This window comes from Quercus robur, chromosome 2, assembly GCF_932294415.1.
Source record: "Quercus robur chromosome 2, dhQueRobu3.1, whole genome shotgun sequence".
Classification (NCBI taxonomy): domain Eukaryota; kingdom Viridiplantae; phylum Streptophyta; class Magnoliopsida; order Fagales; family Fagaceae; genus Quercus; species Quercus robur.
The window spans coordinates 19,986,200-20,040,765 of NC_065535.1; the positions used below are offsets into that span (position 1 = coordinate 19,986,200).

At 35.3% G+C, this 54,566-nt stretch overlaps 2 protein-coding genes across 3 annotated transcripts; both read right to left on the reverse strand.

Annotated features, from left to right (window-relative positions):
* Positions 1-411: 411 nt before the first annotated feature.
* LOC126712805 (protein RRC1-like) lies at positions 412-23,816 on the reverse strand. Its single transcript, XM_050412277.1, has 18 exons — positions 23,613-23,816; positions 23,160-23,248; positions 22,896-23,031; positions 22,680-22,725; positions 17,381-17,441; positions 17,128-17,280; positions 16,049-16,168; positions 15,776-15,941; positions 14,207-14,319; positions 13,798-13,869; positions 5,413-5,634; positions 5,085-5,143; positions 4,865-4,949; positions 4,632-4,769; positions 4,028-4,252; positions 3,122-3,924; positions 2,618-2,784; positions 412-1,366 (listed from the first exon to the last, which is right to left on the reverse strand). The coding sequence occupies exons 2-18, from the start codon at positions 23,232-23,234 to the stop codon at positions 1,071-1,073; spliced, it is 2,937 nt and encodes a 978-aa protein (XP_050268234.1). The 5' UTR covers positions 23,235-23,248; positions 23,613-23,816; the 3' UTR covers positions 412-1,070.
* A 12,099-nt stretch (positions 23,817-35,915) lies between these two features.
* LOC126712806 (enhancer of rudimentary homolog) lies at positions 35,916-42,136 on the reverse strand. Of its 2 annotated transcripts, none has more exons than XM_050412278.1 (4): positions 41,957-42,136; positions 37,559-37,652; positions 36,583-36,703; positions 35,916-36,254 (listed from the first exon to the last, which is right to left on the reverse strand). In XM_050412278.1, exons 1-4 carry the CDS (start codon positions 41,957-41,959, stop codon positions 36,164-36,166), a joined length of 309 nt encoding a protein of 102 aa, XP_050268235.1. In that variant the 5' UTR covers positions 41,960-42,136; the 3' UTR covers positions 35,916-36,163. The 2 variants fall into 2 exon arrangements, with proteins under 2 accessions (XP_050268235.1, XP_050268237.1); XM_050412280.1 differs by lacking the exon at positions 41,957-42,136 and adding an exon at positions 39,104-40,467.
* Positions 42,137-54,566: the final 12,430 nt, after the last annotated feature.

Here is a 54,566-nt window from a genome sequence, read left to right on the forward strand (position 1 = left end):
TGTGGTGCAATGTCATCTCTAAATTTACATTGTTACTCAGGCATGGACGATTTTTAATATTCATTCCTCGAACAAAGTCATATTTGCCTGTGAAACAATGTAACAATCAGTAGGGAGTAATGCATCTTTGGGATGTGCAAAGTCATCTCTAAATTTATAGGGAGACTTGTTCAGAACCTTATAGATATCCTCAAGATCCCCAAGGATTTGAAAATTTTTGGTGGCAACAGCAAAAGAGTAGATGCTATACCTGAGCACACAAAAAACACACTATTGCACGAAGAAAGTGAAATATGATATTCTTTAGCATATAGACAGGCCATAATGCCTTCTTTTTCTCTTTTTTTTTTTTTTTAGGGGGCGGGGGGTGAGTAGGGGGGTGGTGTTTAAATACGCCTGTGCAACAGCAAAGGTGGCAATTGAAGTAAAAATTATCAAAAGATTCAGAACAGTTTCCTCTCTTTTCTAAGCTAAAACATTTTCTCTAATTAAAAAAGGATCAAACTATCAACTTGACCTTCCTCTTGGGACCAGAAATGGAGTTAAAAACTGTCATCTACATTCAGGAAATGTTTGGAACACAGAACTCACAATAAATACAACACCGAAGTGAGGAACACAGAGATCTATGACCAAGGGCAGTGCACTTCTCAGAACAGAGATCTATAACCAAGGCAGTACACTTCTCAACATATAAACGCAGCGATCACATAGGAAAGATAGGTGCCTTCATCCTGCTGGCGCATATTTCCACAACAACAGTGCATTGTCTGCCCAGCAGGTAAACATGTCAAGTTAAAGCAATCAAGCACTTACTCATTGACCACTTTTAACACCTGAGACTGAGATGTTCAATTTTTGAAATCAGCATCCCTCTTTCTACAGTGTGGTTTTTAACATTAAACATATTTCCCTCTTGGGGGGATCATCCCTACATGGGAGGAAATTTTCCTTTCATAACAATTTAAATACAATCTTTTCATGGAAGGCATCCTGGCCTGACTAAATGGGCATCTCTTCATCTCAAAACATTCCACCTCAATTCACAAAAAACCAACCCCAAGAATAGCTTATTTTGGTCGTCTCCTCCTATCCCTGTCTCTTTCTCTGCCTCTGTCCCTGTCGTGGTCATCCCTCTCTCTACTTCCACTCTTCTCACGATCTCTCCCTTTCTCACTTTCAATATCATGAGTCCTATCTCTATCCCTGTGCCTTTCTCTGTCCCTGTCTAATGCATGTTCCCTTTCTTTGTCTCGGTTTGATGATTTCCGTGGTGGGCTCTCACTTTGGCTCTCGCTGCGGTGCCGCTTTCTTGAAGGGTCACGGGTATCATCCCGTCTGTCCCTCCTCTCTGAAGATGTTCTCTCTGCACGAAAAATATTTTATAAACATAAACCCTAAGCACGAACCATCTAAATATTAACCTGAATATTTGCTATATAGGCATCATGAAGCAAAAGATTACAATAACAAGAGACTTTACATAGATCAAATCACATATGACATTAAGCATATTAAAGAACACATTTAATGCTTCTGATTCATAATAAGAACTGCATTATAAGAAATCAGCATGACTGGATAGAAAGGGTACTCTTTTACTGGAAGTTGTGAAGCACCAAAGCTAGTTTGGTATAGCCAAGACTCGGGCCAGTTAGTAGAAAACATCAACACTATAAGTTAAAGACAGTATAAAATAGTAGATTCCAAACTCACTGCAACTTCAAAAGATTAACATTGCATTTTCCCTCAGTAGCCATCACCTATTGGGAGAATCCGTCACTACATCTTTGATGCACTAATGTGAGAACATCTAAGAATTCAGATGTGGCTAGATTTAAATAACCTAAACTCAAATACAGATATTGGAACTTCACATGATAATATCATCTCATTCATTATTATCTAACTATTAGTTCCACAGGTTTGAAAATTATTTTTCAAAAGTACATGCAACAATGGCAGTAATAAGGAGTAGTTCAATCCTAATCTGAAGGAATACCAAGTAAACTCAGGCAAGGGGAGACCAATCCAGCAGAAATTGAGCAGGGTTCAGTCAAGCTACATATAACCTTTCAGGGGAGTACATCTTTGAGAATGTATTGGAATTTGGAACCCAATAATCTGATTTTAACAAGAATCTGCCTAAAATTTATCTATCCCAAATAATTATTCTCTAGAACCCTAAATTGATCTATTTATCTGTTCTAAGTCAGTTCCAGCAGCGCATTTGGGATTGTGGACTGCATAAGTCATACACTGAATAAGCAATATTTGGAGTTCGTATTTATACATAACAGATTTTAAACAAAATTCATGAGTTCAATCTAGTAAAGTAATTCATTATAAAACTTTCATTAATGACCCGAAACCTCACCGAGGAAGGGCCCTCTGGACCCACCCTTGGGGAATAATTCATTATAACAATGTCTCATCCCAATTCTTAGGTTATGATTTAAACAAAATAGCAATGAAGCCAATAGGCATATCTAAAAACTAGCACAGCGTGTCAAAACTAATGTTATAAGCGGAGAGAAATTCCACACTTTCAATTATTTTCTATCTTGCATGCCAACAAAATGAAATAATCTTGCATGCCAACAAAAAGAGCACTTACTGTTTGCTGAAGAATCTTCATTAGAATGTAATAACCCATATTCTGATTGTAGCTGTTTCCGACGCGTTGCAACTTTCTTTTCGATTTCCTCTGAACTTTTTATTCCCCGCTCTTCAAGGGATTCACGATATTCTATCAAAGCCACCTCTAGACGTCTCAACTTTTGCCTGTAATGACAAGCACAGTCAAGTATTTTCGCACAAAAAACATCATAAAATATAATATATATATATATGTATATATATATATATTATTGATGGCAGGGAGCATTTGACAACAGATGTAAATGAACTCATCAATTTTTTCTAAAAATCATTTGAAAACACATATCCCCAATTCAAATTGGAAACATAAAACTAAACCACACCGTAAAAAAGAAAAAGAAAAGGAAAAAAAAAAATATAGAGAGGAAACAAAGGGGGGGAAAATTGGGAAGGATGAAAACCTTCTTTTCCATAAAAGAGGAAACAAAGACAGCAGGTTACAATGGAAGTATGATACTACCTCTGCTCTTCATTCATTCCAGTGTCAGTTTGCGCTGGGATACTTGTACCAGTAGCAAACTCCATCTCATCAGCTTTACTAGGATCATCACCAGCATTCTCACTTCCAGAAGATGAGTAGCCCAACCCCAGACCCCTACCACTACTCTTTTGTTCATCATCACTGTCATCATCCTCTCGAGCCCATTTAGATGCTGGCAAAACAGGCTCATTTTTCTCTTTCTTCATGAAAGCTTTTAGATCAGGCTGTGGAATGGGAAGGGTTGGAGCCAAAGGAATAAAACCTTTGCCTTGTGCCTGCACCTCATCCTCCCCGTAACGGTTCCATCCAGATAGACCTGCTAGCTCTGCTTCCACATTCATTTCGCTCTGACTGTTGGAATATTTGCCAGAACTTGAATGGCTTTGTGCATATTTCAAGTCATCATCTAGCTCATAGCCTCTTTGTCTTTCTGCCTCTTCCAGACTTAGCAATCGTGAAACCATCATTTCTCTACCACCAACAAGAGACAGTCCGTTATGTCTGCATCGTCTCTCCAGCTCAGCAATGGGAAGACTCATTAGTTCTTTCGTAGCTGCTCCTTTGCCCATTGCCAATGCAGCATCTTGGTTCCCCTTACCCCCTTCACCTGTATCTTCAGAACTAGTCTTTTTTTCTATTTCCAGAGCATCACCACATATGGAATGAAAGGGGACAACACCAGAGCTCCCAGACCGAAGAAAAGTAGCTCGCAGACCATTCACATATGCATCCGAAAATAAAAACCAATCTGACCACACTTGCAACACTTTGAGTACACGTTCCTCCAGAATTTCAAACAAAAATTTACAATAGAATCAGGAATGCACAATAAATTAAGAAAGGTTGGGAGCCCCAAGAAACAAGAGATAGATATGTTCACCTTACCTTAAGGGCCTCAGCAGTAATCCTTCCTGTGACGCTACGATACAAATCATTAAAGCTCTCCATAATGTCAGGTAATGATGCTTCAAATTTGGTGCGGTATGCAGATGCATTCTTTACAGGAGCACTACTATTATGAAGAACATCAGAAACAAGCATAAGCCTCGCAACTTTAGTTGGAATAGGAGTTTCCTTAAGCGTCAAAGATTCTGTCAGAACTTCGACAATCTGCAATACAGAAGACACCAAGTAAGAAATTGAAAAACCACACATACTTCAAAAGTAAAAAATAAAATCCGTAAAAGTAATCCCAGATCCTGATCTTCCTCTTTTTTTCTTTTATTATTCTGTATTTTAATTAAAATTTTAAGCATCTCTACTGACAAAAGCTTATCATTAGCAAATAGATGAGAAAAACAAAGAATAGAAAACCAAAAAATATTAAATAACATGTGATAATTAACATATTTGAAACAAATCAATAGCAGGTGACTTGTAAACACCATTTAATATGGTTTGCAATTAGGGGATAAATTCCACTGTGCCATTCACACAGTGAACTACCATATGGGTAGTTAAATTGGGCGACACTAATATCAGGCATTACCTCTCCAGCTGCATCAGCATTATCCAGGGAAAACCCCATCGCTTCCTTTATCTGACTCCTCTCTAATGTAAGAGCACGGAGCATATCCTCAAACTCATCCCTCTGAGAATCAGTCAGTGTTCTTTCTGATTCCATGCGCTTTAGAAGTTAATGAAATTTTATGAGTTAAAAATCATGACACAGTGTGTATAAAATAAAATAATCCCGTTCATGAATTTAACACTTAGAGATACCCTGCTTCTTCCTGCAGCATATGTGGAGCCAGACTCCTTTTCATGATCTGGGCTTTTTGCTGTTGGCAGAGGTGGTGGCATCCATCTGGAAATGATAATAAAACAAAATTTCACATCATTATTGTAGTCTATTACACCACCTTATTCACAAAACAGCAAGAACATTTCAAAATGACTGCACCAATAGTTACTGAAATAGGAAAAAATGGATGCACATTACCTTCCACTACCAGTTATCATGATAAAAGGTTCTGTCCGCCATCTTTGAAGGGTATCACCCTGCATTCATTCCCCCAAAAATCTAAACAACCCAACAATACTTTTTTTTTGGGGCAAATTAAGAGTAATAGATAGTAACTACATAGCATCCATGACAGATGAGGAAATCACCCTATAGGACTAAATAAAGATTATTATCATTAACAAAGATGCCTGAAATTTCTATAAAATCAAACAAGGCAGGTGGCACAGTTTGATTTGGGCACATAATAGGATATCCTTTTCTTTTCTTTTTTGTGATGGCTGGACTGAAGGATGATAGGAATTACCTGAGCAAAGGAATAGAGCCTCCAGACATAGTAAGTATGCTCCTTTGAACCAAGCTCAAACAAGAAGTTGAAGAGAGGATTCCCACGACCTCTCTCCATAATAGCTTGTTCGAAGGCGCATCCTCCATCCAGAACGTAGAGAGCCATTGTGTCAATCACATGGTGGAGATGATCGTCCTCGGGTGGAACAACCATTATATCAGGGACATTTGGGGTAAGAACCTAGTCAACCATATCATATCATTAACAAAATGTAGAAATTAAAAACAACAAAGCCAAATCCCTGGGTTAAAAAAGTATGATTCAGAGTGAAGATAAGATTCATATAAAATGCAGCAAAGACACAGGACTAAACTGGCAAAAGGTCTTTGAAAGAACCTCAAGTCCCCAGCGAAAGACAGGATTTTCAGGAAGATTCAGATAGCATCACCATAAACAAAGTCACCCACCCAGAAGTTCAATTATCCCATTTGACAGTAACAATGAACAGCCTTTTCCTTGTTTCAGAAAGCCAGTTGAAACTGGCCTTGATTTCCTGTAATTGGCCTTTTGACATTGCAGACCCACCCGATGGTTTCAAAAATTGAAAGCACTGGCCATTTAAGCATGCTTTACTATTTTCGACAATAAATGACATTCAAATTTTGTTCAAAATGTTTTATTTTTTTCCCCAAATACCAATATAAAAGTGAGGATCTATCACACATGGAGGTGGATGCACAGTGATGGTCAATCATATTCACATATCAGACATCCCTTTTAAACAAGCTGAAACTTAATCTAACAGTTTCAAACTCATAATTGACCATATCATTCATGTGCTTTACTTTGAAGAACAGTATATCCACATTAATTTCTCAGGAAAAAAAAGACCATTAACTAATAATAAATATACGATTTACTTCCAAGAATCAGACAGCAGTGAAATTTATTCTATCTTTATCACGGCCATAAGTAAGATTTAGTCAAGTCCAGGGGTTTTGTGAAAGCTTGATGTGAAAAAGGTCTATGATTATGTCAATTTAGACTTTTTAATTTACATGTGACAACACTGTAGCTTTGTAGAAAAATCCTGAGTCTAGTCAGATGATGTTCTGTTCTGATGAATGACAGTCCCAATGACTTTTCTAAAAGCAGTAGGGGATTAAGTCAGGGAGATCCACTTCCCCCCTTATTGTTTGTAATTATGTTTAAGCAGGATGTTGATGAGAGTGGTGTCAGGGGGGTAGTTTTCTTCTCTATTAACAGTTTGCGGGTGACATAATTGTGATTTCCCCTCATTTTTGCCAAAAACACACTCATCTTTTATGAAGCTAACCCCACCCAATTGGCTAGCAGATGAGACACAACATTGGAATCCCTCCTAGTCCATTGAAAATTATAATAAAAACGATGCATTATTGATCCTTTACCAACTGCAAAGTATCTTCAAAGATTTGAGCAACTTCCCAACTCCTCCCAAGAGAAGTTCTGCTCAGGGAATCCCAACTACTGTGACATGGTAGTTATCACGTTGGCAGGGACATTTTGAACATTTTGATAAGAGAGGTAATGGGAGGATTTTAGGGAAGCAGTTTCTTTATGCATAATGTCTTTGGAGAGAGAAACTCTCATTGCTTTGACAAAAAAGAGCTAATTTTTTTTTTTAGAGAATTTTAACCTATGGCGTCCACTCCTGATGATAGCTCTTTATCATCAAACTAAAACACTAATCAGTTTTTGGTGAAAGCAGGGATTGAACCCCAATCAAAGCTAAATTTGATTAAGCTGAATTTCTTATTTTTGAAGACCCTATATGATCAGACTTTGACCACAATTTTTCTATGGTGGTCTTTCTTGAGCACTTGGTCCCCCCACCCACCTCCTCCACCCCACCCTCTACCTCTCCCTCTCCCCCTCCCTCAACCATCACCTTCCTTCTTTCCTTTTTTGCCACCCTCACATCTTCCTTCTCCCTCCCCCTTTTGCTTCCCTCCACAGTTTGGGTTTTTTCCATATCTTTATCCCACTCCTCCACCTTTGCCTTTGCCCTCCCCTTCCCCACCACCTCAGGGGCCTAACCAAGTTTTGCCTAAAAAGCCTACTCTTGTACCTGCACCTTTTACCACACCAAGTTTTCCCACCATTGAAACCTCTCTTAACATCCCACCCAAACCTATATCCTCTGTTTCTGGAGGCAGCAAGAGCTCTTTTCATATTGATGCTAAACATTTTTCTTTTTCTTTTGATGGAGGGCGGTCTGATTCGTATTCTTTACTTGAGACACATAGGAATGTTAAGAGCTCGATTTGGGTTGGTCGTAAGGGCTTGGAGTGGATACTTACTTGTCTTGAGGATATACGAGATTGGGTGCCTGGCCATGGTTTACTTTGTAAGAGATTTAGGGAGAATGGGAAGTTATTAGAGTTTTGTGGGAAAACTAACAAAGCTGGTCTGTTTGTTGTTATTACAGTTTATTTCGGAGGATCTAGGAGAGGTTGTATAATGATACCAGCAAGCTCTAATAGAGCTGGCTGGTCTTTGTTTCAGAAAGAGCTTAGGAATTTTTGCTCTGGTGCTGAACCGTTATCTCTGGCCAAAGGTTATTTTAATAATGGTGGTGGGGGTGGTAAACTTGCTGGTGGTGACCAGAGTGGGAAGTTTTTATCTAATTATGGAAATCAGCAAAAGATCAGAAATTTTGAAAAAATTGAAACATTTTTGGGGCAGAACGTGATGCATGGAAAACGTATAGAAAATGTTTCAGTTATAAAAGGCAATGTTTCAGCTTTTTCTGGCAGACCCATGCGGGCTTTTCAATTTAAGATGACTCCTGCTACCTTGGCGTTGAAAGCGTGTAAGTCTGAGAATGGTAGACGTTCTGTGACTTGGCTGGGTGATAAGGTGTTTAGTGATGGGCCAGAAGTAACAAAACAGCCAGGTGGGCCTGTTGTAGCCCAACCCAAGGTGCACAAGGCTTTTCAACTGAAGGGTAGTTTGGTCAAGCCCAGCCTTCTTCATGTGGAGTCTGATGCCCAGGCTTCGTGGGTAGCGGGCGAGAGCTCGAGCGGGAGAGGGGGTGGAGACCCAGAGCCACCGGTGTCAGCAACGGTGCCGGAACTGGATCGCGCCGCCTCTACCCTCACCGGCGACCCTGTGCATGTCGTCTCGGTGGTCTCACCGTCGACCAGAGCGACTAGTGCGCCGAAAAATGCCGAGACTAGGTTCATCGGCGAGGAGATCCAGTCTCCGATGGCTGGGGATTTCGTCGGACGGAGGTTGTCGAGGCCAACAGAATCTGGGAAGGAGTTTTTTTCGCCTCAATGGCATCAGGGAGCAACCCAAAACCAGTTTTCTCCTCTGTTGGGCCTGGGTAGCGAGATGGACTTGTGTTTTGGGGAGTTAAAAAATTCTATGGAGATATCAGGGGAGAAGGGAGAAAAACTAGTTCAGGATGGGACTGAGCAGGTTCAAGATGGGTCTGAGTTCTTTATGCTTCAGTGGAAGCAAAGGGAAGTTAATCCTAGTGGCTCTTCTCAAGGGGAGGATGAGAGTGGCTTTTTGGAGTGTTCACCTATATCTAAATGGGATCCCATGGAACATAAGGAGTTAGAGGTGATCCAGGAAGTCGATGAGGAAGAGGTTCGGGGGTTAGAGGTAAAAAATTCGAAATGGGTATGCAGCCTGATGAAAAGTTTTTGTAGAATAGTGGGTTTTCCTATTGTAAAGCATGAAGATCAATGTCTGGCCTTGTTTCGTCTCCTTGAACAAGATTGCATTGATGTTGTAAATGTTGGGACTTCCAATGATATTGTGAGTTCAAGGCAGAAAGGGCTAAGGGAACTTAAAGGTTTGTTTTCATCTGTCAACTATGAGGGGGCAGCATCTAAGGGGAGGAACAGAGATTCCTCAGTAGGCATGGGGTTGAGTACATGTGTTAAATGAATTTACGGCTTTTATCTTGGAATGTTAGGGGATTAAACAATCCTCAGAAGCAGGAAGTTTGTAAAAATCTTCTTAAGGAGTGGAAGTGTGATATTGTTTGCTATCAAGAAACAAAGCTGGCTTCTATAAGCTCTTCTATTGTTCGAAGCCTTTGGGGTAGTCCGTTCCTAGACTGGGTTGCTCTAGATGCAGTCAACACTGCAGGGGGGGTGTTACTGGTCTGGGATAAGAGAGTTTATGAAAAGGTTGATTGTGCTATTGGTCAGTTTTCTGTAAATGTTTTATTGAAGGGGGTTATAGATGATTTTGTTTGGGCTTGTTCAGGAGTGTATGGTCCTAATAATGATAGTCAGCGGGGTGCTCTGTGGGAGGAACTCTCTAGGATGCACTCTAGGTGGGATACGGCATGGTGTGTGATTGGGGATTTCAATATCATTCGATATCCGAGTGAGAGACTTGGCTGTGAGGCTTTTAGCCCGGCTATGTTTGCTTTTTCAGATTTCATTGAGGCTAACTATCTTGTGGACTTACCTCTTGAAGGGGCATCGTTTACTTGGTTTAGAGATTCAGGGATAAAATGTATGTCAAGAATCGATAGAACCTTGGCATCGGTGGATTGGGTAGATCATTTTGGGAATGTGTCTCAAAGGGTACTCCCTCGTGTTGTTTCTGACCATTGCCCTCTATTGGTGGTGGCTGGTAGTGTTAATAAAGGTCGTAGTGCCTTTAAGTTTGAGAATATGTGGTTGAAAGAAGAGGGTTTTGTAGAGAGGGTTCGGCAATGGTGGAATGGGTATTGCTTTGTGGGTTCTCCAAGCTTTATTCTGGCTCGAAAATTAAAAGCTCTAAAAGAAGATTTGAAAAGGTGGAATAAGGAGGAATTCGGGGATTTGGCCTTTAGGAAGAAATGTCTTTTATCTGAACTGTTGGGTTTGGATGCTAAGGAGGACTCGTTAGGCCTTTCTCAGGAGGATCAAACTAGGCGATGTCAGATTAAAAGTGAGGTTGCTCATCTTGCTTCTTTGGAGGAGATCTCTTGGAGACAGAAGTCCCGGATTTTATTTGTGAAGGAGGGGGACAATAGTACTCGTTTTTTCCATCGGGTTGCTAACTCCCATAGAAGAACTAACCATATTCGGGGTATAAAGGTGGATGGTGTTCTTTATGAGGATGAGGAAGTGGTGCGGTCTAAGGTGGTTCAGTTTTATCAGAGTTTGTACTCTGAGTCAGATACTTGGCGCCCTTCTATGGACGGCTTAGAGTTTGCTTGCATTGAGGAGGATGAGAGGCTTATTCTAGAGAGGGATTTTTCTAAGGAGGAAGTAGTTAAGGTTCTTCAAGAGATGGAGGGCGATAAAGCCCCAGGTCCTGACGGTTTCACTATGGCATTTTTCCAAAAATGCTGGAATGTAGTGGAATCAGATGTTATGGCTTTTTTTGATCATTTTCATAGGAGCTCAGAGTTTGAACGGTCTCTGAATGCTTCTTTTCTTTCTTTGATTCCCAAAAAGAATAATGCTTTGAATATCAAAGATTTTCGGCCTATCAGCTTAGTGGGAAGTGTGTATAAGCTTTTGTCTAAAGTTTTGGCTAACAGATTGAGGCTGGTGTTGGATAAACTCATTTCGGAATCGCAGAATTCTTTTGTTGGTGGCAGGCAGATTTTGGACTCAGTGCTTATTGCTAACAAATGTCTAGACAGTAGACTGAAGAGTCGTGCTCCAGGGGTGGTTTGTAAGTTAGATATCGAGAAAGCTTATGACCATGTGAATTGGGACTCCTTGTTTTATCTGTTAGAGAGGATGGGTTTCGGGGGTAGATGGAGGAGTTGGCTGAAGACTTGTATCACTACCGTTCGATTCTCAGTTTTGGTTAATGGATCTCCTACTGGTTTCTTTGGTAGCTCTAGAGGTCTAAGACAAGGAAACCCATTGTCTCCTCTCCTCTTTCTTTTGATCATGGAGGTTTTAAGTCGTATCCTGAAGAAAACTGAGGAAGGTGGTCTCATTCAGGGTTTTCATGTGGGTCCAAATAATCATACTGGTATTCGTATTTCTCACCTTCTATTTGCTGATGATACTATTCTTTTTTGTGATGCCTCAAGAGAGCAGATCTTTTCCATTAGGCTGGTTTTGACCCGTTTTCAAGCTTTTACTGGATTGAAGGTGAATGTGGGGAAAAGTGAGATTGTCCCTATTGGGGAGGTGAGCAACATCCAGTCTTTGGCTACTATTCTTCAGTGCAGGGTGGGCAGTTTGCCTATGATTTACTTGGGTATGCCATTGGGTTCTTTGTATAAGACAGCTGCTATCTGGAATCTGATTCTTGAGAGGTTGGAAAAGAAGCTTTCAGGCTGGAAGAGGCTTTACCTGTCTAAGGGTGGTAGACTCACATTGTTGAAAAGTACCCTTTCAAGCCTTCCGACTTATTACCTTTCCCTTTTTACTATCCCTAAAGCTGTGGCGACTAGGTTGGAATGTATTCAGAGGAATTTCTTATGGGGTTCATCAGTTGAGTGTTTCAAATATCCTTTGGTGGCTTGGGAAAAGGTATGCCGTCCGCGTGAGTTGGGTGGTCTGGGAATTCGGAATTTGGTGTATTTTAATCAGGCTCTATTAGGGAAATGGCTTTGGAGGTATGGCCATGAAATCTCTAATCTATGGCGAAGGGTCATAGCCATGAAATATGGGGAGGGGAAAGGGGGTTGGTGTTTTAGAGTTTGCAGAAGGGCTCATGGTTGTGGTTTATGGCGGAGTATTAATGAAGGGTGGGAAAGTTTTGCTAAGCATTTGTCTTTTGTAGTGGGGGATGGTTCCCGTATTCTTTTTTGGCATGACAAATGGACTAGAGATGTCTCTCTTAAGATTCTCTATCCCCAGCTATATTTGTGTTCTGCTAATAAAGAAGCTTATGTTTCTGAAGTGTTAAGCCCTTTAGTGGATGATAACGACAGAGTGTGGAGTTTAAGCTTTTTTAGGGATTTCAATGATTGGGAGTTAGCAGCTTCTTATTCCCTTCTTCATTTCATCCAAACCCGGATCCCTAGGGGTAATGGGGGTGATAGGCTTCGTTGGGGGCTTAATGGAAATGGGAAGTTTGATACTCGGTCTTTCTATCATAAGATTCAAAATGCAACTCCTTCCATTTTCCCTTGGAAGGGCATTTGGAAAGTCAAGGTTCCTAAAAGGGTGGCATTTTTTGTGTGGACAGCAGCTCATGGTCAGATCCTTACCTTGGATAACCTTATGCTTCGTGGTCGCCCTTTGGTGAATCGTTGTTGTATGTGCTGTTGTAACGAGGAATCTGTGAATCACCTGTTACTTTTCTGTCCGATAGATCGTTCTCTGTGGACTCATATGCTTCGGTTGTTTGGGATCGAGTGGGTCATGCTAGGTTTAGTAGCGGACTTATTATTTTGTTGGTACCATTGGCTTGGGAAGCATAGCTCCGATATTTGGAATCTAGTTCCAGGTTGTTTAATGTGGAATATTTGGATTGAACGGAATCGGCGTTCTTTTGAGAATAAGGGGAAAACTGTGGCTCAGTTAATAGATTTGTGCCAACGGACCCTCTTTGATTGGTCTCGGTGTTGGGGTTTTTCGGATTGTTTTACCCTTATGGAATTCCTTTCGTCTATTAGTTTTTCTTAGTTTTTCTTAGTGGCTGTTTGTCTTTTTGTTCACTACCGTGAACCCTTTGTATTTTAATGCTTTTCCCTTTTTAATAATATTTTCTTCTTACTTATCAAAAAAAAAAACTTGGACACCCTGAGCTCTCTTTAGTCATTTCTATATTTCTAATTTTTTTTAAAAATAGATAAGATTAATTTTATAAGACTACATGAGCAAAGGACATGAAGTAGCCTAAAGAACTACAATGAAAATATTTGTACAAAAAGGCAATGACCACACAATAGAATCACAAAAAGTAGTATTTTTGTTTCTTTGTTTGGCCACTTCTTTTGTATACTCCCAGCGTATTAGGGTCGCACCCCTTTTTGTGCATTTTAAATAAATTTTATCACTTATCACAAAAGATGAAAAGATAATAACTGCACAAAAAGAGCAAAAAACTGAAACAACAATAACCTATTGAACATAATCTCTTTCGAGTTATATCAAAAAGTCTTTTTAATCCCTTTTTTTATAGGTAAGAAAATTTATATTGAAAAAAGACTACTTCATGTATAAAAGACGAGAAGAAGCCTAAAGAATTACAACAAAAAGAATTATATATCTACACATAAATAGTAAGACTAACTCCCCCAGTGGCCCAAAACAATGAACAGATACTAAAGGAAAGAAGCTAGCTCAAGGAGAGCATGCCAGGCCCAAAACAATATTCTAGCAGGTAAAGATAATTTTATTGAACAAAAACAAAAGGGAGTAACTTATGTGCACAGATACATTAATTAAAAAATTTTACAATAGCAAGGAAACAATATAAACTGAAATAACCTACCAGTTCAGAATTCTGACTTGGAACAGAAGTGACGGGTGGGCCGGATGGACCAGACAAAATTACAGTGGCACCCTGTCATTCAAACAAGGAAAATATGGAGTAGTTGTCTAATTTAATATTTTACAAATAATTTACAAAATTAGAACCGAAAATCAAAGTATCAGTTTGTCTTCATTTGATGCTGAGCCTGAGAATAATGAATGAAGCAATGTTGATGGGTAAAAGTAGCCCAAAGCATCAATTGTTAGAAAATAAATAGATGCATGCATTTTTCTTTTTCTTTTTTTCTGATCACATGGAATCTCACCAAGGCAAGGCCTTTTGGACCCGTCCCTGAGGAGTAAATATTAGAAAAGAAATCAATACATGCATGCACCCAATCATTAAATCAAAATAAAATTTAACAGACCTCCTTACTCCTGATCGCCATATGCCCTGGTGGAGGAGCAGGTAATGCTTGCGATGGTAAAGCAACAGACTTGCCCCATCCAATCTTCAACTCATATTCATAAACAACTACTCCTGCAAACAAGAGATTTTCTTCAATCCTTAATATCATTCATTCCCTCATACTGTCATACATATTGATTTTTTTTTTTATAAGAAAAAAAAAAATCCAATATATCCAATACCCATATATTGGGTATTTTTATATTTTAAATGAGGATATTATGTAACAGGGACCAGCAAAAAACAATCTTTCACCAATAATATAGATATCAATGATTAGAGAAGTTTGGGACATTTTGTCATTGCTGGATTTTAAAACTATTATCTCATTTTAAAATGCTACCTAAATGTTTATAGAATAAAAAAATTTTCCTGAATAAGTGTCATATAATTTATATATCAGAAAATGTCTCAATTTTGCACTCCAAAATTTTTGAGTTTCAGATGCCCCTTTACACGAGTAGAATGAAAAACCTAATTAAACAATGGTAACAACATATTACAGTATAATCTGGTGCCTTCGCTGGCACCCTGTCAATTATAATTCATTGGAAGGAACACCAGGGCTTGAGTTTCAATTTGATGCCAGGTAATCAAGCATACAATGGATCATGACTTGGATAACACTGTCAATCGTTATCTTGGTCCATCACAAACACACATACATAGATACTAATGTGCATGGCAAAAGAACATTTGGGGAAGAACATCCATATTACAAGGAATCACAATCATGCCACTTCATGATGCAGGTAACCATGATAACAAGGGAAGAAAGTTTCTGAACATATAAATAAAGGACAAAGTTTAGCTACAAAATTGGTTGTAGCTTAAGGCTACAAACTCACTCAATAAAATAAATACTATAACATATTTTGAAAATCTAACCGTTGAATTGCATGTTCTTTATGCCCTTAATACACATGTTAAATTTTATGTCAATCGGATATCATTTACTATATGATCTATAAGCTTATATTTTGTGCATAATTTTAAATTACAAAAACTTGCAATTTAAAAAATTTATTGATGGCATAGTTATTGATCTTTAATTTTCTTGAAATTTTGCAAGCATGGAGGATATAAGAAGAAGATATAATCCAATGGTGGATTTGTCAAAATTCACATCCAATAAAAAGATATTAAGTAAGTTTGTAGCCTAAAGCTACAACTAATTTTGTAGCTAAACTTTGTCCATAAATAAATACATAGGCAGATACATAGTGGGAGTAACTGCACTTTTAGCTTTGTGGGAAACTTCATGCTCAAGAGAGACAATAACATCGAGAAGATTTATATTTAAAATTTTCATTTTCAAAGAAATTGGGAGAAGTAATGGTGAAACACCCAAATGTAATTTTGTCATGAAACTTCTTATGTATAATGGAAGATATTATTTGCTACAAAGGTAAACCCACAATTTCTTACTTATAAATAATTTTATCAACATAGGAAGCAAATCAAGTAATATAATTTGAGAGCAATCATCCAAATTATAGGAAAGATGAGCAGCTAGAAAGAACCAGACCTTGCATTTCATCCTTTGCAGCCTGTCCATCAGCTCTATTCATGAAAGCCACAAAGCCACAATTTCTTTGCCGCCTTCGCTCCTCTTCAGTCCTAGGCCACATTATCTTCACGCTAGCAATAGGCCCAAATCTTCCAAAAGTCCGTAGAAGGAAATTTTCGTCCACCTAGAATTATTAAGAAAATAAAAAGATGAACTTGATGTGTTATTATTTTCGAAGCAACAGATTATTAGAAAGTAAAGATACAACAGATTTAAAGATAATAATCTTACCTGAGGTGAGAGATTTCCAACATAGAGATTAGTAGTTTGTGGATCGCCATCATCAAATGATCCAGGAAGCTTTCCACTTGGATCAAAGTCATCAGGCAGTTCATCAAAGCGACTAGATGGCTGAAAACAGTAACTTAATAAGCTTCATGTATGTTTAATCAAACTGAAGATGAAAAATTGATACAAAGAATTCAGTACGTGTAAGTACAGATTACGTGGTGCAAAGGAATTCAAAAGGATGATTTCTGTGCTTAGGGATGGCAACGGGGCAGGGTGGGGTCAGATCAGGGGTACCCCATACCGACCCCATTTCCTCTTCAGGAATCAGGGTGAGAAAAACCAGCACAGGGCAAGAGTGGGGCCAGTTGCCAGTATAATTCAACCCTTAATGATGTGGGTTCCATAATAATGAGGTAGAGATGAAACTAGAAAGAGGAGGGACAGTCTAAGAGAGAGAGAAAGCAAGTGTTTGGGGGATGGTAATATAATAAGTACAAAAAATTAAATTATAACTATGATATGTATAAAAAAGATTAAATGATATATACATATATATGTATATATTTAAACATAAAAATACACATTTGAGTGGGGATGGGGGGCAAGACAGGGCAAGGCAAGCAAAACCCAGCCTTGCCTTGTCACCTATTCAAGGCAGGGAGAACCTGCTCGAGATAGGGCGGGTCAAACGGAATGGGGAATTTTTTCCATCCTCTTGTGCTAAGATAGCAATACACAAATGATATTCAAGAGTGTGATGTGTGCATGTTTTTTTTTTTTTTTTTTTTTTGATAATTCAATAATTAGAAGAGGGGACTCGAATCCTAGACACCTGCATTAGAAACATCAAGAGCTGCCTGTTGAGCTACAAGGCTCTTGGCAGGGTGCATTAATTAACATATTTTCCAAACTCTACCCTGACATTCTGACAATTTAGCTCAACTACTATAGAAACACAATAAGAAAAAAAAATACATATCTACAATTAAAACAGTGATGAAATTATACATAAATAGGCAGAAATCTTGCGATTCCCTTTTTCAAAAGACTGAAGGAAGCTAGCGGGGAAAAACACCTACAGCAGAATGTTCATTCTGGCGCCCATCACGCCAATGTTCACGGTCTTGATTTCGCCTCTCCCTCATCTCTTGCTCATGCTTCAGCTCCTCCATAAAATGATCTATGTTACGAGACTTCCCTTTTTCTTTTTCCTTTGGCTTCTCCTCCTCCTTCTACAAATTGAAATACAAAAGATTTAGACTTAAAGATTCCAGTGATGACTTATAAATGCTAAAAATAAAATATAAGAACTCCCATCATTAATTTACTAACTTTCTTTTCAGATTCTTTCCCCTTAGCTGCCATAGGAGGTGGTAAGAAAGATGGAACATACCTGCAATAAGACAAATCAAGAACAAAGTTTCACATTGCCAAAAGATTTTTTTGATAGGTACATTGCCAAAACATTTTTGCAGACAATAATTTAAAAAGATAAAAGAGAAGACATAAAACCCAAGAGAAATGTCAGATTGACCACTAAGCTATCGTTCAATCCTCAAAGACATGGAAAACTTCTAGCATTTCTACAAGGCAAACAACTAAACCACTGTTTTTTTTTTAATCATTGGTAAGGATTTAACCCAATTTGCCTCTGTCATGCCTAATGTCCTAAGCCTTTGACACAACCAGTCATAAGCCCAGAGAAGGAAATTTGCATTAGGCTGAATGCCAATATCTTAGACACAATTTTTTTTTTTTTTTTAATAATATCTTTAGACACAAATTATGAAAATGGATGCTTTAGAGAAATGTGTTAGGGTTTGTAGCCAACAGCAATCAGTTGATACAAGGACTCGGTTGGAATTTAGTCTCAGTTGAGTTAATTCAAATTTTTCACCCAAGACCTTTCCCAACCCCGCCCAACCACTTCAGCAACAGCATAAGCGGCAGGAGGTCCGTTGAATGCCATAAAAAAAAAACTCTATTCTAATAGATTTGGTGAAGAACCAAGTTGAGTAGTCAACTGACAGATCAGCTAGTGTGACACACACAAACCACATAGGAACATGATATGAGAACTTCACACACTAATCACAATCACCAAAAATAATGTTCTTGAACCAAAGTCATATTTTTTCTAAGAAGAACCTCAAATTTATAGAACATACCACAAAATACAATCTCTAAACTCCCATCATGAACAGCATCCAAAAAACTGTGAAACAATCTCTAGATATACAGTTGCAGCATTTTATAATAAACGTGTAACTTTTAGCAATATTACACCACCTAATAAATTTTTATTAGATATATATTTTGAAAATCTCACCATTAGATTACATGTTCTATATGTTCTAAACACATGCCAAATTTTGTGTCAAATCGGATGCTATTTACCATTCAATTTGGAAACTCATCTTTTATGCATAATTTAAAGTACAAAAACTTGTAATTTAAACATTCTATAGATCAAATATATATATATATATATATATATATATATTTGGATAGGTAATACAAACTTTATTGATAAGAAAAGTACAATGAGTTTACGATAGTAAACTCACTGCAAAAAAGCGAATACAAACAGATCAAAGGGAAAGGCTAACAAAATTAATGAAATCAAGCAAAGAAGTACAATGCGTAAAACCCCAAATACGAGACCACTCAAACAAAGTCTTAGTTAGTAAAGACTTCAAAAGGTCCACAGTTCTTTCACTGTCCTTACACGTTTGGGCATTGCGTTCCTTTCAAGTTAACCACAAAAGACACGCCGGCACCATATTCCAAACATTGGAAGAATGAATGCCCAACCAATTCCACTATGTAGAAAGTAGAGAGACTATTGTCTTTGGCATCACCCACTAAACCCCAAACAAGTAGAAGACTTCACTCCACAAGGTATGGACAAACTTGACAAACTTGCAATGTAGTGATATATGATCCACGGTTTCCTCCTCACACTGATATAGGCAACACCAATTAACAAGAGGCAAGTTCTTCTTAACAAGGTTATCTATTGTGAGAATCCCAACCCTAACAGCTGTCCATAAGAAAAGGAGACCCTTCTAGGGACCTTAACACTCCAAATGCATTGCCAAGGGAAAAAAACCGACGAAGCTTTCAATAATGATTTATAAAAAGAGCGCACATCAAAGACACCACTACGATTCAATTGCCAAACCATGGTATCATCACCCCCCCAGGTATTTTGGATGAGATATGCGCAAAGAAAGCATAAAACCTTGCTGTCTCCCAATCCTAAACCTCACGACAGAAGAGTAAGTTCCAGCTTCTATCACCCCCATCAGGTGCAATGCCAACCATATCAGAAATCCTAGCTTCTTTATCTACAGCGCAAGCAAACAATTCGGGATATAATTTTTTCAAAGGAGTAGGACTACTCCAAGGATCATGCTAGAACCAAATATGAAAACCCTGTCCCACCATATACAACACATGACCAAAGAAACTCTCTGCCCCCTTCCTAATGTTCTTCCACATCCCACAACCATGTGTTCCTCTAACAACTCTAGTGCACCAGCCACCACTACCTTCCCCATATCTGGAGGCTATGACTTGACGCCATAAATGTGTGGCCTCCTTCCCAAAGCGCCAAAGCCACTTCTCTAGTAAAGCTTGGTTAAACAACCCAATCCTCCAGATCCCCAAACCACCTGCCTCCACCGGCCACACAACCTTTTCCCAAGCAACAAGTGAATACTTAAATACATCAGTAGATCTCCCCCATAGGAAATTCCTCTGGATCCTTTCTAATCTGTCCGCCACATGTTGTGGAATAGTAAACAAAGATAAATAATAAGTGGGAAGGCTTGATAAAGTACTCTTCAATAAAGTAAGCCTACCCCCTTTTGACCGATATAACCGATTCCAACCTGAGAGCTTTTTCTCCATCCTTTCTATAATAGGGTTCCAAATCGAAGAATCCTTATAATGAGCTCCCAAAGGCATACCCACGTAAGTCATGGGCAAACAGCCAACCTTACAACATAAAATGTGGGCCAAAGCATCCAAAAACCCAACCTCACCAACTGGCACAATCTCACTCTTACCAACATTTACTTTCAAGCCTGTGATAGCTTCAAAGAAGATCAAATATACTCTAATGTGTGCGCATGTGTGTAGTTATATGCTCAAAACAGCAATTTTTTGCGGCTCACATTGAAAATTCTCAACAACACTCCAGACCTTGAAAATATAAATCATCAGCCTGATCCACCACACTCCTTAGATTTATAATGAGAACATAATACATGACTTAGCTCCAAGAATCAGTATTTTCACTTCTTGTCAGAAGCCTATAAAGCTACAGATGGTGCCTAAATAAACTTGCATGAAATTCTCAAATCATAATAGCCTCTATAAACATCCTACTCCCATATTAGGAGAAAAGAACCTATGATAGCCTATGGAAACCTCCAATCTTAGGTAAAGCGAGTCCATAAAGAAGATTCCTCAATTTACACTAGGAAACCAAAGATCATAAGATTTATTTATAACAACTTATTTCAAGGGGAAAAATCATTTTTGGGATTAAGAAAGAGATCATGTGATGGCACACTGTTGTTTTACAATTGAAATTCTCAAACCATGATAGCCTCTATAAACATCCAACTCCTGTATTAGGAGAAAAGTATGAAAGCCTATGGAAACCTCCAACCTTAGGTAAAGCTCTGAGGCCATAAACAAGATTCCTCAATTTACACTAGGAGTCCAAAGATCATAAGTTTATTTTATAACAATTATTTCAAGGGGGGGAAATCATTTTTGAGATTAAGAAAGAACATGTGATAGCAAACTGTCGTTTTACAATTCAAAACCATATCTAAGTAAAATTTCTCTTCAACCCATTGCCATGGCTAATACAATTCATATCAATCTATGAAATATGCACAATTATATCAATGAATTAAAAAAATAAAATTATTCGCAATTATATTAAACAGTTATGTAAAATAGAGAATTCAGAAGACTAAAAAAAAAAAAAAAAAAAAGGAGAGATATTAACATAGAAATCACCCATTGAACACAAACACTTAAGAAAGATATAAAAGTAATCAATAAAATACAAAGAAATATATTTACAGTTAGTTTGATTATTCATAAACAACCTCTAGGAGGAGGAGGAAGCAGGTAAAATCCCATTTAGTTTTACACCCTTCATAGCAATATTGAAATGCCAAATGAAATGTAAAGGCAAAAATGTAATACTTCTAAAGAATTACAAGAACCAAAGTTGGAGTTGCTCTTCATATAGATCACAAGTAAAAATTCATAATAGGTGTACAGTGAATGGCAGAGCCAGATATTTTCATTTTGGAACTCTATGGTGATACCTTGTAATCTTCTCACAAGATGGACTAGCTGGCACCGGTGTGATAATCCGGAATGAGCAAGGATTGGTTATGGCTGCTCTCTCACAACAAATTCCATCACCTGCTTCGGTGGAGATGGTGGAAGTGTTAGCGGCTTGTCAAGCTCTGGTGTTTGCGAAGGAACTTGGGTTTGACAGGATGGTTTTGGAGGGTGACTCTAAGACAGTTATTAAGCCTATTCTTGGTGACTATATGGACTGCTCTTATATGGGTCATGTACTGCAGGATATTAAGATGTTGTTTTCTAGTTTTTCTTTTATTTCAGTCAAGCATATTCATAGGGAAGGGAATTGTGTTGCCCACAAACTTGCTAGACGGGCTATCAGAAATCCTTTTCTTGTCTAGATGGAGTCTGTCCCTCCAGATATTCTTGATGTTTATCAACTTGATCTTTTAAGGATGCATTAATAAAATCATTACCCCGAGGGGGTTGTTTCTCAAAAAAATAAAAAGATGATATTATCATACTATTTTGCAATTATGTTAATTCATAATTACAAAAATCATTTTCTTCCAATGTTTAATTCTACATTTTATCAATGAAGAAAATTCGTATATCTATAATTTTTTATTGGTAAGTTGCACACACATCTAATCAGTTTTGAACCCAGGCCTCACCCTCCACCCATTGGAAGGCTGTTCATATTCTTCCATCATCTAATACCAATGTGCTAGTGCTGCCAGTGACTGACCTCAAAGTAGAATACAACATAGTTGATGCTTTGAAGTGAAAATTTTCCCCGCTCAATTAAAAACTAGGCATCCAGGGAAAAAAAACACTTGTTGTATGTGAGTAATGAGGTTCAAAATTCAAAAAAAATTTGGACCCAAAAAAAAAAAAAATAATCAGAAATCCAAGAATCTCGCAATGAGGTAGATAATGGGTTTTATAATCCACAAGTCTAAGTTATATGCTGCCTCAATCAAATAATACATACATAAATACATGAACATGTGAAAGAATACAAGTGAAGAAAAATGAGACCTAGAAATTCAGCTCATTTTCTCAAATATAGTTATTAGATTTTCCCTTTTTCTAAAAACAAAAACAAAAACAAGACAAAACAAAAAAAAAGGACATCTTAATAGACTCTACCAAAATACTCCCCCGTCTTCTTACTTATACAAGCCTAAGACAAAAGAAGGCTGACTGAATCATGGCCAAACAATTATCTTACTTATGATGGCTGATCAAAATAGCATTGCAACATGGTTAATCAAAAGTATTTCTTTACCTACTTCCCTTCTTTGGAACAGATACACCATCTTTGGACTTTTCACCTGCCATCCGCGAATGAATAAAAAGGCCCATACTTTTATTAATGTGTCCTCATAATAATAGAAAAACTATTCATGTATCCATAGTTTTAAACAAAACAAGAATAAACATACTGAAACGATCGTAGTAGTAATGAAAGAAAATGTAGACTTTTTTTTCCAATGAAACTAACCTTCGGAATCAATCTTCACTTTATCATTGGGATTGATAGTTCCTCCTCGAACAAAAGACTTCGAACCAGGTGTCGTATCGCCTTGAAATGACTCCACAAACTCTTGGTACAAACGCGCAGTTTCATCCTCGGCTCTCTGCAGAAAAAAAAAAAACAAAAACGAAAACAAAAACCCCATTACAATAAATCAATAAACAAACAAACCTCTCTTTTTTTTTTTTATAATCAAAAATCCAACTTAACAGAGTTAATCAAAAGCCATACCTTTTTCTTTGCTTCTTCCTCCTCTCTATGCTTTTGGAAAGGCGTCTTTTTCCGCGTGATAGAGAAAGAACTCATCTTTACATCACCTTCTAAAAAACCAAACGCACCCAACAAAAAAAAAAATCACAAATCCATAAACTATAATGCATCAAAATTCAAACTGAAAATCCCAATCAGATATTAGGGTTTAAAAATCCAATTTTCAACCAAAATCATCAAACAAGCATACAAGTTTCAAAATCAAAAAACCTAAATAACAAATTTATTCAAAACGGTGAGCTAGAAATCGATTAATAGAACTAGGGTTTGGACTCTGAAGCATCTGAAGGAAAATCCAAACCCAAAAAAAAAATAATAATAATTAATTAATTAGAGAAGAGAGTAGAAGAGTGTAGTGGTATGAATAATGATAAGGAACAGAGAGGAAGGTAACGAAAGAGTAAGAGAACGAACCGAGTTTGCGGCGAGTTGAGCGATTTGAATCAGTGTCCGTTTTTGCAGGGTTTGTGTTTGCTTGGGTGAGAAGGAGACAGAGAAAGAGAGAGAGTGAGTCCAGACGAGTCGGGTCGGAATAAAAAGGAAAGAGGGTGGTAGTGAAATACGAGAGAGATAGAGACAACAACCGAATTAAAATTAATTTCAGCGAGTTTCTTTTCCAAATCCTTCTTGGACTCCTTAATCCTTATGTTCTTTTCTTCTTCTTCTTCTTCTTTTTTTTTTTTTGGCATAAATATATTTTGGTCCTTACATTTTGGGTCATTTCTCGATTTGGTTTCTAAATTGATTTTGCTCCTAGGTCAGTCCTTGAAATCAGAAAATTGTTTATATTTTGGTCCCTGCCGTCAACCTACTAATAGAAAAATCCTATATGGCTAACAGAGGGCACAAGTGGCATGTTAAATACTAACGTAACTAATAATTTAATAATAAAAATATCACGTTAGCATCCATGTCAGGTTAGAACAAATTAAAAATTAACATTAACCTAATTAAAATATTAAAAAAACAATTAAAAACAAATATCTGAATTGTTAAAAATTATTAAATTATTATCAGTTTCTAAATTAAAATTAAAAAAGTTAAATTATTAACTTTTTGATCTCTCTACCGATTCACTTTCTCCCTTTCTTTAATCTTTCTCCCCCAGTCGATTCTTTTTTTTTTTTTTTTTTTTTTGATAAACTCTCCCAGCTGATTGAATGCTTTGAAATGGGGTTTTGTGGATTAAGTTCTCAAGCTTGACCATGGAGTTTTATGGATCAGTGGAGGCGAATGATCGGTTTGGGGTGGTGGGTCGGTTTGGATTTGTGGGTTGTGGATTTATGGGTGTGTTGTGTTGCATTGAAACCCAAGACCGGTGGTGGTAGTGGTTGCGAAGGATTAGTTTAGGGTGGTGGGTTGGTTTGGATTTGTGGGTTATGGATTTGTGGGTTATGGATTTGTGGGTTGTGGATTTATGGGTGTGTTGTGCTGCAGTGAAACCTAAGATCGGTGGTGGTGGTGGTGGTTGCGAAGGATCGGTTTGGGGTGGTGGGTTGGTTTGGATTTGTGGGTGTGTTGTGTTGCTGTGAAACCCCAAACAGGTGGTGGTAGTGGTTGCAAAGGATCGGTGTGTTATGTTGTAGTGATGGTCCCCATGGCGAAGCCTTAGGTGCAAAGCCCAGATCGGTCCTCACGGCGAAGCCCAGATTGTTTCTAATGGCGAAACCTCAGGTAGTGGGTTTATGGGTGTTGTGAAGCCTAAGTCAGTCCCCACGGCGAAGCCACATCTCTACATTCTCTTGTTCTTGTTCTTGTGTTTGAATATTCTTTTTGTGGGTTATTGGATGAACATAGATCTACAAAAAGCTGGCTATTGTTTGTGGGTTTCTATTCTTTTGTTCTTATGTTTGAATATTCTGGGTTGTTGTTCTTATGTGTTCATGATCAAGATGAACACAGATCTTAATTGATTTTATTTTTAATTTTGTTTTTCCTCTTTTTTATTTGATTAAAACTGATAAATTATTATTTTTTAGTTTTAATTTAGAAACTGATAATAATTTAATAACTTTTAACAATTCAGGTATTTGTTTTTAATTGTTTTTTTTAATATTTTAATTAGATTAATGTTAATTTTTAATTTGTTCTGACCTAGCATTTTTTATTAATTTAAATGCTGACATGGATGCTGACATGGTATTTTTATTATTAAATTATTAGCCACGTTAGCATTTAACATGCCACTTGTGCCCTCTGTTAGCCACGTAAGATTTTTCTGTTAGTGGGTTGAAGGCAGGGACCAAAATAGAAACGATTTTCTGATTTTAGGGACTGACTTAGGAGCAAAATCAGTTTAGAGACCAAATTGAGAAATGGCCCAAAATGTAGGGACCAAAAGTGTATTTACGCCTTTTTTTTTGTGACAAAATTAATCCTTATGTTCTAAAGTAACGTGATTTTGTAATTCGATTTTTTAAAAAAATAAATAAATAATTACAACATACTGCAAATCTCAAAGCTTGAACCCTTTTTCCCTAGACCACTAAGCACTTTGTGCATGAGGAGGTGTCAATTTAGCTACAAGACCTTTGACTTGTAATTCGATTCTGGTTTACACCTCTTGGTATGTTTATTAGAAAGGGCTAGGGTTTATTTTCTTAATTTTAATCATACTTAGAAAATATAATATTGGTTACCATGTCTATGTTATAGCAAAAAAATAACTAGCGTAATTGTGGTTGTTTTAAAATCCCATATTAACTTTATATCCTCTTTCTAAAAAAAAAAAACTTTATGTATGTTTGAGATATTTTATCAATTTAGGGTATCATAATCTCCATTCGCTTAAATCTCCAACATTCTCATCAATGTCCACTTTGTAGGATAGTGTCTCCCAAGCTCACACGAGATTACCAAGCTACCTATTATATTAACTAAATAGCTACACTAATGGGACATTTGATACATTAAAAAGTGGTGATTATGTAAGGAGTAATAATTAATTAATTTTTTTTATAAACAAATACATATACTAAAAAATGAGAGGAGAAAATGAAGTTCTAACACAAAAGCATGTAATTTCACTAAAAAATTATAATAGCTTTTAAACTATGTTCAATTGGGATATTTTTTGGGATTAAAAAGGGAGAAGGAAAATAGGTGGGGCCCAACTATTTTTTCCTTGGGTCCACCGTATTTTAGCCCCCCAAATCAAGGTAGAAAATGGGGGAGAAGAGAGGGGGCTGGTGGAAATTGAACATCTACCCCCCAACTCTTCCCCCACATCTATGTAATGTTGAAAACTTTTTCTTTTCCTTTTTCCTTTTTAAGGTACCTGTTTGCCTTTATTTTTTATTTCTATACCCTTAATTCTGGTTTTTTTTTTTCCTAATAAAATCTTTTAAAAAAAAAAATCTACTAGGAATATGAGAGTAAATTTATACAATTTGGATTTTCTTTCATCTCATATTTCTTTTCAATCAAACAAAAGAATTTTTCATCTTCACTTTTTCACCCCCACCTAACCAAACAATATGAGAGAAAATTGAAATGTCTTCTATCCCTCCACTTTTTCACCCCCCTATGCATTTTTTATCTCCCCACTTTTCTACCCCTCAACCAAATGAAGCCTTAACTTTTAAGGGAGGGTAGAATAAGTTATGTTATATACAACATACTCTCTTAAATAATGTGGAATAATTACTTTTTTTTTTTTTAAACAAACAAACACACACACAAGAGAAATATAACTAATATTATCAAGAGTTTAAGAAGTTAGACTAAGTGCCCGTTTGTTTCCACATTTTGAGCCCAAAAAGGGCTTTTTGAAAAAAGCCAGGCCTAAAATTGCGTTTGGTTAAGCCCAAAATGCAACTTTTTGTTTTGGGCATAGACCAAAAATCGGACTAAACGCGGAAATTTTTATGGACCTTTGAGGGTCCATAAATGAAAACGCGCACTGCGCGTTTTGATGGGTTACTGTTGCTATGATAGAATTACGGAAATACCCATTCAATTATTCAGTTCTCTCAACACCTAACCTCATGCCCTTCATCTCATCTCTGCTCTCCCTTTGTACGACGCCTCCCATCTCTTCTCTTTGCTTTGCTCTGCCCTCTCCGTAAGTCTCTTTGCTCTGTCTTTTTTCTTTGTCTTCCTTTTTTTCTTCCTCTTCTTCTTCTTTCTTTCTGTCTTTCTGCGTGTTTATGGTTGTTTGGCCGTGGGTTTGTGTATCGCTATTTCTGTAGTTTTGGATTGTGGTTTGTGTTATGGGTAATGATTTTTCTATGTGTTCTTTGGGTTGATTTCTCATGGGTATGGTTTGGTTATGATTTCTCTGTTCTTTGGGTTGATTTCTCATGGGTATGGGTTGTTTTGATTTGGACCGAACCTGGGTTGATTCTCATGGGTCTGGGTTGGTTTTGATTTCTCTATTCTTTGGTTGATTTCTCATGGATCTGGGTTTTGATTTCTCAGTTATTTGAGTCTGGGTTTTGAATTTCTCTGTTCTCTATGTAGGCCATTGTCTACAATAATATTACATGATCAGTCACGTTGCAAGTACTATGTTTATTTGTTAATGCCAAATACGTTTTGAAGGTAGAGATTTGATCAACAAAACACCAAGCAACACTGATCTGCTACCAAAAACCACCAGGTACCAACACTGATTTGAATTTTTTTTTTTTTTTTTACTGAGTGTGGGAAATTTTTTTTTTCCAGATCTTGCTATGAATGGGTATTGTTCCTTTACTTGTTTAGTTATTTGTTTTTGTTGATTGGAATTTACAGTGGTTTGAATCTTGCTATGAATGGTTTGTAGACTTGTAGCTCATAATTCTAATAGAAAAAAGAAAAAAGTTTGGGTTTGGGGTCTGAAAATCAGACGAGAAAATTATCGTTGAAAGCTTCAGTTTTTCCATCATCATTGTGAAAATTATCTTAGCTATTATAGTATAATTTATGTATAAGCCTGTCTGTTTAGGAAACTAGATACTTTTGATGTAAAAAACTAAGGTTGTGATTGTTTAGTTTAGAGCTAGAATTGCGAACCTAGTTTGATATGCTGCATCCTTGCACAGACTTAAGTGATTCACTCTTAAGAAATGTTTTGAAAGTTATGCTTGGATTTGTTTTATGTGTTACAGCAAAGCAACACTGCTTTGAACTGTATGACATGGATGCGTGCTTGGATGACTCTTAGGCTAATTGCTGTATTGCAAGGGTTGTTTTTGTTGCAGTTGAAGTTCCAGTGGTTTTTGTTATTAAGGTATAGAATGTGCACCATGACCCTTTTTTACTGGGGGCAGTATCATGAATGAAGCTGCCTAAAATTATTTAATACTCAGTGGATCTTTTTGGATATTTTTGGGTGTTATAAGTAAGGAATGGCAATCATGTAACTTTATTTTGTTACTAACATGCACCATGACCCTTTTTTACCAGGGGCAGTATCATGAATAAAGCTGCCTATACTTATTTAATAATAGGTGGATCTATTTGGACAATGTTGGGTGTTATATGCAAGGAAAGGCAATCATGTAACTTTATTTTGTTACTAACATGAATAAATAGTGAAGCCAGCCATCTAGGATTGAGCTCTTTACAGTCTTTTCATATCTTTTTTCTCCTTAGCTTGTCAACAATTTATGTTTGGAATTTGCATTTTGTATGAGCCCTGAAGTTTATAAGATCTTTTAATTTATCTTTTCTAGTCTGTCATAACCTGAATTTCCATAGTTTTCTTATTTTTCAAGTTTTATGGCTCTCTAAGTGTGCTGCTATTTGTCATGGTGCTTTAGTACAAGAGTGCATCATGTATGTGGCTGCTTTTGCTAGTTTCGCAATTCTAGGTTCGCAATTCTAGCTCTAATAGATACTTTTGCTAAGAAAATGTGTCCTTGGCCCTGTTCTAGTGTTTCTCAGCAACCAAACAGTGGCTGTGATTGGTTAGGATTGTAGAGACAAAGTTTAATAATGATTAGTTTTTTTGTTTGCTTGATTTTGTTCAATATTGGAAAGAAAATGATTGTTAAGTCAGAGTTAATATTAGTTTCTGCACTACTAGTTAATCAAATTATAACATCAGTAGGGACTAGAGAGAAGGTGGAGGTTTCAAATATTAATAGTATTGCAGTGTTTTTGTACTGTATATAGGTAGGAGGATTGTTTAGTTGTTTTTGCCTGTGGATGACAATGTGTATTGAGAGATTTGGGGAAATTATTGAATACTGTCTACTTATTTTTGTTTAGATTTTGTTATTATTTCCAGGAATGTTCAGTTATTTCTGAAAAGCCTTTTTCTATTGTAACTACTCATTGGCTTGTTTTTATGGTTTTGCTAATATGCTTCAACCTCACTGGTTAACTTTATAGATGGGTAAAAACACAACTTTCAACCCCGAGGCAAAAAAGGCTATAGCATTATGGGATAATAATTCAAGCTGGACAACTACTTTTTTTAACCTTTGTGTGGAATAGATTCAACTCGGGAATAGAAATAGAGGTGCTGCCTTTAGTACCGAAGGTTGGACCAATCTAGTGACCAAATTTTGTGATGAGACCGGCCAAAATTATGATAGGGAGCAATTAAAAAGTAGGTGGGATGTATTCAAAGGTGATTGGAGAGTGTGGGAACAATTGAGGAATCTTGACACAGGTTTAGGTTGGGATGCAATGAAGGGAACGATTCTTGCTACTGATGATTGGTGGGACTGAAAGTTGAAGGTGAGTTGAGTAATTTTATTAATATGTAGTTAGTTGGAGATAGTTTTTTTATATTATTGTTATATGAGTGAAATTACAATTACATTTTGTAGGAATTACCCAAAGCTAAAAAATTTCGAGAGAAAGGTCTACAGAATCTAGAACAACTTGATATAATGTTTAGGGATGTTGTAGCAACTGGAGTAGCTGCATGGACCCCTTCTTCAAATACACTCCCTCCAACAATGCCACAAGAGGGTGCTGGTGATTCAGATGGTAGTTCCGAATTTAAGGATGATCAATGTGACATGAGTTTAGACATTGATAGTTTGCAGCAAGGACATACTAGTCAATCACGTAGTTCAGGACAAAAGCGAACTAGTGAATCAATACCCTCACAGAAGGAAAAAGAAGAAGATAGGAGGAGCTGCAATGTTGGACAATCGTATTAGTCAATTAATAACTGTATGTTAGAATAAGTCTGAAGGTACTTCTCGAGAGTTACCAAGTTCAATTGATAATGTCATGACGATCGTGAGAGCACTTCCTAGAGTGGATAGTAAGTTCGTGGTTCAAGCTTCCTTTATCTTACTAAAAAGGTCATGTAGGGAGATGTTCCTAACTTTCAAGGAGTCAAAGTCACAGCTGGAGTGGCTACAAGGAATGATTTGTTTGAACCAAAAGAAGTGACCAACTTTATGTGGTACTCTGTATTAGCTTAGGACTAATATTAACTCTATGTTGTATTAGTTTACGACTAATATTAGCTTTATGTTGTATTAGCTTTATGTTGTATTAGCTATGTTGTATTAACTTTAAACTAAGTTATGTAATATTTAGTATTAACTTTGGACTAATATATGTGTAATGTAAACACATTTGAAGCAACTGTTACAATGTTATGTACTTGATGTTCTGAATTGTGTTGGTATGCAACGTGTTTCTAGTCAATTGTTACACCGTTGTTACTTTGTTGATTATTATGTTGATTTATATTAAGTATTAGCAATGGTTGGTTATTTGTTACTTTGTTGTGTAGCCTAAACTAATATGGATGATTATAATGGTACTCATGAGAGTGGCAATTTTATGGAACTATTAATGGATGGGGATTACAGAAATTATTGTGATTATCATGATGGTGGTGATTATAATAATGCTGACAATAATAATGATGGTGATAACAATGATGATGATGATGGTGATAACAATGATGATGATGATAATGGTGAAAGTAGTGACAGCGATGATGACAGTGACAGTGATTCTGATGATGATGATAGTAATGACGATTTTGATGAGGAGTTTTACTAGCTTGTGGCAGTTACCTATGAAGCTGTTGTGACATATTTTAATAAGTACATTAATAAGACTCCTTGTTATGATTCTTAACAAATAGGGTGGGCTTGGGTGAGACGTTGTATGGAAGGTAATGAGAAATTGTGTTACAACATGTTTAAAATGAAAAAGGAGGTGTTTCTTAATTTGTGTCAAGTTTTACAACGTGACTTTGGACTTCAACATTCAAGGAATATAAAGTTAGAAGAGTCAGTGGCAATCTGTTTACTGATACTTGGTCATGGAACATGTAACCGAATGGTTCAAGAAATATTTCAGCATTCGGGTGAAACCATAAGTAGACATTTTGAGAAGATAATCACTCTGTTGGGTGCTCGCTTTGCAACTGCATATGTAAAGCCTTCGGATCCAACTTTTAGTGAAGTTCCAACCAAAATACAAGACCATCAAATTTATTGGCCACATTTCAAAGTATGTGCACTATTGTATATTTGAATAAGTGTTATTGTCTATAAGATAATACAATGCATATGGAATTGAAAACTATTAATGTTTTTATTAGGATTGCATCGGTGCGATTGATGGCACACATGTGACAGCGGTTGTACCTACTAAGAAGTCCATTCCATATTTTGGAAGAAAGGGATATCCAAACCAAAATGTGATGGTTGCATGTGACTTTGATATGTTATTCACATTTGTTTTGCTTGGATGGGAAGGTGTAGCACACGACATTCACATTTTTCTTGATACCATTCGTAAACAGAGTAACAACTTTCCGCACCCACCACCAGGTTTGTAATTGGTTAATCAATTGTTCATTATAATGACATATTGTATTAGTGTGTTAATACAATTGAATTTCTTTTTTCTAGGGAAATATTATGTAGTTGATTTTGGATACCCAATGATGAAAGGCTATTTGGCACCATACAAGGGGATATCATACCATCTTCAAGACTTTCGAAGGAGAGGTGGAAGCCCTAGAACTAGACATGAAAATTTTAATCATGCTCACTCATCTCTTCGATGTACGATTGAGCGCACTTTTGGTGTATGGAATAATAAATGGAGAATTATCAGAAACATGCCATCTTTTCCATTCTATATCCAAATACTTATTGTATCTGCTACTATGGCTCTTCATAATTTTGTTAGACTAAATGATAGGGATGATAGGGGCTTCATGAACGCCAATAGAGATTCAATTTCTAGAAGAGAACATAATAGTGAAGCAGATAGCAGTTATGAGCAGAACTCAAGATCTTTAACAGACCCTGCGATTGTGGTTCTTCGTGATTCCATTGCTAATTCCATTTGGGGGATAATAATTAGTAGTTGTCTTTTTTTTTTTTCTTTTTTTTATAATATCATGTAGTACAATTTAAACTTAGGTTATTGGTATGTATTTTATCATATTTTTTACATTTTTGTGTTGTACAATTTAAACTTAGGTTATTGATATGTATTTTATATGTTTTTACATTTTTATGTAGTACAATTTAAACTTAGATTATTGGTGTATATTTTATCATCTTTTTACATTTTTATTTTGTGCTTCATGATGATGGAAATTATTTAGATTTAATTAATATTAATAAGAAGTCATTAATAGTAATAACAAATAATTATGACACTAAAAAAGAAAAATTGCCTAAACATTATTAAAATAATACCAATAATATATTATTATTATTATTATTATTTTTTAGTAAGTATATGAAATAGATGATTTAATAAGTATGAAATAAACTCACAGGTTTGGACAGAACAGGTTTTGGTGCTATAATTAGGAATGACAAGGGTGAAGTGATGGCAGCTATGTCTGTGAGTGGTCCAAGGGTAAGTACAAGTGATGAGGCTGAATTACTTGCTTGCCGAAGAGCTATTGAGTTTGCTGTGGATGCTGGGTTCTCTAGGTTGACTATTGAGGGAGATAATAGTAATGTAATTCAATCTATCTCCTCTTCATCAAAAAACTCTTCACTGCTTGGGAATGTTGTTGGTGATATCAGACATTTGTTGAGGGGACTACAGTGGGCTAGAGTTTGTTTTATTAGGAGAGAAGCAAATAAGGTAGCTCATGCTTTAGCTCAATATGCTAGGAATTCTCTAGAGGAAGATTTGTATTGGATGGAGGATTCCCCCCCACCAGCCTTAGGAGCTTTGTATCATGACTCTTTATCATTATAATTGAATGAATATTTCCCTTTAAAAAAAAAAAAAAACTCACATCCAAAAAAAAAAAAGTATGAAATAAATTCCTTTATATATACATTGTCATTTTTGGTAATTTATTCCTTAAACTACCACTTTTATAAGTGCTAGCCAAACACTCAGTTTTTTCATTATGCACTTTTTAACAGTTTTTACCAAACACTCAACTTTTTGAAACTCCACTTTTTCATTATGCACTTTTAATAAAACTCCACTTTTTCATTATGCACTTTTACAAAAAGTTGAACCAAACTCACCCTAAAATACTATATCTACAACAAAGCCTTTAATCCCAAAACTTTGGGAGTCATTATAGATCCTTAACAAACTAATCATGATTGACCACATATATTCTACTCTCTTTTTTTTGTTGGGTAAAAATGGGAATTCATTAAAATTAAATAACAAATAGAGGTTCAGGACAACCGTATTAGAATACAATCCACAAAGATCAGCCTCATAAATCGTATTGGTGTCCACAGACGGAGTAACATATAAAATAAAATCCAAATCTTGATAAGATCCCATTTGTTAACTTCTCGAAAGCAGAGATTAAAATGAATTTAAGGATGCTGGGAAGCCAATTGCCTACAATCATACGCATATATTATTCTTTACCATGATCTAATACATCCACACACACACACACACACACACAAATCTTTATCACCTACTTAATTAACCTTGTTTTTCTTTTTTGCCAAAAACTTTGTAACATAGTAACATTGCCTTATCTCCTTTATAAGAATAATTATGGATTAAATTTTTCTTCATCCATCGTGATAACTATCAAAATAATAAGAATTATTTTCTTACGACCACTAGTGTTATTTTAGGTCTCTCAATGGTTCTTTTATTCCCTTTACTTGAATCCAAACCTATCAACCATGAAATAACATTCTAATTCACATGTTGGGTGATAATATTGGAATGGATGCCCAAATTTGCATTTCACAATTTCTCACTCCTTTAGGGCCTGTTTGGACTTTTTTTTTTTGTCATCACTCATCACTCCTCACTCAATTTTTGTCACTCATCACTTAAAATATCTAACTCTCTACACCACACCCGTTTGGCAACTGATTTCAATACTCTTCACTCAAATATTTCCACCTTTTTGTGGGTCCGATGCCTGAGCTGAGTGTCAGACCACTTTGTTATTTCAACAGTGCCTCTCCCCTTCACCCCTTCAACAGAGTGCCTCTCCCACCGTTCTCTTCCTCTCTTATTAGCTCCAAAAAAATCAAAGCTCAAAAAATTAAAGCAGAGAGCAAAGCACAGAAAGCAAGCTTCGGCGTCCGTCACATGCAAGGCCGACGCGGCGGCGCTTTGCGTTACGTGTGACTCCGATATCCACTCGGCCAACCCACTCGCCCACCGCCACGATCGTGTTCCAGTGGAGCCTTTCTTTGCTTCGTCGAGTCGATCATCAAATCGGGCGCTCTGCCGAGTCGGTCATTAAATCGGTTGGATGAAGCTGGGTTTATCGAGTGGGGTTTTGGAGAAGCAGCAGCGGCGAGGGAGAGGGTGGCCGCCATAGAGGATGAGGTTTTGTGGCCGTGTGGATGAACATGTTTGTGGGTATGAAACCCATTTTCCCATTTTTGTGGCAGTGTAGATGAACATGTTTGTGGAATGATTGGTGGCAATGAAACCCATTTCTTTTTTTTCTTTTTTATAAAGTATATTTGGTGTTTCTGTGAAGAAGAAAAGAAAGAAAAAGAATGAAGAAGAAGAAAAAAATGGCCGTTGGAGTGAGTCTGTGAAGAAAAAAGAAAGAAAGAAGAAGAAAAAGGTGTGCCTGGAAATGACTTTACACTAGTGGGTCTCATGTACGAGGGTTTAATTATCAAAATGCCATTGAAAAGTGAGTTATGGAAATTAAAAACACTTAAAATGTGTTTTCAGTTTCCATAATTCATCACTTAAAAATTAGAGAATTGAGTGAAAGAAACAAAAACTAGAAACAGAGTTATTGAAATCCAAACAAGCTTTTGAGTCATGGGTTTCACCATTTTTGAGTTATAAGTTATGGAAACAGAGTTATGAGTTATGAAAACTAGAAATCCAAACACCCCTTAACCTCCTCAACATAGTGGACTCTTCTAACCCGATCCAAAAACAAAAACAACATCAAATCTCCCACGTCATCTCATCATCGCTCTTATAACCTCATGAGAGAGAGAGAGAGAGAGAGAGAGAGAGAGAGAGAGAGAGTACATGTAAAAATATTTATTACTTTATTGAATAAGGAATAATTATTATGTGAGTAAAGAGCATTGCTCATGGAAGACCGAATAATTATTTTCCTAATTCACTTTGATATTTAATCAATATGACAAATAGTTTTGGATAATATTTTAATTTTCTTTTCCTTTAATTTTTTGTTGGGTTGATACAGCAGGTTGGGTCACGGGTGTGTGGGGAATAATGGAAGTGAATTCATGTGAACAGTTCCTGAACAATTTAGGCAAGTAGATCCCAGAAACGGGAGAAATTCAACCGAAGTACCAGAACCCTATATATCAAGGTTAAATTTCTAAGACCAGTGAGTACTTCAATTATAGAATAATATTACCAATTAGCAAATAATTGCTAATCATCTTAAACTTGGGCACAAAGCCACCTTTGTTCTCAAACATATGTGCACAAAGAGAGAGCAACTCCCAAACTCCATATCAGATGCAAAACCCACATACAACTCAAAAGCTACACATCATACTCATTCCCAGTATACAGGATCCAATTCTACATAGAATCTAGCAGTAACTAGAGACTTAAGCTGCCGCATCATAATACATTCAGTGTGCCAATTTCTTGAGATGATGAAATGTCCGCTGTTTAATCCACTCTCGGTCATATGGCAAATAACCCTGGATTGAGTGATCATAACTGTAAGCCAGAAAAAAAGGGCAAATATATCAGCAATCACACCAAGGCATTGTAAGATAAACATTCACTTCCCTTTAGCATAAAAAAGTATATTCATAATCACCACAATAAATTGGACCATTCACAATTTAAAACAACATTCTCAATTATATTGTTAATAAATCCTCTAATGGATGATTGACTGGCTAGTTCCTCTGGACACTAAAAATTTTCTCCTTTCAGTTTTTGGGATCATGGATATAAATCTCTTAAATTGATTAGTTACCTAGTTTCAAGTGTTTTAAGTGCCTCATTTAAGAGAGAGAGAGAGAGAGAGAGAGAGACATACACCAAGGCGCTCATGTCTGCAAGGCCATCAATAAAATTGTAGAGATCTGCAATGTCATATGTGATGTTACGGATCGCTGGATTTAATTCCTTTAGCTTCCTTTCATATAGTCCACATATACCTGTATACACAATAATATAACCTCTAATAAATGCAAGAACATTGAAGGAACAACCGGATAAAAGTTTTGGAGAAATTTAGACTGGATTTGAGTTTCTAAAGCATTGTATCCACCAACAAAACCAGCGGTCATAAAAACCATGAACATGCAGAGAGAATAGAGAGGGGGGGGGGGTGTTGGAGTGGAGGCTGCATTTCTTTTGTTGGAGAAGGCAATTTTTCCTTCTTGTCACATTTAAGGCCAGTTTGGTTATGCTGCAGCTTTAAACAAGATGCCGTCTGTAGGGCTGCCAAAAATTTTACCCCTTGGGTCCTTAGACAGAGAGAGATTTTAAAGTAACCCAACAATATCTAAACTGATTCCAGCAAATTTTCAATAAAGTAAAATATCTTTTCCCAGCCATGGGACTCTACATCTAGGCCTTATTAAATCTTATACTCAGATGAGGAAGAGTGCCTCTGAAAAACAAATCAATCACTCCTATACAATAATAGTAAGCTTTATTAGACTGACATAAAACCACAAATTCAATTGCTTTGTTGAACAAAAACATGGCATAAACCAAATATATGGAGGTAAATATTATGAAGAACCGAGTATTTAATTGGCTCAGCCATAGAAAAATGGTACAAAGAGGAAAAAGGGTCTGGACACTAAAGAAAGAAATAAGAAATATAAAGGAATTTTTTTTGGGGGGACGGGGGGAAGCAAAATAAAACAAGAGGATCATCCGTCAAAGTAAATAAAACCACCACCTTAATTGCTTAAACTTTGCCAGAAATATCAAACTTTTGCTGTTGTAACATAGAGCAAAAGATGTGGATAATAATGAAGATGGTGTAGCTCATTACGTACCGTCCATAGCTTGACTAATTGATTCATAATCCATAAATGTTCTAGTAGCTCTGTTCTGGGAAGTTTGCATCAAAATAATAGTGTGTTTATTAGCCTACATATACAGACAGAAGACAATTAGTCATCACCAAAGCCAGTAACAAGCATGTATCAATCACAGAAGTAAAGATGAACTATTTCAAACAAAACCTTATATGCTCAAGAGAAGATCATTCACAGATTTTAAGGGAGAAACTGATAGAAATAGCTACATTAGTACATACTTACCCACACAAAACTAATAATCCTTCAGTCCCATTTTGTTTGTACAATTTAGAAAACAGACCTTTTTAGGGGATCGTCATTTAGTATTTTATCTGTCAAAGTTAAACACACATGAACACAAACACAATTGTTCTTATAACTTTCAAGAATTTAAGCCTAAATAAAATAAAGAGAAGAGGTATATTGAGTAAATTATAGATTATCGATTTTTTTATTGTAATTTGGAGCTAGCAAAAGCCCATTGACACAAACAGACAAAAATATATAAAAATATCTACACAAGATGAGAATTTTAACGCGTTTTGGCCAACTCAAAGCTTACAATGTCAACCAATATCCACAATCACCGATAGGATTACAAATACACTCAAAACCTCTAACAAACACAAACTAACCCAAAACAAACTCTCAATACCATATAACAAACAAAAACTCATGATCCCAAAGCCCCAATTCACCAATGGCGATCTCTCACTCAAACAATAACACCCTTTTGCTACACTATCTATATAAAACTTCAATAGTTTTCCCATGGTGGACAAATAATACCAAGTTCCCTGCAACTCTAAGAAAACCAAACGAAGTCAAAATAGAAAATTGAGGGAATTTTTAACACTTTTAAAACAAGACAAGCATTTTGGGAGAGTAAAAAATGGAATAATGAACAAAAAAAAAAAGGGAGAAAGGGATAAGGTCATGAGGAAGTGTTGATACTGGATCCAAAGCATAATATGCAAATAAGGGGGGAAAGGGAATTATATTTGCCAAAAGGAGGAAGGTTGACATTCATGAAGAGTACGCTCTCAAGTCTACCAACATACTATTTTTAATTATTTAAAATTCAATAGTTCATGGCAAATAGGTTGGAGAGGTTGTAGAGGAATTTTTAATAGAGTCATGATTGTCTTTACTTTTCTTAGCTTGATGTTGAATGCTGTTTTTTTGAACTCTTGGTTTGTATTTTAATTTTTAACAACATTTTATGGGAGTCATTGCACTTCTTCGCCATCTATTATTGCCATTAAATTAATTTCAGATATGTTTCAAAGATTTTATTGCTGTTAATTAATTTTAAAACCACTATTATTAATAATAAATAACTTGCAACTAACATATTTCTACATTAGATCATTAAATAGTAACAAACTAACCTAAGATAACATTAGACAAGTATACATTCCAACAACCATCATTCAAAAGAAGAAGAAGAAAAAAAAAATCAAAACCAGATATGTGACACGAGAAAGACCCAGAGAGTGCGAACAAGTGAGAGAGACTTACCATAGCGGTGCTTCAATAGTTGATGGTGGGATGGTTGTGATGCGACTTGCCAGTCGCTGATTAACAGTTGTAAGTGGCCTTGAGTTAAGCCGTGAGAGAAAGAGAGAGAGTGTGAGAGAGATAGAGTGAACTAGGTTTGTTTGAAGCAGTCCTGACTAATGAAAGAGATCGATGGTAGTGTGCTTGCCAGCCAATCATTTTTTTTTTTTTAGCTCTACCGTGTCGCGACTGTTTTTTATAGATGGAATCTGACACTCAAGCAGGAGTTTTAACATAGTACCCATATTCGACACAGGGACTTCACCAAAAATGGCATGCCACATGCAATTTGAGGTAGGGTTTGGCAATTGAGTGAGGTTTTAGCAGGATAGGTGGTGTGGGGACCAACCTTTGAAGGAATTGTCCCTGGAATTGTTCTCTTTTGAAGTTGACAAAGATGATTCAATCAACTTGTTCCTGGAGTGTCAAAATCAAAGAAACATGAGCTATTGGAATCTCATGTTTTATACACATTTTAGTGATTGGGAATTAGAGTCGGTCGATTCTATCCTTGAACTACTATACGCCAATACACCAAGAAGAGATGGCTTTGATAGAATGAGGTGGCAATTGAATACATTGATCCTCCACCAATCCATGACCATAAGCATTAAGCATATCCATCATCCTCCAATTCAAACACAATTTACCAAATTTACCCAATCAACTCATCAATAGCACTGACCACACCTAAACACACACCATCACACCAAACGAATATTCACAAAAACTTCATCGCAACACCCTAAATCACCAAACTCAACCTAGCATGGACACCACCAAGATCCATCAAGCACAACAAATGAGAACCACATTTTCCATTCCATGCCAACGGCCACACTCACAGCACCTTCAACCCATCGTTGTCATTCCATCTGTGATTCTCAAAATCTATAGTTCTAGTCAACTCCTTAATCAATTTCATGTATCTGGATCTTCTATAGCTCCAATGACGCTGCAGACATGGGTCAACTTAAATGAAAAATAGAGGGAAAATACGAGTGAAACTAAAGAGGGAAAAAGAAAAAGGAGAGGAAATGGGACAGGGAGGGATTCTTTCTTGCTAAAGTGGGTGTCCACAGCTCTTTCAGCACGTAATTATTTCCCTGGGTGTGTGTAATCCCCCCGCCCCACACACTTGATTATCAAGGCTAATTTTGGAACTTTGCTAGAGTTTTAGAGGCAAAATATTCATTTTATAGTGGATAAAGAAAGTCTGGGCACAACAGTAATCCTAGTAATTAGCCAAGGGCAAAATAAGAACGCTTTTATTTTACTAAGGGTAGGTTAATCCATCGAAGATTCCAACGGTTGTTAACCGTATTAAAGTCAAAGCTGATTTTTGGGGTTGACTGTTATTTTAGCTGAAATTTGTGGGGATTGATGTTTTGTAAAATATCAAGAGAGGTTTGGTATAATTTTCCCAATCTTTACCTTGAAGGTAACAAATTCCCCTTTTAGTAGACTCCTATAGAGCTATTGAATTGCAACTTTGAACCACAATGAGGTTTAAGAAGTCTAGTTATTAACAAGAAAAAGAAAACCTCGACTTTGACATATTGTTGTAAGATTGAAGAATCCTAGAGCTTGATGCATAATAGAAAGGGTTATAAATTATAATAAGTATAGAAAAGCTCCGAAAAGAAAACTAATTCTGGTTAAGTTAATTTTGGACCAAATAAAGAGGGATAATTCTGCATCCTTGTCCTCACATATCATTTCCCTTACCCTCATATGGACAATATGCATAGATCATCACTCCCCACTTGATGTATGGACAATATGCAGACATAACCCAATAAATACCAGCATTATTAATATGCATGAAAACCAGACCACAAAAAAGTAATTGGTGATTATACATTATAAATATAAGCTATTCAATGAAGCTTATGGACAACTTTCAAAGTAACCATATCCTCATCCACTTCAATGGACAAGCATGAATTTTTTTGAAAAGTGTAAAATTCTAAATAAACCAGATCACTAAACTGGTAAGTAGGAATAGATCAATGACTTTCTATCCATGAAAACCAATTTAGAATCCCATACCAGAGATCATTCTAGGCCCCAAATCAAGAATAAGTTTTAACATCCAAAGAAAAAAAGAAGAAGAGAAAGATTCAGAATTAAGATCATCGAACATCACGTGTTAGAACTTAGAAATTGACAAATCCAATTACAGCTTGAGCTAAAATCAGCTTATGCATTATCAAATAACTGAAAAGTACTTCCAAAAAAGTGTATACAAATAAATAAATAAACAACAGTAAACATTTGATGCTTTAACTGTTCTTATTATTTCTGAACAGTGTTCTAACAAAAGGAATACAAATATTTGTAAACTTACTGAAATAAAACTGATAAAAACGAAAAACCCATTAATTTTTTTTTAAAATCAAATTAATTGATACACCAAAAGGAAAAGGTTATATCTATAATCAGAATACGATAAAAGTAACCAAAAAAAAAAAAAAAAAAAAAGCAAAATCCAAAATCACGTAACACGTGAAACAGGAATTAAAACCCTAGCTCTCCGCTTGGTTCCCTAGAAAACAGGAGTAAAGAGTGGGAGGTGGGGGCGAGAAAATTAACCTAATGTTGTATGCTACTTTCATTCCCAAACAATTTGAAAACACAGAACAATACTACGCATAATCGAATCCTTCAAAATCCCTATGTTTTCCTACATTTTCTCAGCAACCAAGCAAAGCCTTCACACTCTGTATAAATACCAGAACCTTAAATTTTAACCCCAAAATTAAAAAATAAATAAATAAATGAAAAAGAGAAAAGGAAAAGAAATATTATTACCATGTGTGTGTATGGAATGGAACTGAGCTATGATACTGGGAGAAGAAGCTATTGCAGCGACGCGAGAAAAGAATATTATAGTAATAAAAAGGTACAATTACTTAGCACAGAAGAACCAAAAGGCAACGGAGAAAGAGATGGAGGGGGACGACTTCATGTTGACTCCCATATTGGGCCACTACCATATGGGTCAATATCAAACACACACTATAGCCCAACATAATAAGTAATGGGTTGGAGGAGTGAAAAGTAAAAAGAAGAAAGAATAGTTAAATATTTCTAAAATTACATTTTTTTTTTCCTGCGACTATAACGTAACTGTGAGTGGTTAACCATTATTTATATATAAACTCACTATTTTCTCTTCATCAATCATACTTTGCCATATCACAATTGTAACAAAAAGTTATGAAAAATTTTGTGGATTAGACTTTGTCATATCACAATTGTGCACAAAAAAAAAAAAAAAAAAAACCAAAAGGCAAAGAAGAAAGAGATGGAGGGGGACGACTTCATGTTGACTCCCATATTGGGCCACTACCATATGGGTCCATTTCAAACACACTCTATAGCCCAACATAATAAGTAATGGATTGGAGGAGAGAAAAATAGGGTAAATTACAAAGTACACTCCTAATGTTTGGGGTTACTTGGATTTTACACACTGAAGTTTAAAAAATTAGATTTTACACTTTGAAGTTTACTTCCGTTAGCAAAATTAGCCTCTCCGTTAGTGTCTTGCTGACATGTTTGTTAAGTGCCACATAAACTGATGAAGTGTACTAGTTGATTCAATTAAAAAATGACATATGGATATAATAAATCCACATCAGATAAATAACTTAAAATTTTTAAATAAATAAAATAAAAACTTTTTAAAAATAATTAAATAATTTTTTTTTAAAATAGAATAATTAATTTCCTTAACAACTATCGTGCTGGGTTTCTCATGGGAATTATTCACTTTCTTTTAATGTCTTCTTCCCTTCCATTAAACTTAAGCCTTTGTTGGTAGCTAGAGAAAATATTAGAAAATGTTCATTCAGATTTTATGAACATCAAGTACTTCTCACATAGCAACAGTCAAACCAACAAAATATCAATAAACCACAAACTGATGTGTCATCAAAGACAGAGGGAGAGAGTGAAAAGGAGATTAAGCCAACAATGGAGCAAATCGAGTGTTGGTGGCCAAGCTTCATGCAGCCAAACCTCAGCCGCCGCCAACGACCACTACGAGCCACAGAAGGATGGCTCTCTCTCTCTCTCTCTCTCTATTCTTGTAGGTTTCTCTCTCCTAAGCCCGATTCTCTCTTAAGCTCAGCCATGCCAGAACCTCACGAGTACGGCCACCATACACGGCAGCACAAGTCAACGGGGTCTCCACCATTGATGGTTGTCAATCTCTCTCTCTTTTTGTTTTATCCTTTGGTTGATTTGGTGATTAGGTTATGAAAGCTTGAGAATTTCATTTGGGTTTGGGAAATGAGGGCTTGTAGATCCGTGGGTTTTGATATGTGCCCTGTTGAAATTGTTAGTGTGTTTTAGAATGGGTTTTTAAATTGAGTTGTAATTCTTTTAGTGTTTGTTTGGATAGAAAATCTTGATTTCTTGAGAAAATTTTGAATGCCCAAAATATTGTATTTTAAGTATTTTGGTTGATGGTTTTGCTCATTAATTATTGTGTTGGGTTTCTTGGGAAAATTTTCTGTTTTGTTACCCAAAAAATGCTGGGATTTTTTTTTCCTGTTTGTTTATGGCTGGATTCATTTGGATTTTTGCATCGCGTTGTCATTTTTCAGTGTTTCTTTGGAAAAAGATTCTTGATTTTCTTGGGGAAATTTTGAATAACCTAAAAATCAGAAATGCTATAAAAAAATATAGATTTATTTTAATTTTAGTTAAAGACATTAAATAGTTAATAACACATGTCACTATTTAATTGGTCAAACTAGCAAATGTCACAATATGATGTGGCACTTAACGGACACATCAGCAAACCACTAACGGAGGGTCTAATTTTGCTAACGAAAGTAAATTTCAGGGTGTAAAATCTAGCTTTTCAAATTTCAGGGTGTAAAATCTAAGTAACCCCAAACATTAGGGGTGTATTTTGCAAGTTACCCTGAAAAATAAAAAGAAGAAAGAATAGTTATAGTTCTAAAATTAAATTACAAATTATTCCATTTTTTTTTTACTATGACTATAACGTGACAAAGTGTGAGTGGTTAACCATCATTTATATATAGACTCACTATTTTCTCTTCACCAATCACACTTTGTCATATCACAATTGTGACAAAAAGTTATGAAAAATTTTGTGGATTAGAATTTTTCAAAAAGATTTAACAACCTTTTACATATTTGTTGAATTGGCAAACATTCACTAGTTTTTATCTTAGTTCACCATTTGTATAATTTTTTTTTTAATTTAAAAATAACAATATGTCACATCAACAAGTGTCAATTTTATTTGTTTTTTTTTAAATTTTTTTTTAATTTTTGTGTGTGGTCTTTTTAGACTTTCTTGAGTTGGAGACTCAAAAAATTTTACAACTTTTTAAAAAATGTATGTACAGTAGTTATATACACATCTCACGATAACAAATTATGAAAAATTATATATTCCTAGCATTGCTTTTTTCATCATGACATAAATATTCCATTTTTCTTTGGCTTAGGACAATTGGGGGTAGGGGCAGATCTAGGATTTTAAGTTACAAGACCCAAGTGTTAGAAAAAAAAATCTAAGTACATATCTATATGGTACTAATAAAATATCAACTAAGATAAATACACAAAATTATTGTTTCTTAACATATTAAGATGTAATCATCTACCAATAAAGACAAATAATACAAAATAATATTGTTTCTTAAGAGCATCAGCTATTGCCAAAAAAATTTAATTTCACAAACCAAAACTTATTTTTGCTACTTTAATATAGCATTTAAAATGTCTCATACAATAGAGTTTTTGGTATTTAATGTTTTAAATACTAAATATATTCATTTAGAACATCTGATGCTAGTATCACCGCAAACCCTTGGTGCGATGGTCACTCCACAAGTATAAGTGCTTGTGAGTGTGGGGGGCAAGGGTTAGGGTTCAAATCTCCAGGAAGGAGTTTCACACACATATACACTTAGATTAGGCTAGAGTAGAATCTTATCTTGTATCATAAAAAAAAAAAAAAAAAAAAAAAAAAAAAAAAAAACATTTGATGCTAGTACCCTAATATTGGGCTAACTAGTTTTTTATTATTATTTATTTTTATTTTAAGTTTTTTTTTGGTTAAGTTTTTGAGTTTGATAGTTGCTAGTTGGGCTAGGCCAATTAAAAGGGAGGAAGTCTAAGTTTTTAGAAAAAGGAAGTGCAGTTCTAAAAAAATCAATAATTTTTTTTTTCTTTGGGCTGAGGGGGGGGGGGGGGGAATTTAAAACTATATTTAAACATTTTTTTTATGGGAAGAATAGATAATGTTAGATTGTTTAGAACATGTGTATGTTAGTTTTTTATTATTATTATTACTAGTATGTACTTCCATGCAAACGCATGGATGCATTTAAAATTAAATAAAATTTTTATTATAAAAATATAAATAATTAGTCAAATTATTATTATTATTATTTTTAAACATGTAACACATGCATTTATGCATACATGTAGATACATTTAAAATTAAATAAAATTTTTATCATAAAATATGGATAATTAGTCAATTTTTTTTAAAATAGTAAATATAATTAGTCACATATTAAAATTCTTATCTAAATTTAGTATTACTTATGATCATTTTTTTTCTTCTAATTTTTAATAAGATAGAACATGTGGTGATTTTTATTTTATTTATTTTTTGAGAAACATGTAGTGATTTTTATTGAGTATATGTAATTGTTTTTTTTTTTTTTAATTTTTTTTTAATTTTATAGTTTATTAATATTAGATTCTTAGTATTTTGCACTCATTAACTCACTTGACACAAAGATTAAAAAACTTAAGTAGACACATAGCACATGCTTAAGTGGATAATTATGGTGTAGTCCCTAAATAAATTTAGACATGTGCAAAATTGGATTATAATTTCAAATTTTAATTCAACTTTCTCTGAGTTTTACCTATTAATATATATATATATATATATATATATATATATATATATAGATGACTTATAAATTTGAATTTTTTTTAGTTATATGATTATGTTTTTTATGGTTTATTGTATTAGACTTCTCGTTTTCTACACTAAATTAACTAATTTGGCACAAAAATTTTAAAATTTAGATTAGATGAGGTTTGTGGCGCAAAATTAGACATTAATTGAATTTCAATTTGAAATTTAATTGGATTTTCTCTCTGCTTTACCTATTATATATATATATATATATATATATATATAAATAGATTATATTTTTTTAAGAAACAAACACAAACATAAGGGAGAGGGGAAAATGTTCTAATATAAAGGCACACTACAAATTTCACTCAAAAGTCATAATAACTTTTAAGGGAGGGTGGAACAAACTACACTATACACAACACATTCTTTTAAGTGATGCGAGACAATTAATTTTTTTTATTTTTTTTATTTTAGGAAACAAGCACACACAAACGAGAGGGAATGGTGCGTGTGGGTTAATGTTGGGTCACATAGTGAATTTTATGTTAGGCCATATCTCATTTAATTAATAACAGTCCATAAGCGACTAGACATGGGATCTTGTTTAGGTTTCTAATTAGTAGGGGTGTTCAGTGAACACCAACCCATCAAAACCAACTCAACCCAACCCAACCCACCGGGTTGAATCACGAATTTATTTTTTTATTTATTTATAGTGGGTCGGGTTGGGTTTGGGTCATAAGATTTACAAATCGGCCTAAACTGACCCAACACACCTATACTAAATATATTTTTTAATTTTAAAAAATATGGTATATGATTTTGTTATTTATATTTTTGCCCCTCTTCCTAAATAAAAGTAATTTGGATGTTGTTGCTAAGTTAAGTTGTATTTATTATATTCTATTATTTGATTTTTATTCTTTCAAAATATGATATGGAGTTGTACAAAAATTTAAGAAAGAATACAAAATTGCATTGAATTTGTAATTGTTGAATATTTGTTTATCAAATTTTATGAATATGAGCAAGAATCTCTTCCCACTAATAACGAACACCAAATTTTATGAATCTATTATTGGAGCAATAGGTGAAGATAATGATCAAAATTCAAATGAGCCTTATCAAGATAACAAGCTACACCACGATGAGAGATAATAGGGATAGAAATTTAATTCAATTCAAATACTTGTACTTTATCTGATCTACTTAAATCATGTATATCTAGTGTACTATATATATTAACAATAGCAAAAGAGGAAAATTCATTCGCCCAAAATTTGTGCAAACTATTACTTTGCTCTTTTATGGTATTAGAGCATTAAAGACCTACAATATGGCCGAATCAGCATCATCCACCGCAACCACTACTTTACCAACTACATCAAATACAAACCCATCCACCTCAATCACTACTTCACCAAATACATCAAACACAAACTCATCCTCCTTACCTTCATTCATCAATCCTCACTAGCCTTTGAGTACGCGTGCTCAGAGGTTCTTCTATTTTTTTGGATAAAATTTAATAATTTGCATAAATTATAATTTAGAATTACTATATTTTCCAGTCACAAAAATACTTAGGGGTGTAATGAGTATTATGCTTTTGTGGGTGAAATAATTTTTTCATCACATCCCTAGGTATTTTTGTGATTGGAAAATATAGTAATTCTAAATTATAATTGATACAAATTATTAAATTTTATCAAAAAAATAGAAGAGTCATGCACGTGCTCAGATGCTAGTTTTCTTAATTAACTTGAATCAACGCACTTTTTTGGTGCATTACTAAAATTAATTTGCAACTTTAAGTCTTTAACCCATGCAATCTTGATACAATTCATTATCAATATTTACTTTGCATAGTTGTGCCGGACAAATAAAATTTCATTGATAAAATTTGGTATTCAATACAATTTCATTTGCAAAATACTATCACATCTCTTGACTTAGCTATTGAAATAATCTCCTCTTATACATAACTGATGCAGCATAGGCGTGTAGAAGCAGAATCTATAATACACAATTACTACAACTCTTCCACGAAACCTAAGTTCTACAAGAACACTAGGCTAGTAGGCAAAATAGAGAAAACCTCTCTAGCAAACTTTTATTAAAAAACACACATAACATAAATAGCCTCTCTATAAAGAGTATTTATAGGAATAGAATTTCTCCTACTCCTTTTAGGAAAAGAAATAATAAACCTACTTCTACTTGAGAAAGGAAAAACAATTTAACTAGGAAAAGAAAAACAATTAAAATCCCAATTCAACTAGGAAAAGGATTTTAATTCAAAGTACTAGAGTAAATAAATCCTAATTCAAATAGGAAAAGGAAAACAATAAAAACTCTTTGTTCTTCATAATGTGATTTGCATCAATAACACTTGCAATATTACTTTAAAAATTCACTCGGATGCAAATTCACTCGGATGCAAATGTGTTTTGGATGCAAATTCACTTGGAATATTACTTTATTGACTTAGCTATTAAAGATTATGATTCCACGTCTTTTATTGAGCCTTACAATGGTTTTACTACAACATTTACAATTAATCTGTTATGTTTAGAGCCTTTTTTTTTGGTAAGATTATATGTAATGGATGAATGAGAAATGAGGAAAATTATCTTATGAGAAATTCACATGAAAGCTCTCTCCTACAATATGTGTAGGTTTCCTATCTTGTCCTTACATAACTCCCACAAACCCACCTAAAATGTTTTGCCTTTTGATATGTTTGTAGTCATTTTGTTTGGAATTTTTTTAAAAAAAAAAAAAAAGCTTCATAAAATTTATTTGTTATGAAAATTTTGACTTGCCTTATATTTTTCTTTTTCATGATCTCCCAACTAAAATGTTTGGATAATTAAATTTAATGGTTACTAAAATATAATCAGAATTATCTATATCACTCCTAGCTAACTTGCACTATCAAATGACCAAAAATAAAAAATATAAAAGAGAATAATATAAAAAATCAAAATAAAAAATTCAATGCAACATGAAAAATAAAAAGAATTCTAAAATTCAAGAAAGAAAATAATCAAACAAAGTGGTATATACCATTTAGTTAGTAAATGAAATAATTTCAAAAATTTGTTTGTGCCCTCTACTAAGTTCACAATCAAAAGGTAATTTCTCAATACCAATAAATGGTGAAAAAAAGCAAATTACTTACAATACATAATATTTACTTGAAAAAAAAAAATACATCTCTCTTAGATCCAAAGCCAGGGTAGAGTTCTATCAAAAAAAAAAAAAAAAAAAAAGCCAGGGCAGACAATTGTTCTCCCATCCTGTTAATATCCTTATGTTCTTTGCACATGTACATAACATTTGTAAGAAAATGGTAAGACCAATGGGCTCGCCGAACAACGAAGTTCATGAATTGCCTTTGGGATCCTAAACCCATGGCAATTTAAGCTCAAACTATACTTGTTATACTTCTCGAGCAGTGACTAATTACTCTATACTGTGTCAACTCTCAAAATTCTTTGCTTAAGCCTGATCCATATAATGATATTGATGATAGATTCTCTAATTGAGTTGGGGCACTGTAGGCATTGCATTTGTTGTTCCCACAATGTAAACTTAATCTGGTGCTAGTTGTTGTAATAGAAGTTGTGCAATTTGAATACTTACAAAGAGACTAAAAGGAGAAAATGAAAAAGCAAAATATTAATTCATAATTGTTAAATGAAATAGGCATTGTGTATATGAAATATTTAAGTAAATAATGGGACGCCACAAAGGATGCCGTTACTACTAGGCTATCACTTGAAGTCTTGAACCCCAAAAATTGTTCTAAGGAGCTAGATATAAGGATAATTGGAATAACAATAAGTGCCCCAAAAAAAAAAAAAAATCAAGTTACTCAAGTATCTATACATAAAAACATTAATAGCATAATGATGTTCTCTAGTAAACTATATTTTGTCTTGTTCTCTTTTTGGTCTTTTCCTAAAGATGATTAGCTAAGTAAGATAGAAGCTTACCAAGAAGGCTCAGATCAATAAGAAATTTGATAGTAGAGATGTTGATTTGAGAATAAAATATAAGATGTCTAAAATGAATTTTACCAAACACATGAGATGCAACAATATGCTAAACTGAAGATTTTATGACTTTTCCTATACTTTACAAATATTTATAATCCACCATTTTGTTCATATATAAAAGAAACATGGAAGATTTTCATTATCAATTTGTTTCATATCAACATCAAGAAATTCCACAACAATGATGGGCTAAATAAAACAATGCTAATTTCCATCCGCATCCCATAAGGCCATAATATGTTTTACACAAGATATTATAAAGGTATATGATTGTAATCTATAATTCTTAGTCTTTCCATTTATGGCATTTTGGTCATATTTGGCTAAGTGTATAACAGCCTGATTTAAGGGCCCCATGGGTGGATATCTTAGCTGCATATTCCCAAATTCATCACCCTTGTTTAGCCCTAATGATCCAAGGCGTGTTAACTACAATAACAATAACAATAATAATAATAATTAGTCGCTAACTCATGCGATGTACGAGATAGTTAAATAAAAATTAAAAGTATTTATTTTGCTTAAAGGTCTATGACTTGACTTAAAAAAAGTATAACTTGAAAATGAATGAAAATAAGTAATTTTTTGTTCAATATAATGGTTTAGAAAAATTCTTTTTCTTTCATATCATTGGTTCCACATAACACATCCCGACATGGGCTATACTATGGTGATAACTTCACACAATACTCAACTACAATCAAATCTACTATCTACTAGCCACTATCAATCTAATCTATGTTAGTTTGATAGTAGATCTACAAATTGCATTCTCATATCCTCTATCATTTAGAAGGTAACTGAAGTAATGATTGTATGTAATGTATAAATTTTATTCTTTTATAATATAAAATAATTAAAATAAAATCTAATGTTTTGGAAATCTTTTGACATAGAATTTTTAATTTCTTAAAACTTATTTAATAGAGTTTCTATTTTACCTAAAAGTGAACTATCACAATTAATGAGAATTTAACCATTTTTTGCAAAGAGAAGATAACCAAAGACACAATTTTTATTCTATAGTATATTATGTTACAGTTAGATCCGAACCATGTGTAATACGTTAGTCCATTATGATAGTTCCAAATAATATCCTAATACCTATCTATTTGAGTTTTCTTTTTAATGATGGCATAAAGGATAGAGTTTAATAGAAGTTATTTAAGATCAAACATATCCAATAATTTTATTAAAAAAAAATGTAATTTCAAAAGTCTTTTAATTTTAAATTTTTTTAATCATAAAATAAACTGTATTTGAACTCTAATGTGGCGTTTGGTACGAGGGAATCCACATTACTCCTGGCATCCAAATTCCTAAAAATGTGATTTCTTACAATTTGAACGCCTAGAAATGTAGCTATTCCTATGTTTGGTTTCATTGGAAATCTTTTAAGATTCCTAGGAATGTGAGATGATAATATTTGGTTTATTCCCAGAATCTTAAATGAATTATTTATTTTTCCCATTTTATCCTTAATTTGAATGTGAACTACCAAGTCCTTTAAAAAAAAAACTTTCTCTAAATAAATAATGAAAAACAAAATATAAACTATTAGTAATTTGTTGAGCAACATACACATTATAGCAAAAGTGAATACCTAGCATTAATGGAGGGTCCCATTCAATTTTTTTTTTTCCACACATGAAACCTAAATAGAACTTTGTTAAAGAATATATCAACAGAGTTTGATAAGCCACAAACTGAATGACCCATTGTGATAGAAATTAATCAATTAATTAGCCAAGTTATTAATTAATTAATTTATCATGCAAACGCATGGTAGCACAAACAAATCACCAATAAACTAATAATGCAGCGGAAAATAAATAACACGGTGATTTGTTTACGAATGGGGAAAACCTAACAGCAAAAACCCCATCGGGTGATTTTCAGGTCACCACTCCCGAAACTCCACTATTATCACAACAAGCGGTTACAAGTAAAAGAATCCAAGAATCTTACCAACCTACAGTTGAACCCTTACCCCAATACCCAATTGGACTTGTTCTGTAGTGACAATTCCCCTTTCAGATGCATGACTCCCAGTACGTGACTAACCAATTGCGCGGATCCCAGTACTCGACTTCAATCACCAACTAAGAAGGTTGTTGGTTACAAAATTCTTTAGTTCATCCACGCGATGAAGATCAAGAAGATGCTTGGTCACAAAACCCTATGGTGCACATATATAACAACTTCTTCAAGAGAAAGAGATGAACTAAGGCAAGAATTTCATCTCCGATCACAATTTGCTTGAACAGAGTTTACTCAAAGCTTGTGCAACTTGTGAACACTTTGACGACCCTTAAACTGATCCTTTTATATGTTTAAGGTTGGGAGAAAAGAAAACCCAAAGACACATTCACGGATCCCAAGAAAATCAGATTGGAATTCTGACAATCTTAAATCTCGACAGATAGCAGGTGTCAAGCAGCTGTCGAGCACACCGAATGAAGAACAGCTTCCTTAAGCTCGATAGATGCAGCTGTCGAGCCAGCTGTTGAGCTCTAATGATTTTGCACTCTGAACTTGTTTTCTTGAACAGACTTGAAGGCTTCAATATTTGATCTTGAAACAAGGTTTCTTGAAGTAGTTAAAGACATCCTAAATCTATCCAAATACAAGTAAAGTGCGTTTTGTCAAAAGATAAGCCAATTACATAAAATCATGACATATGTTCTTAACATGTGAAACACATATGTCCTAACAATCTCCCCTTTTGGCAATCCGTGACAAAATCACAACAAACAAATGAACATATGAGAGAAGTCATAAATCACTCAACTCATATTCACTTGTTGAATACAATAAAATCTATCCTAACACAAACTCTTGAAAATTTTTGTAAGAAGAGAATTTATGGCAAGTAAACTTTGACAACCTGTATTTCTGAAATACTTTAAACAAAACTCATCAAGGTATCTTTGTGTGAAACAGAAATAATAGATTACATACAAGTATAAGAAACATGTGTATAAAGGGAGAAAAGAAACAACACATGAAGGGGTAGGTGAAAGAAAAACATACATCAATATAAAGAAAGAGATAAGTACAATGTATGTCTATAAATGGGCAAGACCTCATGTACAAGAGTAATGTATCTAAAAAGAAAGAAAAGAAAAGATACATACTATCCTCACTACATCTCTCAAAAAGTATCAACACTCCCCCTAACAAAATGGTCCTATACTAACTCTCCCCCTAAGATGGACTACTCTCATACCAAAATTACTCCCCCTTTTTGTCATAAGTGACAAAGGGTAAGAGTGTCAAGTAGACATCTCATCGGCAGAGCTAGCATCTCCATCTGCATCATCCGAAGCATCATCGTTATCATCATCATCATTATCCTCATCCTCAGAAGCGAAAGCCACGGGAGAAGGTGGTGAAGGAGTAGCCTCAGAAGCAAAACCACCTATGGATGCCTGTCGTCGTGCAATACGACCGACACGAACGTTCACCTGATACAACTCCGTAGAGAGTGTATCGAGGTGAGCATCCATGCGCTGCAGCTGTGCCATGATATTTCTTAAAGATACATCGCCCGAAGAAAAAGGAGGAGCCGATGTGGATGGAGTGGAACGGGAGGAAGAAGCTGCTGAATCCAACTGTCGCGACCGAAGCTGGGCCTTGCTATGTTTAACGGTAGCGTAATCTATGGTACACATGACGGTAAAATGGTCGGAAGAGGGAAAAGGAACGGAAAAATGGCGTAAGATCCTCGTGATAGCGGAAGGAAAGATGAGCTTATCACGGGATGCCGAATCTAGATGAACATCTATAATAAACAAAATGAAATGAGAAGGGAAGTCTATGGTAAGATGCTCAAGAAGAGACAACAAAAATCGAGCACGAGACTCTGTGATGGAGTTATAGTGAGAGAGGGGATGCAAAACAAAAGTCATCACCATATTCATGAATCTAGGATCTTTAGCAAAAGGTCGACATGGTGTAAATAGACACTCACCCCAAGAAGAAGGGTGCTTATAGAAAGCAGACATAAGCTTAGCCCTGGACATAGTCCTCAGACGCTCACAACTAGGATAGTCAGGAAACTCTATCCTAGGGACTCGAAGCACATTCGCAACCAACTGCGGTGTGATAGGAATGCGTGTACCTCGAACGCGAGTGAAGAAAAGAGGTATTAACCGATCAATCCCGTGCATGTTGGAGTAAAACTCCTGGATAAGCACGAGAGGACAGGTGACCGGGACATCACACAGTGACTCCCATCCCCTACTGTGAATGACAGAGGGAAGGTCGGTGTCTGCAAAATCCGTTAAGATGACTTGGCATTCTGAATGAATGCCTCGTTTAGAAAAGTTCTCCGAAAATGCCTTAAAGGCATCATCATCACGGAACTGGATATGAAATAGAGTAGGATCAGACGACGAAGAAGCACCAGAATGAAGAGGGTTAT

Excerpts from the sequence above, each read along its gene's own strand:
- LOC126712805 (XM_050412277.1), bottom strand. The coding sequence starts at position 23,234 with ATGAGTTCTTTCTCTATCACGCGGAAAAAGACGCCTTTCCAAAAGCAT. Across the intron at positions 13,870-14,206 it reads TGGCGATCAGGAGTAAGGAG|GGTGCCACTGTAATTTTGTC; the intron begins GTCTGTTAAATT and ends TTTGAATGACAG. Across the intron at positions 4,253-4,631 it reads ATGCTGATGCAGCTGGAGAG|ATTGTCGAAGTTCTGACAGA; the intron begins GTAATGCCTGAT and ends TCTGTATTGCAG.
- LOC126712806 (XM_050412278.1), bottom strand. Across the intron at positions 36,704-37,558 it reads AATTAGTCAAGCTATGGACG|GTATATGTGGACTATATGAA; the intron begins GTACGTAATGAG and ends TTGTGTATACAG. Across the intron at positions 36,255-36,582 it reads GCAGACATGAGCGCCTTGGT|TTATGATCACTCAATCCAGG; the intron begins GTATGTCTCTCT and ends TCTGGCTTACAG.